The sequence below is a fragment of the Balaenoptera ricei genome, chromosome 2 (genome assembly GCF_028023285.1).
Source record: "Balaenoptera ricei isolate mBalRic1 chromosome 2, mBalRic1.hap2, whole genome shotgun sequence".
NCBI lineage: Eukaryota > Metazoa > Chordata > Mammalia > Artiodactyla > Balaenopteridae > Balaenoptera > Balaenoptera ricei.
In genome coordinates, this window is record NC_082640.1 from 1,931,618 (window position 1) to 2,003,706 (window position 72,089).

Sequence of the window (72,089 nt, forward strand, 5' to 3'; positions counted from 1 at the left end):
ATTTAAGCTCTGACTAGGTAGTGCCAGGCACCAGGAAACGTTTTCTTATAGCAAGTCACTTAATCACAAAGATTCATTCAACATGCACTTACCGAATGCTCACTTGGAGAGAAACTGTGCTACACGTTAAAATGCAGCAAGGTAACGCTTCAAGCCTCATCTTTCTAACCAAAGACAGTACTAGACTATGACATTTCTAGAGTGTCTTTCTGGTTGAAAAAAAAAATCTCATTTTGATTGGTTTTATTATTTGTTTATAAATAGTTTGTCTTTCGTTGTAAACTTCAAGAATCCGGATTCGTTATTGGGATTTTTCCTGAATCTAAATTATACATCGGAAAGATCACCAGGCGATTCAGTTCTCACCATTAGAGTCTGACAGCATCGAGAACGGAGATACACGTTAGGTGGAACTTCAAACACATGCTTACAAATTAGTGCAAACCTCGGATACAATAAACAAATGATTAATTGATTAATTAATTGATTCATTGGCATATAGATTTTAAGAAAAGAATATAATGATTATTATGTGCAGCCAACAAGATTTTTTTTTCCTTAGATCTGCATACCGCAATGAGAATTAATTTCAAATATCCATTAAATCTGAGCATGGAAATAAATGGATCTTGAAACTAGCCCTTTAATTATTGATCCACAAAGCATTAAACCAAAGTTTTCAAATCTAATGAATCCCATTCAATCTTTCTCATCTCACTAAAAATATTTTATTAATAATAACAATTCAATTAGAGAAAGACATTTTGTGCTGTTAATACAAGTTTTGAATGTTAATTTAACCTCTGTCTCACCCTTTTTCAAATTTTAGTTTTATTATGTGTATAATTTACATAACATATTAATACAGAAGAACATGAGTGTGATTTATAATTCAATATATACCTACTGGGAATACACACTTAATTTTCTTTACCAACGGGATTTGTGATAAAGTTTAGAGACTGCTGCTTTAGGAACAAGCTCTCACTGGAATGGGAGGCCCACGTGGAGTCGAGTAGTGAGGAAGAAGAAGAAAGGAGAAGTAGAAAGTCCCAAAATGTAGTTACCACCTAAGTCCCAAGAAATAGAATTCTAGAATCTCTAGACAGTTGGAGACAAAAGAGCTAAGAATTCTTCTTTCTCTAAAGCTCTAAAGAAAGGTCCTTGGTTGAGGCCAAGATCACTTGTGCCTTGTAAGAATCAGGAATGGCTTCATGGGATACAGGAAGCTCGTGTGAGCTGCCGATCACTGATTGAGTAAGTAGAAGTGTTTCTCCGCCAGAATCACCTGAGGGGTGTCTGTGAGGCAGGTACCTTTTTAGTAAGACCTAAATTACTCTAATGAAGCCACTGTCCCAAAGAATCAGCAATGGCAACCCCCGGCTTGAAGGATGTAGAACTTTGTACTTGGGGCCAGCACTGCTGTGGGGTTTTGTTTTATTTTGATTTGTTTGAGACCAGTGAGATTCTAAGACAAGGGGTGGAAACCAACTGAATTTGTAAGCTCTGTGTCATAAACCTCGCTGGTCTCCTTCTCAGTACCTGGCACACTGCTAGGGTATAGCTCACTGCTGTTCCCCAGGGGCTTGTGCTAAAAAGGGCCCGATGATAAACATTTGAGACTTTGCGGTCAGTACGGGCTCTAACACAACACTCAACTGGGAAAAGCAGCCATATACAATATATTACCGAATGGGCGTGGCTATGTTCCAATAAAACTTTACTCACAAAAGCAGACCTAGTTAATGACCCTTGCTGCTCACCAGTATGTATTCTAGATACCCCATCTGAGATGTAGTCACCTTATTGCTTAATCACTTTAAAGCCCCCATAATGATTCTCCCTCTGGCCTTGCTGAATACTCAGCCCTGTTTTTAGCCTCACGTCTCAATTGGAAAACTTAGCTCCACGAGGAGAAACTAACAACTCTAGAAACTTCTAGGCAGATGAAGAAAATGATACTGGATGAAAATATGTATGAATATCAGGTTCGGTATGAGGAGCAGTTATCAGAAATTTCACTCCACCCTCATCCCAGCAAGGTTGTTCTATCTGGGGAAGACAGATTCCTTCAAGAGAGGAATCACTTCTGGAAAACCAGTAGCCAATAAGGCATGGACCTCTTGATCCTACTCCCATTTTAAATAATTCAGTGGGGTCCCTTTATGTCCTCTCCACTCCCACCACCACCACGTTCCTCCTCTTTTGACCCATAGTCATATCCACCCCTTCTTGCTCCTCAGCTGGCAGCAGACTTTTAGGAAGGCCCATGAAACAGTGACGGAAGAAACCCCAAAAACATTGCATTTGCAATGTAACACTGATATTTTTGACGCAACATTCCCACGTTTGGAAAAGTATCAAGAAAAGAGAAAGGAAGAAGGATAAGGTGCTAAATCTTCTCCCTTTAATAAACCCCCAACAATAAATCTTAAAGTTGTCCATGTAGACCCATGTATATTTCATCTCTGGCTGAAACTGAGGTGTCTGTCTCCACGTGCATAGGGAATGGTTACCTCTTTGTATTCTATTTTTTGTTTTGTTTTGTTTCGTTTCATAGAGTTAAAATGGGAATCCTAGAAATGCCTCACACTCTGTGGTTTCCATCTGGACATCAATAGAGGGTTAATTTCTTTGCATGCCTGGTCCCGGGAACATAGCATTTACTTGAAAGTAACCATGTAGAAAGAGTTAGAGAGCCTGCACTCACCCTTTCCCTGTACTGTGTACTCACTGCCCTTGGTTTTTCCTTGATGCTGGTTCTGAATGTTCACAAGTGACAGGAAACATCTAGGCTGGCAGATTTCGTAGTTCTCATTGGCGATAGACTTAGTGTCAGGAATCAGGACAAAGCAGGGTTGTCTGATGCGGTCTCTCATTTTTGACAGGTTCCGCCTTCAACAGGCCTGGGGATGAAAGCTGCTGGTACCTTGGCCCTGATGGGCTGCCTGATCGCAGCCGTTGAACCCAAACTCTACACTCGCTGTAAACTGGCAAAAATATTTTCGAGGGCTGGCCTGGACAATTACCGGGGCTTTAGCCTTGGAAACTGTGAGATTTCTCCCTTCCTGTTCTCTTTCTTCCCTTGGACTCTCCCTTGAGATGTCAAAGGCCGCATCCACACTCACTTCTGTTTGCTCCCAGCCCGTCCATGCTCTGCCCCGCCAGGGACGGCTGCTGGCTGTTCACATGTCCTGAACTGCTGCTCTCGGGGGCTTCTCTCCTCCTCCCTGCCCCTCCTCTCCTCACTCCTGGAGTCCTGTACGAATGACACCAACAAGGGGAGGGGAAAACGCCACCATTCCTGCTGACAGTGTAGGCGGCAGACCTGACGTTTAGTCCAGTCCAAACTCAGCCACTGACTATGTGTGTCACTCTGCCCATCCTGTACCCCTCGGGTGCACTACCAGCCCTGACCCTCCCCAAGGTTCGTCGGGAGCAGAGCATGTTCCCTTAACATGTATAAGGGAACCGTCCCCCTAAGAGCAGGGTTGGAGAAAAAAATGCATTTTTTTTCCCCTCACATTTCTGGCTTTTTCTCCCTCTAGGGATCTGCATGGCCTACTACGAGAGCCACTACAACACCACTGCTCAGACCGACCTGGAGGACGGAAGCACCGACTATGGCATTTTTCAGATAAACAGTTACACGTGGTGCAGACGTGCGAAGCTGCAAGAGAAAAACCACTGTCATGTGGCCTGCTCAGGTATGCTTTTGACTCTACAAATATTATCCTTAGGGATAGGCAGGAAGGCTGATCATGGAATATCCACCCACCTTCTGCTTTAACCAAAATTTGGAGTCCAGATGTGCAAGTAGGTCTGCACCAGGCTAATAAATTATTCAACAGTTCCCCAAGGTGACACTCATGATTCTGTGGCCTACTTGTCCAAAGATGACTTTTCCCTTCTAGGGTGGTTTTTATGAAGCCCACCACAAAAACAGGGGCCTGGATAAATGACCTTACTACCCTTTCATGCATAGAAAAGTTAAATATATTCATTAAGAGGGAAAAAGCTGTTCACCACTGCTTTCCATAAGCAATTCACTCAATACATGCAGTTTATGCTTCTTTGTACAGAATGAGACAAATAAATTCACTTCACATAGCACTTCTTAAACAGTAGAAATGACTCTAGAATTCACTTCCAAGTCTTTTACTTCAATCACTTGAGAAATATATGTGTGCACAGAACTGAGCATAGCAAGACGCATCAGACACGAATTCTGGTGCGAGGGAAGAGAATATGTGCTTATACGAAGTTCGATAAATGACTGTAAACAGGTGCGGGCTTCCAAGGAAAGAGATATTATTAATAAAGTCATGGGAAGCTTTGTAGACATAATGATATTTTACCTAAGATTTGGAAGATAGGTAAGATTTGGATATTCAAAGCTAGAGAAGTGTCATTCCAGGTAAGGAGAACAAAAAAGCAAAAAGGTGCATGAAAAATAACAGGACATGTGGTTGTAAACGTTGATGACTACCTGACCACAGAAGACCTTGGGACCCAGGCTAAGGAGTTTACACTGATTTCTGCCTGCACTAGGAAATCAGAATAGGTCATCTGATTCAACATTGCTTCAGAAAAATTAATATGCAAGCTGGGTGTGAGAGAGATTAAAGAAGAGATGATTTAAGTGAGAGATAAAAAGACCTGAATGATGGTCATGGCTGGTGGTATGGAGAAGAATATGCAAGGGACACTCAAGAGTAGAAGGATGGAGTGAAGTAAGTGATTGTCTTGTTCGCGCCCCCTCTAGAAGGTAAGCTCCGTGAGGGCAGGCGTTTTATCTGTTTTGATCACTGGTGTATCCTCACTGCCTAGAATGGTCCCTGGCCATTGTTGGAGCTCAAGAAATATTCATTAACTAAATGAATGGAGGGAAAAGAACAAGGATGAAGACAAAGAGTGATAAAATTCCTTAGGAGCAAGAAATAAACTTTTATTTCTCTTGGACACATACAAGATAATCAGTACATAAGTGTGAATATATGAATGATAGAACACTATGTTAATTTACCTAATAAGTTGTCCCTACTCCTACATTACTATGGAATGCTCGCTACCTCTTGACCAACTGTTGGTCAGCCCTTAATTTAGAGCATTCTTTTGTTGAGCCAAAATCCATGTCCTTATAGCTTTATTCCATTAATGCTAGTTTTTCCTTCTGGATTCATTCAAAACAGATTTTCTCTATTTTATACACAGCAATTTATTAAATGTTTGAAAATAATTAGTAGGAATTTCTCATCTTCAATTCTTATCTCTGAGGCTCAAGCATTCAGTACCTTCACTTTGCTACAGGTTTGACTTTTAAACTCCTCCCCTTCTTGGTCACTCTCATTAGCACCCCCTATGAGCGTACCAATAGAGTCTTCTAGTTAAACATGGTGGTTGGATGTGTATATTGTTAAAAGCTGGAAAGCAAGAGGACAAATGGTGACTAATTTAGCAATTAGAGAATTGCTAAATCCTGAATCTTAAACTGACCGTGGGAAAGCCAAGAAGCAACCACAGGATCCCAAAAGGGCTCAGAAATCAGCAGCATCAGCTACTTCTGGAAACTGGGGTGAAGGCAGGTTGAAAACAGGAAGACCAGTTGGAAATCCAGTTAAGGAGCAGCTGATTCCCCTCCTGATTCCATTCATGTATTGACTGCTCCTCCACAGCCCTGGCAGGATACTGGGGCTCTCTCTCCTGGACAGGATAAGTAGAACGTCTCTCGATTGAGGGACCTCGCCAACATTTGAGTGTGAGAGCTCCGTACTAAACATGGCGTTAAGTTTCTGTAGTCCCAGTCAGTCACCTTCTTCCACTCCGATCCTGGAATGTTGGCAGCCAGCCTAGGCTCTCCAGAAGAGAAGACCCTGTTCTGGGGAGTCCAGCCAGATGGAAAGGAAATAACTAAAGTGGGGCCTCCCAGTGAACAAACTAGCTAGATCTCCCTACAGTGAGATGTACAGTTGAAAATCCCCACCTCTGTGTACAGAACTCCTAATCAGCTTTTTAGTGTCCCTCTCCTAAATAAGTGCAGATAACTAAGGGACATTAGACTTCATAGGAGTGTCACTGACATGAAAGAATGAGACCACCACCACCACCAACAACAACAACAAAAACCAGATAAAAGTAACTTATTGAAAGCAGAGATTATGCTGGGAAATGAAAACTTCAAAAAAAAACCCTATCATTAATATATTTGATATGTTTACATTTATAGTGAATTTCTCATAGACAGCATATAATTGGGTGTTGCTTTTATAGTCAGTCCAACAATTTCTGCTTTTCAACAGTAATGTTTAGACCAGGGAACTTTTTCTGAAAGGGACAGATAATAAACAGTTTAGGTGTTGTGAGCCTTATAGTCTCTTTTGTAACTATTCAACTCTTCACGTAGCACAAAAGCAGTCACAGACAATATGTAAATGAATGGGCTTGATTGTGTTCTAATAAAAGTTTATTTACAAAAACAGAGGGTGGGCCTGTGGGCCCTACATAGTTTGCTGAACCTTAATTTCGATCATTTATATTTAATGTAATTGCTGATATGATTACTTTAAAATCTACCATCTATTTGTGGGATCTATTCCATCTATTCTTGGTTTATTTTTCCTGCCTTCTTTTGGATTAATTGAATATTTTCAGTATTCTCTCTTATTTCCACCACTGGCTTATTAGCTGTACTTCTGTTTTATTTTTAGTGGTTCCTCTAGGGTTTACAATATGCATCACATTCTACCTTCAAAAAACATTATACCACTTCACATATAATAGAGTTGACCCTTGATTTTCTCACTGGGCTCCCTGTAGGTAATGTGTCCTTTTCCCTCTAGCCCCTTTTTACAATTTCCTCTTTGTCACCAATTTTCAGCAATTTGATCACAAATGTCTGTTTTTTGTGTGTGTTTATCTTGCTTGATATTCACTAACATTTTGGATCCCCGAGTGGATAATTTTTTAATCTTTCTCCTTCTAGGAGTCTAATAACACGTGTGTTAGATCATTTGATGTTTTCCCATAGGTCACTGAGGCTCTTCATTTTTTTTTCAGCCTTTTTCGCTTTCTGTGTTTTTTCTTTTTCAATTGTTTCCACCACCCGATGTTCAAGTTCTCTGATCTTTCTTCTGAAGTGCCTAATCTATTAAATTCACCAATTGAATGTTTCATTTAAGATAATGCATTTTTTCAGTGCTAGGTAATTATTTTACATCTTTCATTTCTCTCATTCGATTCATGTTCTCCTGTAAATCCTTGATAGCAATAAACATATTTATAAGCACTGTTTTAAATTTCTTGTCTGCTAATTCAATCAACTCTGTCACTTCTGGGTCTTCCCTTTGACTGATCTTTCTCCTGGTTATGGGTTACATTTCCATACCTCTTTGTACATGTGATCGCTTTTTATTGGATACTAGACAGCGTGTGTATTACATTGTTGAGTGTCTGGATCGTGTTGTCTTCCTTTAAGGATTTTTGAAGTTCATCTTGGCAAGCAGTTAGTTCTGGTCAGGGATGTTCTAGAGCAGTCATTATGGGAGGGCTAGTTCAGCCTTACTCTCAAGGTATTTCCCTTTTAGCCTCTCTTGAATATCCTAAGGTTCAGCAAAGTCTTTCTCCTCTGGCCAGTCAGAAATCATGTCTCCCAGCCCTGGCTGAGCCCTGCAATTGTTGAGGTCCCTCGCAACAGTTCTCTGACTAGTCTCATGGAGTTTTACCCTTGACATGCCCGGTTTGGCCTTCAGCCAAAGACTCAGTGGCAGAGCTCAGGCGTGCTCCTTTTGGTGACTCCTTCCTCTCAGGGACCCTCTCAACAAATGCCAGCTGTCTCGGCCTCTCATCTCTGTTTCCTCCACGTAGACTGCCATCTCCCGTCTGGGTTTTACCTTCAAGGTCTGGAAAGTGGCACTGGGCAGACAGTCACAGCTGTCACAAGGTGAGCCTCGTCTGGCTTCTATCTCTCAAGGATTCTGCATTCCCTGTTGTCTAATGCCTGAAAATCATGATCATATGTTTTGTCTAGTTGTCTAGTTGTTTACAGTAGGAGAGAAAATCTGCTGCTCATGGCCGTGCTTGACTTTATGCAGTTTACTGATTGAGTATTGTCCAATGTTGTGCCAGTTAAGGAAGTCTGGGGTAAATGTATATCTGCAAGACAACCATGGATTCTCAGAAATTAAAATGTTAGATGGTTCATGGTTAGAGGTGAAGGATCACTCATATCTGCTTTCTCATCATAAAAAGCCTGGGATTTTTAGGGACAGCTTTAAAATAGAAAACAGGATGTTGGTTTTATAACCTAATCACCCTCTATGACCAGCCGCCCCCAGCCTCAGGCCAGAGAGGCTGTACTTAGGGACAATGTCATTCTGTCCCATGGATTACAGAAGTAGGGACATTCGTCATGGGAACCTAGAAACAAGCTAGCATTAGAGTGTGTGTGCAATGTGGGTGACACCTCATACGTGTACAGAATACATGCACCTCACGCCCATCTGCTGAAGCTACGCACTCTTCTTAGTCCCAGACCAAATCATACTCCTCAAATTGCTGCCGACCTTCCCAAACTATTTGGACATAATATCTGTTATATATACATATATAGAAATATAAACATATCTATGTATACACAAACTCACATACATATAATAATATAATAGCAATCTTTATTTCCCTCCAATAACTTAGTCCTCATTAAAATAAGAGATGTTTAAGAAAACCATCATTGCCCCCTGTATCTAGTCTAGCCCACTTATATTAATCTCTATTTCTCGTATCAGCCTGGTATCTGAGTTGGCCATTGTCACTTCAGAGAGGACAAGGAGATGTAAATTCTGGGTTAAGATAGTGATATTTCCGTTGGAGGCCAGGGCTATGCTGGGGAGAGACAGACTTCGCAGTAGAACTCATCTTAACTGGAAAGAATGACTTCTTTTTGTGTAGATTGTTGCTGTTTTCTTTTGTTGGATGGGGGAGAATAAATGATTCCATGGAACGATGCTTTGACGTTCAACGTAACCCTTTCCTTATCTGTGTTTGACTGGACAGAATTGTCTATTTGAAGTGAATCGAGCAGAAACCATTCTTGGCTCGGGTGCCGGTACATACCTGCTCTCTGGGCTCATTTCTGCCCCTCTGCTGCCCCTCTGTGGCAATTTCACTGGGTTTCTCACATGTCAGCCCCGTGCCAGGTTCTTTATTCCCCAGCCCCGAGCTAGCTTAACACATTATCCTAAGGAAATTCAAAGTCACGTCCAACTTGCACTTGCAAAACACCTCAGCTGTGCAACAAAGTGGGACATTGACAAACACCTTCCACGCTCTGTACGACCTGGGCCTGCAGTATCTACTCCCCCCACCAAACCGCACACAGCATCTCCAGACGGGCAACCTGCCTCACCCCAAGCGCGAGCTTTGTTCTCTGTGTACTGGCCCCAGGGCTGCGCCGAGGCAGGTCTAACAGCGTACCCTCTGCTTCCTCCCCACTCTGTGTAATCTGTGTCCTTCCATCCCTGGAGACCCCAGAGAACCCACTTCTCCTAGGAAACAGGCCCCAACCACGTTCAATCACAAACCACAGTGTCTCAAGCACTCATCAAGAATGTATGCACACGAAATAAAGTGTTTCTAAGTAATCTGAACATGTGTTAGATACCAAGCCCTTAAGTTTGGATAATCTCCTAATAATTACTTGAAAAATGAATGAAGTATTTATACTTTTATTATCGACTTAGTTAGCAGACGGTGCTGCACAGGCGGAAACCTTAGCTGCATAGCTCTGTTGGAAGGAAGTAGCCTTAGGTTTGAAGGCAGACTCGCTTACTGGGTGTGTGGCCTCAGTTTACAGGGATGGTTATGGCTGTTACCATGGTAATCATGTAGTATGAGGGAGATAATGCATGAAGAGGCTTCATATGTGCTGGACATAGGGTACATTTTCCATAAAGGTCAACTAATAGCAATAGCTATTGTTATAAATAATTCTCTTCCCAGAAACAAGGCAAAAGACTTTTATAAGCTAATAAAGCTTTATTTGCTTTCCAGAAAAGTTGAATCCATTACACTTCCATCAGCAAGAACTCAGGAGTGCCTATCTCATATCTCATTGCCCCCTTGTCAATATCGAGCGTTACCCAATTCCTGCAAAATCTTTGCTCAGTTGATAAATAGAAATGCTGTCAAATGGTTTGGGTTTTTGTGTCTTGGATTGATGGTTGTGGTGGACGTGGATGTGGATTCCCCAGATTCCCCTCAAAGGAAGGACATTTGGTCCCAGCTGCATCTGTGTGATTTGCGCACTGTCTACTGGCACCTGCTCGGGTGTCAAGAGCTGCATCCCCTAAGGTCCTGCCCCTGTGGGCAGCCCACACCCGGGGAGTGAGTGCAGCAGGGGTATAAAAGCTGGGCCTCCAAGGGGTCCAACCTGGGCAACTCTGATGGGCAATATTCACCACCGGCTCAAGGCCAGGGGGTGAGGTTTGAAGGGCCTAGATCACAGCTATGGTCTCTGCCTGCCCCGTCCTGCTTCTGCCCATTTCTTCTACAGGCGTGGATCCCTAATAAATACCTTGCACTCCAAACCCATCTCAGCATCTGCTTCTGGAGAAACCAACCTGCAACAGAAGTGATGTTGGACTTTTTTTTTGTTTATTTGCCTTTTTCTGTCATGTTTGTGTTGAGAAGGATTTTGAGGCCACTTCTGGTGAAGCAATATCAATGAACACATTTTCAGTTGAAAGATTTGTTACATCTGAAAGCCATAGAAAAAGTAACAAAGATTGATGTATTTGACATAAAACTTAAAAATTTCTGCATGTGAAAAACACCTTGGGTAAAAAGAAAATTATGGCACAAACCAGAAAGTTACAATAGACAAAAGTTTAATAATTATCTATAAAGAGATGTTCCATGTCAAATTAAGACAAGTAAAGAAAACACTGTACTGTCCTCTCTCACTTGTGTGTTTCTTTAGGACATAAAAAACATTTTCCTGTTGTGTTTTCCCTATACACATTTCCAACAACCTTTCAGGGCTGGTCCATTCCTCTGAAACATCAAGGAGTCTGAAACTTTAAGATGTGGCTGGTCTAGAAACAGAAACAGTTCTTTGATTTGTGAAGAAGTGTAACAAAAATAAGGACACGGCTCAGAGTTCTTCCAACCCTCCTGCTCCAAAAGCAGTGAGAAAAGTGAAGAAAATCTGATTCGGGCCTCCCCAGCTCCACCAATAAAATCTCGGCTAACCCTCTACTCTCTCTTACAGCCTTGATCACTGACGACCTCACAGATGCAATTATCTGTGCCAAGAAAATTGTTAAGGAGACAGATGGGATGAACTACTGGTAAGAGTCTTTCCTTGGGAGACAAGCTGACTTGGGTGGAAGCTACAGTGTGTCCGTCCATCACCGCTGCAGGGGATGGAGACAAGTGCACCTGTGCAGAGTGGTCCAGCGATTCTCATGTGACCTAGTCTACATCTTCCTCTATTAGTGTGTGGATGTGCAGTGAACCTGGTAGAAGGGATTAGTATGGGGAGGAGAGGTGGTAAGGAGTCAGAATAATTTGCAATTGCTTCCAACGTCAAGGCGTTCCAAACAATGAAGAGAGAGGTGATTTCTCATGTGAATTGGAGAGCATCCGTGAAGACAATGCACCAGAGGAAAAAGCTCGAGTTTGCTCTAGATTTGGATAAGATTTTGGAAGTCTATGGCAGGGAGAGGAAAATGACCCTGTCAGTTGCGTGAGAAATAGACAGGAAACCTCCCCAGGTGGTGCATGAGACATGGCTAAGCTGGCGCCCGCCGTCATCTCTGCGGCTGTGTTTCTTGTGAACATTGCTAATCAGGTCACTCACTTGGGGACCCCAAATTTCCAGAGATGTGAATGTTTAACCAAATGCCCCATCCTTATAAAAGTTGCTTACTTGTTGCCGAGGCTAATATGGATTAGGAAAAAACCAGGGAGAGGAAAGTCTTAACAAGGCAAAAGGATGGAGGCCTTGGATCTCAGAAGCAAATGACACTAAACCCTGGGCACCACTGGTTACATGGGTTAATTGTCTATGGTTTTTGAACCTCAGAATATTTGGATTGTCATGCTTCGCTCTGTTGTTCCTGCTTCCCTCTCCTCCTTAGGCAAGGCTGGAAGAAGCATTGTGAGGGCAAAGACCTGTCTGAGTGGAAAAAGGGATGTGAGGTTTCATGAACAGGACTGACACCAAGGATGCTTCACAACAGCCCCCGAGGATTTGTAAGAACAGTCGTGTCATCGTGTCTCCCTTCCTCCTAATCGTCCTTCTAGAGCTGGAGAGGGAAAGTTAAGCTATATATTTTAAGGAAATAAATAGTTCCATTTAAATGTCTTGACTTTACCCTGACTACGTTTCAATGATGTCGTAATAGCACATGGTTAAGACTGGAAAAGTCACCTACAAAATGTTCCAGCCCTGGAAGGAACAGGCTTCTCTTCTTTACGGTAATAAGTCCTGATTCCTGTGGCCCCTGAAATGGCTGCTTATTTTAAAAATACGATTCCCAGGTCAAGGAGAACGCTGGAGGAATGACCGTAGTTTGCTGACCTCTGTCCTGGAGCAGTAAGTCCTTCGCCTGGTCATCGGATGAACAGCCCTTCCTCAGCTCACCTCTGCCAGAGAGAATGTTCCTGATTCCCCCAGGCAGTTATGATGGGTATTCTAATGGGACCAAATAGATGGAGTTGCAGCTCTTAGCCCCAGGGTTCCCCATGTTATTCCAACATCCATTTAAATGAAACCTATCAAAACCCACGCTTACATCCTCATGACAAAATTGTTTCCGGACTTAGACCTACAGATTTTATTAGTTTGCTCGGAAACTGGCCTGACTATCTAAAGATATTTCGTCACCTGGAACAGTGGGCTGAGGGGTTCAGATCCCCAAAGATATTCCCAGGCTGCCCCCTGCTCCTTGCAGGGGTGGCTTCTCTACAGGGCAGTACTCTGCTGAGTTTTGCCTTGTCCATTCTCTGTCCTGCTACGGTTAGAAGTGGTTGGGCCTGTCTTGTTGCAACTTTAGGGTCAGGTTGAACGCAATCTGACCATGAGAATGCACCAAACTGAGGTTTGTTGGAAAAACGGTTATGCCTGCAAATAAGTTGCCCACTTAGAAGAAAGTCCCCACGAGTCAGACTGATGGTTTCGTCCTAGCACCTAAATAACCCATAAACGCTCTCTAGTGGCCAGCTGCCTTGGTTTACTGTTGGCTCATTTCGCATCCACTGGCTTTACTTGCAGACATAGGCTTTAAAAGCCGAACGCTACTTTCCAAGAGAATATAATCGTTTTATATATGCCTAAACAAACGTAATCCTGTGACAATTTAACAGGCATTACAAAGCATGGGAAAAAAATAAAAACTTTTGAAACTTCTGATGTAAGAATCAAAAAATAATTACTTAAGATGGCTGAAGAAAATCTGAGAATTTTAGTGTCCATTACGCTGTACTAAATCAACAATCAGTGCTTGCAGAGGTCCATAAATATGTATTTTTCATTATTATTGTCTTGTCATTCATCCACCTTGCAGTCTCCGTTTTTAGCCAAACCTGCATCGTTAAAACCAGTGGTACCATGTTAATGACCTAGGTGGGCATGGGTCCCGGTGCCAGCTATTCAAAGACTAGGGGAAAATTTTTTAACAAAACAAAAATCCAAATCCAAAAAGTGCTTTGAAATCCAAGGTGAAGGGAAGCTAGCTGGCTCTACAGTTTGATGGATCTTTTCGCAAAACTCATAAATGTTCTAAGCATGCAATCTTACTATTTCCCTCCCCAGGTGTTTCATTTAGTATTTCCATAAATAATAATTTAAGATTAAACAATGCATTGTCCTGGATAATTTTCCACAATCAATGCCCTCTGAAATTCAAGAGGAAGATATTACTCCTATTCCTGAGTTATCTTTATTTATTAAAATAAACTAAGATTTACATTCGCTTATACAGTTTCTAAGACATTTGGAAAGAGATTTTCAATTTCTCCTCACAACAACATTATCAGCTCCTTACCAGATGCACTGAGCACACAGCGGTGTAGATATTGGGGTGTAGAGCTGCTTATGTGGGTACATTCTTTCTTCGGGGACTCAGCTCTGCCTGAGTCTTGGGACTCCCCTCCACTAGGATCTGTCCCTTTGCTTCCCAGCTGGTTCCCTGTTATTACTCAGCACTGTCTGTCTGGTCCATCACTTTTTCTTGATGCACCCTGAACCCAATATATCAGTTGCCCTTGGGTGTCTTTGGTCCTGGTTTTCCCAAAAAAACCAGGGAGATTGCACCATTTCCCTGTCACCTATTCAAGCCCCACCCAGACTGCATGAGGCCTCTCTGCTCCTCCAACCTCCTAACGGTCTCCTCTATGGTCTTCCCTAATGGCTCGGTGTGCACTATTTAATGAAGGTGTGAACTATACAATGAGATCATCAAGCATTGGTGATCTCCCCTGGTACGTAAGCTCCTTGCGGCCTGGATCATGTGTTTTACTTCTATATCCTCCACAATCCTTTTTGCAGCGCTAAGCACATAATATTTGAGATTTGAAAATGTTTGATACTGATTTTTGGTACTCCTGGACACATGTAAAATCATAGAAAAACTAGGAATAAGACCTTGCCTTTACAACATTTTAATTTTCAAATCAGGCTCCCATCCATTATTCCAAATGCTCCTCACAACCATCTTGGGACACAGAGTGTAACATAATCTTCATTTTAGGCAGAAGCCATTGAGATATGGGAAGGGTGACTCTTTTCCCAAGGCTCACAGTGCCACAGTGAGGAAGCCAGGGGCCATGCCACCCTAGAACAATCTTCAGAACTCAGTGCAAGAACAGTGCCCTAGACCCTTTAGGGACAAGATGTCCTGAGCCTCTCATCTGTGTTCAATACATCTACTTCCTTGAGTACCCTGCTGACCTAAAACAATAAAACAGATAGTTATTTTACCAACAAAGTGGGTTTATTTGGGAACAGCAAAAAACTGCTCTTTAGAACATGCAGTCTATGGTCAACCAAAGGCAGGTCCAGAGAAGAAAAGAGAGGAACATTCTTTTATAGAGGAGAAGGGGGAGTTGGGAAAGGTTGTTCTAAACAAAGAGTCCACTGGAGGAAACTCCACTGTGTGAAGTGTGGTGGCTTTTCATTGGCTGAGTTGTGACAGTCTCTCATTGGCTGGGCTGTTGCTGGGCAAAGAGAAATTCTTCCTTCCTTGTGCTGGGTGGTAAAAGTAGTAACTTTCCTGCTGGAGATGTAATTGACATGGAGTGGGAGGGCACTAGAGCGCCCCCTTCCGGCCTCCCAACTCCATTTTAAATGAGGTTTCTGTTTTCACAACCCCAAATATAGCACAAACTCTAGCCAGCCCCTGAAAGATCTATGAGAAAAGAGTAGGAAATGCTCTCCCACCAAATTTAATGTATTCAAGGTGAATTTTTAAAGTAAAGACTTCATTAGGAGGCTTAGAAAGATTTCCTGTGTCCTCCCAAAATGGAAGGAAAATGCTCTGGATTTCTAAAATGTGAAGAAATAAACATGTATCACTTTTTCCAACTAGAAGAATAATTACATTTTTTAATCAAAAAAATCTGAAACATGAAAATCATTTCTTCCAGCATAAGCCAAGTGGCCACTACAGCCCACTCTCTTTGGGTTGCTCTGCCAGGGTTTTCTGGCCTTGCGTTTCCTCAGCAGTGGCCTGAGAAGGCACTACAGACGTTACTGTCATCAAAGGCAGCAGCCAGCAGTTCTTGACAGGCTATGATGTCCTGGACGGAAATTCACACAACCAGCTTCCAAAGGAGCCGATGCGTAGGAGAGCTGGGGATCCAGGGGGAACCCCAACTGTAGCCGAGCATTTGGACCACAGTGGGCTTCCTTTAGGGCCCTCAAGGCACCTACATGGCACTGTGACTTGGATAGGTGACCCTCTCTTTCCCTCATTTTCTTTCCGTCTCATATCTGGTTAGTTCTACAGTTCAGAAGAATAGGAAAAAGAGGCACATGCAAACTGTCTAAACCACAGAGACACAAGCCCATCTGTTTAAGTTGGTCCTTCTCTAACAGCAGAAAGAGAGGGAACCAGAAGATCAGGTAGTAATGAACAATCTCACTGGAGAGGGGAAAGGCAAAGAACGACAAAGAATATATTTTCTTACACTAGGCTGCAACTTGAAGCACAACAATGGGTTGTGCTTACTTGACAACACAAATGCGTGGTATTCCCCTTTTCTTGGTTTTGGTACTTTTATTGTGTGGGTTCTGATTTTAACGATACATATTCATTGTGGAACATGTAGAAACTATTCTTCAAAACCATAAAAATATTCTCCCCGTTCATTGATAAATGCTGCTAATACTTTTGGTCTTCCTTCCATTTTTTTTCCTATTTTTTATGAAGTTGGAATTATGGAGTTTTAATTTTGTAGCCCTCTCTTTTCACTTAATATACTCCAAGATTTCCCCCAGTTAATATTTTCTAAAATATATGTGATCCATGAGAACAGCACCATAGTTACCGTGCTGTCCCATAATTCACTTTCTCTTTCCCCTATTATTGCATATTTGGGTTAACCAGGAGTGTTTCTAGGTCTGGACTCTAGGCCAGTTTTTGCAAAGGGGTCTTTCTTTTCCCACTGCTTATTCTCCTCCAAACTTCACCAAAAGCCCTCAATCTGTAATTTTATGGGGTCCATGTTTCCACAGACTGCTTCGCTGCTTTGGGGATGACTTCAACAGAAACAAAAATGTGGTATCGGTCACATTTTCCAAACAATTAAGATCTGCCATTTGGTCCGACATTGCGAGAAGAGACTTAAAGCGCGTACTGTTGTGAAAAACCCAACCCCCATGGTCACCGTGCCGTTTCACCTCCTGTAAAATGGGAATAATATTTGCCACCCACAGCTGTGGTAACGATTAGCAACAATGTCAGAAGCACTAGTGGCACAAACCAGCCTTTTAATAAAAATCGGTTACTATTATTCTATTTCTACATTATTCTTCCTCCAGTATGTTGAACAGGCGATTTCTAACGGGGACTGCCTACAGCAGGTCGAGCTACATTTGGTGTGAAATAATGGCATTTCCTGGAGGGAAAGGGGGAGATCTTGCCTGATCTGATTTTCACCGCCGGTGAAACCGAGGCCGAGTTTGTTTCACTAGGTCCGCGCGGCGCTGTTGAGATTTCCAAGCCACAGGGTAAAAAGTTAAGGTCATCTCTAGGCTTCTCCACCCGCCTGCTACCACGCTCCCACTGGCAACGTAATTCTTGGGGCGAGGAAGAAAAAATAAATCTAGAGTTGCCTTGAAAAGCATTCATGCAAAATACAGGCAGGATTCATAAGTAATCGGACTTGTGCATCAGTTTTCAAAACAGTATCCTGTTACCAGCTAGAGCAAACAGAGCCCTTTCAGCCCCGGGAACTGACAGGCGGTGCAGAGGGCAGACTGCAAAAGATTAAATATTTGTGCAAAACGCCACACACCCCTTCACAAAGGGCCGCCTTGGTCGGGAAGAAAAGGAAATGCGAATCGGGGGAAAGGGATGCAAGAACTGAGAAGAGCGCCTTATCTCTGCGGAGCAAGGGCTGCCTTGGGGGGAGGAGGTGGCCAAGTGGAGGGCGGAGAACGAGGCCGCGCTGCTGCAGCCTTTGGGCGCTGCGGCTGCACTTTTGACCCTGGCAGTGGAGTCAGGCCAAAGGGCTCGGGGGGGTGGGGGGGGGTGGGGGGGGTGGGGGGGGGGACGGAAACAGGATGGGGAGAGTCCTGCAGTTGCCAGGCTGTGATGGCAGAGAGGGCGGAGAGAGGCGCCCTGGGAGAATCCCGCGGGCTCAGCAGCGTGGCCTTAACTCCTGGGGGCCGGGGGAGGGAGGGAGGCTGGGGCAGAGGCCCGCGGAGCACACCGTTTAAGTCAGCAAGGCGTCCAAAGCGAAAGACCAGGAAAGGGAGGTCTTCTTTGAAAATTGTTAAAAATTGCAATTTTCAACTCCGCTGACAGTCTATCAAGGCCGGCGTCTGCCTCTGAGACATTTTAGTGGCTGCCAGAAACTTGGAATTAAAAAAAGAAGAAGAAGAAAGAAAGAAAAACCTCACACAATAATGCTCTGTGCAGGCAATAGGGAGATGGCTGATAAGATGAGACTCTTTCAGGAGTTGGGACTTTTCCGTGGACTTTGGAACTCCATCTGGCCCTACCAGGAGGGCTAACACAGGATGCTTTGCAGAAAAAGCAGCCCGGGGGAGGCCCTTTGGATCCAGCTCAAATGACCCACTTGAGGAGGAGGAGGAGGGGCCCCAAGGGGGAAGGACAGCGCGTGGTCCCGTGGGAGGCTTACGGCCTGGTCCTCAAAGCTGGCTGAAGCGGGGCGTCCCTGGGAGGGTTTTTTTTTTAATGCTGATGCCCAGGCCCGACTCACTTGTGTTAAATCAGCCTCCCTGAAGGTGGGTGTTTTTTTAATTCCCCGTTAATTCTGATTGAGGTCAAGGCCATGAACCCCCAGGGAGAGACGTAAAGGGACGCTGCTGGCGGCACGCCTTCCTTGGGCTCTTGCACCCGAGTCTCTTCCCTGGGAGAAGAGCATCACGTGCCCCCCGCCTTCCCGGCTGCATCTTGGGTCCTCAGGAGGCCTTCCCCTCAGAAGGCGTAGAGGCAGCCTCTGGATCTGAGCTGAACCCCGTCGTCCAAGCAGACTGGGGAGACGGAAACTGAATTTTTGGTTATGAGCACGCTGTAGTGTACACAGGAGTAGAAACACAGTGCTGTACCCGTGAGAGTTATATGACGTTATAAACCAAGTTTACCTCTTTTAAAAAATAATTTAAAAAAAAACAAACAGGGGGAAAAGGGATAGAAATCATGCATAACTTATGGTTACTGAAGGGGAAAGGGGGGGAGGGATAAATTAGAAGCTTGGGACTAACAGATACACACTACTATATATAAAATAGATAAACAACAAGGACCTACTGTATAGCACAGGGAACTGTGTTCAATATCTTGTAATAACCTATAATGGAAAAGACTCTGAAAAAGAATAGATATATATGTGTAACTGAATCACCGGGCTGTACACCTGAAACTAACACAACATTGTCAATCAACTATACTCCAATTAAAAAGAAAACTCCTCATCTATTGTAAATAGCGTCCAAAACAGAGGTATTCTTTGTGCACGGCCCTGTGCTAAGTGCCACATGAAACAACTGATGTGGACCCATCTCTCCCTCTGCAAGGCTGGCTGAGATATATATAGGGCTGAGATGATGTGCCAGCCCCCCGTCTCCTTCTGAATTCCCGTCCAGCTGCCTTCTGGACTCACACCTGGATGCCGAAGTCCGTGGTTCCCAGCCCTGACTGCCATGGGACTCACCCGGAGCTTTTAGAAAGTACTCGTGCCTGCCGCCCCCCGTCCCCCCGCCCCTGGACACTTACTTACTTCATCTGCAAAGGGCATCGGCATTTACTGAGAAACCTGTACGTCTGATGGGCACACAGGCCGGGCCACTGCAGGAGGGCACAGAGGGGGAGAGAGCAAAGCTGGTCCCACTGCGCTCCATGTGTCCGCTGGGGGCACCTACTAAGCTCATCACTCCCAGCTGCAGCATAAGTGAAATTGAGTGGGTTTATAAGCTGCTCAAAGTTTAATAATCCAAAATACAGAGTGCCTTTAGCACTGCGTGACAGGAAGAAGACCAGCTGGGGAGGCAGAGGTCTGGGGTTAGGTCCTGCTTACGCCAAACTCCCGCTCCCTGGAGCCCACCTGCTGCGTGGAGGTGACGGGCACAGCCTACCGGCCTGGGCAGACCTCAGCCCCAGACCCATCTCTGCAGCGTAGTGAGTAACTGAGGCCCTCCTAGCCTCTGTCTGAGCTTCGATCCTATAACAGTGTTACCCATGGGCTGTGATGGGCACTGAAGTGCCTCACAGGAATTCTAGCACACAGCAAGTGCCCAGTGAGTTTTCACTATTATTATTACGAGTTAGCCAGCAGACCTCCCAGAACCATTGTGAGGATGGATGCAGAAATGTGCGCACAGCCTTCAGGGAACTGCAAAGCGCCATCAGCGGGTGTCACTGTCACTGACCTGCTGGCTTTAATTAGGCTGAGGCCAAGACACAAGTTGGGTCGATTCCAGAGCTCCTGGAGCAGAATGTGGGGTTTCTTACTCTCACTCCTCAGTACTTCCAGAAGGGTCTTTTGAGTCTAAAATGTAGAGGGTTCTAGAACAGCCCCATCCTAGTCCAGTGGTGACCACAGTCAGGTTGACCAAGCAGTCTTGTAATGGTTTATAGTTACTTTCTCACGTGAGGCTGAGTGAACACCAAGCTCTTGGGGCCTGGGCGAAGCCTGCAGACAAAGCAACCACAGTGATTGGACCGAAGTGGTCAAATTAGGGGAAGAAAAATCAGGCAAGCACTACCTCATTCTGGATATTTATTTATTTATTTATTGAAGCATAGCTGATTTTCCATGGATATTTTAAACGCTCCTACAGTAGGTCTTAGAAGAGTTTAGAGAGATCTGAAATGCTTAGGCAGCCTAGCTCAGAAACTGTGGACATTTTCCAAACTTTCTCTTTTGCGTTTTTTACTATGAGAGCTGCCAGATGTACCCTGAAAAAGCTACTGAGTTCCCTAACTTTCTGGACATGGGTGAATAGAATAATCCAGGGCATGTAGCACCAGGATTATTTACAAAGGCATCTGTCCATTTGATCTGACATTGTTTTCATCCAGTTAGAGAAGTTTTGCTGTAGCTAACGGCGTAGCATATGGTTTGTACCCACTAACTCAGGCATCCAAGGAGTAACCTGCTACATGTTTGAACAAAGAAAAGGAAAGAGGAAGGGAGAAAACCATCAACTAAATTCTGAAAATGTCCTGCCACACTGAACGTAAAGTGTTTGGTGCATGGGGTCATGGTTTGCTAGCTGAACCATCAGTGTTTCATATGTAGTAGATTCATGGGGTATTGCTGAGAATAATAATAATAACAATGTTACCGAATCCAAGTGACAGGCCAATAAATCGAGAGACAAGTTGTTGGGGGAATGAATAGCAACTTTGTTCGGAAAGCCAGCAGACTGAGAAGATGGGGGACTGGTGTCCCAAAGAACCATCTTACTGGAGTTAGAATTCAGGCTTCTCTTATACTAAAAGGGGACGGGGTGTGGCTGCTTGTTGCAAACTTCCTGGTGCCGGAATCCTTTGTTCTGGCAACTGTCCAGGTAGGTCAGGTCACGATCTTCCTATAAACCTCCAACAAGACACATGTTATTCTCTGTCCTGCAACTTTTTATCTCTATACAAGTGGAAAATGTTATACCTTTAAAGGTCAGAGCCTTGAGAATGAGCTATCCTGTATATTTCAGGCTAGAGGAAACATTCTTAACTTGTAGCAAAAGCAATAGAATACCAAGATTAAAGTGAAAGAAACAGACCCAATATGGAGTCAGATTTGTTCTTCCCTATTACAATAATAACAATAATAATATTAATAATAATAATACTCAATAAATGTTCCTATATGTTGGGAACATAGCTAAAGATTTTTCATACATTAGCTACCTAAATTCCCTTAATAATTGTATGAAATTAATATTATTCCCATTTTACAAATGAGAAAGGTAAAACTGAGCCTAGTGAATTTGCCCAAGGCCATACAATGTTAGTTAATTAAAATAATTCAAGACTAGGTTTTTCTAGACTGCTCCTAACCATTACACTATACTACGTGAATACACACCCCAAACACATTTTACCCAGAAATTCAGTCTCCTATCCTCAAGAAAATGTTAACAGATTCCAAAATAGAAAGAATATAGAGTCATATTTTTCTCTCTCCTTCTCTCTGGGACCCTTCCCTCCTTTGTATCAGAGAGTAAGTAACAAAGACAACCAAAGGCCAGGCAACAGAAAGAAGGGACCAAGGAAGAAATCTGAATCGATCAAGAGCCCACTGGACAAACACCGTCAATGAAATTCACAGATTTTTCAAAACGTTTAGAAACTTTAAAATCTCCATTCAATTACAAAACAATAAATAGGTGAGCAAATTTTCTCACTGAATGAAGGACATAAATTTCTCAACTGTACTCCTGGCTCCCTCACCAGCAACTTGACTTGGTAACTTCAAGACCCAAGCAGAGCAGGACCCTGTGGTCCTTCCCCCCATGTCCTCAGCCTGCCTTTTGTCTGTAGAAAAACTTTAGCCAAAGAATAAGTTTAATCAGAGAAGGGAGAAAATGCAGAAACAAAGGAAAGTGGTCCAAAACAACTAAATAATAATAGTTTAGTCATAAAGCAAAGTCAAGGACCTTTAGTTCCTTCTCAGGGGCTATAGATACTAATCTGAGCCATATCCTGTGAGCTGTCTTGTAGATACTGAAACCCCACCAGGTGGAAGAAGTTAACCACACGATGACCAGACTGTAGCCATGACAGAAGCTGCCACGATTCTGAGAACTGCCCTCAAGGAAATGGTAACAAACCAACCCTGGAACTGAAGATTAACTGTACTTGAAACAATCAAGACGATGCTGGTCAGACCACCATGCGACCAATTTCAAGATGACTGTCCGAGCTGACTGTGCCGTTTCTACATTTAGCCCCATCCCTCCGTCTAAAAAAGCTCTTGCCCACTGGTTGTCCGGGGGACTGAGGGGAGGAGTCGGCCTTTGGACAGGGGTCCACCCTCTCCTCCAGTTGCCAGCATCTAAAATAAAGCAAAACTTTCCTTTCCACCAACCTTGCCTCTGTATTGGCTTTTGAGCGGCGGGCAGCTGGACCCCGCTTTTGGTAACAATGGGACGTATCCCTCATGTCCCAGGAGGCTTCTTACTAACTTTTGTCTTACGGATCAGCCATGTAATATTTTTAACTACTGGAAAAGCCCGAAACTGGGCAAAAGAGAACAGGAGGAAAGAAAAGATGGCGGTAGTGACTCAGTCACTGTCAAGACCACCAAAACGAGGGCCAGGTGCAAGGCTCGTTAAAGTGCGAACAGAGCATCTAAGAAGTTCCATTAAGAAGGAATCGATAGCATTCGTGTGCTTTGCAGAAAAAAGCTCGAAGTTTCGAACTCCTGCTCACCAAGGGCTACCCCCTACCTAGGATTCGTGACCCACCCTCCCACCCAGTGCCCAAAGCCAATGAGAATGTGCGTTACATCCTGCATTTAGCCATCCGCACCACATTTTCCCGTGAGTTCATAATTTGACCCCTCTGAGAGGTCTGGCTGTGTGCGATGAAGCTGTCTGTTGGGTTCGGTATTTCATCTCCAGAAGGTCAAGGTCCCCATCTGTGAGGAATGCCATGTAAGCAATGAAACAAGGCAGACAAGTTCACCCTGGAGGAGATGTACGTCTCTAAGTGAGGCTGACAGAAGACCTTTAGACTCTAGACGTATGGGACCTGGGATGGAATGAACAGGGAAGAAAATTAGCTTGGGGAGAGAGATTCCTAAATCAGTGGGAAAAAGGAAAACATATGATATGCAGAGTTGCAAGCTACTGGGACATTTGGTCTCCATTAACTGTACAAGCAATTGTTTGTGCTGTTACTGCTGACGTTGGGTGAGCCTGTGTATTATGTTTAACGGGCACCCAGAGCAGAGGCAGTAATACCAAGGCAGTGGAGTAAGTACGCGAAGGAATTAAAGCTAGAGCTTATCAGTGTGTGGAAAAAATAAACCCGAACAGTCGCAGGTCCTGGGTTCTCCGAAGGCTGTGGTTTCCCACGCTTACAGGGAGTGCCCCAGACAGTGTCAGCTTTCTCATTTCAAACTCCAAAGCATCCTAAACCAAACACGAGGCTCGCAGATAAACGGTTTCTCTCTGATTTACACATCAATATTTCTCTGACCGTTGATTTAGCCCCGTCACCCCTGAGATGCCTTTGCAGATGAAGCCGTCTTCATTTTCTCCCCTGCGATGCTGGCCATGCACGGAACAGTGTCTGAGACACTCCAGGCTAAATCTGAGGACATCGGAAATTTCCTTTCACTCTCTCAAATTTCAGTTTTGTAACCTCAAGCCCAATACTGCCACATAAATAGTTTTCTTCTTTGGGTTAGTAATACATTATGTAGTTTATTGGCCATAAATATACTCAGACCTCTCCTTCCAGAAAGGCAACTGGGGGAATCAAGGTATCTATCCATTGGCACGTTTCATGGCACCATTTCTGTAATTGGAGGTTGGAATGTCTCAGCTGCATGAACTTCTGAGAGTCGTAGGGCAGTGAGAGATTTCTGCAGCAACCAACAAATCATTATTTGGAAAATTTGTTAAAATAATAATAATAGCTATCTTTTATTAAATGAGGAATGAGGAACGCTCACACTGCAGAAACTGGGGGGCCTGGGAAGGTCTCACAAATAGGCGGGGCAGAACCAGAACTTGAGCACGTGCATCCACTGGACTTTGAAGCCCAAGTCCCTCCCTGTGTGCTTTGCTGCCTCTTCAGACAAGGCTCTTCCACCCCTGGCAGGTTTGGGATAGGATGCCCATCTTCTATCTTCATCTTCCCTCTCACAGTCTTCCTTTTCTTATTCTTTTATCTCATAGATCTGATGTGATGTCAAGAAGGACCATCACTGAAAATTTTCTTAAAAGTTGCTCAGCAGGTGTGGAACTTACGTAACATACTTGGTGAGATGGTTGGTTTCTTGGATGTTTAGCACCAGGATGGAAGGATGGTTTGGAACAAAGATTATCATAATGTTTCTCAGGAAAGCAGTCAGGACCTAAAACTTCGGAAACTACCATTCCACTTGATATGCTTTCCAAATGTGAAGAGTGATGCCAGGAGCAGAGGAAATGCCAGGGAAGGGCTTCAACATTCCTGAGTTTGCTGCCATGTGGATGATCTGCTGATTATCCCCAGATTGGCCCTGCGGAAGCTCTCCTGCACCTTCTACCCACTAGAGCAAACGTGACCCACATTTTGGTCTCCCCACCTCTCTGGTTTGTCAAGCCCCTTGGCTCACACTTATTCTGAACCAATCTTTCCTAGCTGCATAAGCACCACTGGAGAGGGATTTAATTTTATACTCAATGCATTCACATCTAATTGAAATAGATGTTAAGGGCTCTCTGCTTTGTAAACTCTCCCCAAATCAAAGAGAACCCTTGGAGAGTCCCTGAGAACAGAGCATTTACACAATTCCTACCCTAAAAGGCATGGTGTCTCCTTTTAGCTCGAGTCGATAAACACATATGAGATCCTCGGTAATATGGACTGAGTCCCTCGTGCTGTGCCTTTCACAGTGCTTGGCATTGAGTAAGTGCTTAATGTGGTTTATTGATTCGTGAGTCGATGTGTGTGTGTGTGCGTGTGTGTGTGTGCGTGAAAAAGAAAAAGGATTCAGCACTGATGGCAGGCAGCAAGAGGAGTAGCACAAAGAATTCAATCATTTCTTTAATCAGTGTTCGCTACTCTTCATGCCCAAGGGAAAATACAGTTGCAGTGGAGAACCCTTTCTGGTTAGAAAAGAATGGTACTGTGTGTTCCAAATTCCGTTTTTCTTCCTTCTTTCCTTCCTTCCTTCCTTCTTTTCTCTTTCTTTGTTTCTTTGTTTCTTTTTCTTTTTTCTTTCTTTCTCTTTCTTTCCCTTTCTTTCTTCCTTCCTTCCTTCCTCCCTTCCTTTCTCTTTCTTTCTTTCTTTCTCTTTCTTCCTTTCTTTCTTTCTTTCTTTCTTTCTTTCCCTCTTTCTTTCCCTTTCTTTCTCCCTTTCTTCCTTCCTATCTCTCTTTCTTTCTTCCTTTCTTTCTCTTTCTTCCTTTCTTTCTCTTTCTTTCCCTTCCTTCCTTCCTTCCTTTCTCTCTCTCTTTCTCTCTCTTTCTCTCTCTCTCTTTCTTTCTTTCTTTCTTTCCTTCTTTCTTTCTCTCTCTCTCTCTCCCCCTCCCTCCCTTCCTTCCTTCCTTCCTTTCTCTCTCTCTCTTTCTTTCTTTTTTTGACATCATAACTTTCAGACACAATTTACACTCGCATTTTTTGCCTCCAGACACAATTTCAGCACACTGTTGTTGGGAGAATTTGCTGATAACCTTTCTAAAGCCAGTGTCTTTTAAGAGACCCATTTCTACCCAGTCCTTCCACTGGCTGGCTGAGGTCAAAGGAACATGGACTATACACACGTACCTATGTTTCTCAGTATTTTTCCACCTTATTCTTCTTTCTTGTTCTCGCTCTTCCTTTCTGACTTATTAATATACCATCCAGGTTTTGTCGGGTGACAGTCACTCCAATGTTAGGTGCCTGCATATTTTTATAAAATCATCCAACTACACATGGAGGGAGTCTTCCACTTCCTCCTCATTACTACACATGTTAACAGAATGAACACTGAACTTTAGCATCAGAGACTTAGATTCAAGTCCTGGATTCATTCATTTACTGGTCGTGTGTTGGAAAGGTATTTAATCTCTACAGTTGACTCATCTGTAAAGGAAGATAATAAGACCTGACTTATGGTGTTATTCTTAGGATTAAATGAAAAAATGTATGTAAACTATCTGGCACATAGTACCCGACAGTAAGTACTCAATGTATATTTCCTGACTTTGGCAGAAAAGATAACATCCCCAAACCTCAGCCTGCCCATCAGTAAACCCTAGAATTCAGATAAAGGAAGAAATGCAAAACTTGCATAGAACACTGGAAAGAAGACTTCATAGTTCTAGAACCATGTGTTTGACCGCACATCTGCTATCTCCACACTAAGCAGAATCATCAACTCCCTACGACGCCCAGAACATTGATGGAGCTTCAAGAGCGTGTCATCCTCAACTGTTAATCACTGAGTGTGTGAAATAACTGCTAGTAACCAGGGTGAAGCAAGAGAGGCACCCAGGGCTCAACCTGCATGGGCCTGAGAATATCTCCTTAAACTTTGTGTGCTAGTACCAATATAATTCTAACTTTTATGTAATGAACTTTCACATTTTTTAAGTCTCAAGAAAGAAACCATGTTGGATAGTCAGGTTAGATATTAAGGCTCAGATCTGATAAACAGAGAAACTGAGGCTCAGGAAGTGTAAGTTACCTGAACAAAGTTCATAGCTGACCTGAACTCAAAATCTGACTCTCCCTACCCCTCAGCTAGTGTCGGCTCCTTCTACCCTACCAAATGAATGATTTGTGTTCATCTGGACTCGTCCAGCCTACTTGACTGACTTCTGACCTATTATTTAAGATGATGAAGAACTAGAAAAATCTTTTTTTATTGAAGTATAGTTGATTTACAATGCTGTGTTAGTTTCTGCTGTAGAGCAAAATGATTCAGTTATACATATACATATATACATTCTTTTTCATATTCTTTTCCATTATGGCTTATCACAGGCTATTGAATATAATTCCCTGTGCTGTACAGTAGGACCTTGTTGTTTATCTAGCCTATATATAATAGTTTGTATCTGCTAATCCCACACTCCCAGTGCAACCCTCTCCCACCCCCTCTACCTTGGCAACCACAAGTCTGTTCTCTATGTCTGTGAGTCTGTTTCTGTTTCATAGATAAGTTCATTTGTGTCATATTTTAGATTCCACATATAGGTGTTATCATATGGCATTTGCCCTTTTTCTGACTTACTTCACTTAGTATGATAATCTCTAGGTCTAACCACGTAGCTGCAAATGACATTATTCCATTCTTTTTTATGGCTAAGTAATATTCCATTGTGCATGTGTGTGTGTGTGTGTGTGTGTGTGTGTGTGTGTGTGTATACCACATCTTTATCCATTCATCTGTCAATGGACATTTAGGTTGTTTCCATGTCTTGGCTATTGTGAATAGTGCTGTCATGAACATCAGGGTTCATGCATTTTTTCCAATTATAGTTTTGTCCGAATATATGCCCAAGAGTGGGATTACCGGATCATTTAGTTTTTTGAGGAACCTCCATACTGTTCTCCATAATGGCTGCACCAATTTACATTCCCACCAAGAGTGCAGGAGGGTTCTCTTTTCTCCACACCCTCTCCATCATTTGAGAACTAAAAAAATCTTGAAAGGACCTACATGGTGGGGATGCAGTTTTATTAGTAAATAGGGGGGCAATTTCTGTTTTTTGAGGTCACACCACTAGGTAAAACACGGCAAATCTGGTCCAGCTAAGCTGATGGCAAATCCACAATCATTCTGGTCCATGGCTGCCAATGACAGAACATCCAGCAGGGCCCACAGCAAGTGAACCCCACGTGTGCTGAGAGGCTGCTCCTGACCTCGGCGGCTCTGGCAGTGAGCCACCCCCTTCCTGTATGCCAGTGTGCCTTAGAAATGTTGTCATTATATATACATATATATATGAGCAGGGAGAGGCAAGAAGAAATCTAAAGTTGCTGGCTAAGAGCCACCAATCTCTTCTGCAGGGAGAGAAAGTCGAGTGCCAAGATGGATGTGAACCAAATGTATTCCTCTTCTTGGTCACTGGGCAGGAGACTTTAAGAGGGAGGAAAGGAAAAAAGAGCATTACTTGTGGCCAAGTCCTCAAGGTGCTAACAAAATAGCGAAGCGGGTGTGGGTCCTGACTCCTTTAAACCTAAGATTTGACCTCAGATCACAGCAACTATTTTTGCAATTTCAAAATACTCACTATTAGTGTTCCAGATGGGACTACTGCCATGTAAATGCTTGAAGATCACCCAAGAACTATAAATTACTGTGTTGAGTTGAATTCTGGCCCCCAAAGATATGTCTACCCAGAACTGCAGAATTTGACCTTATTTTGAATAAGGGTCTTTGCAGATGTAATTAAGGTAAGGATCTGGAGATGAGATCATGCTGGATTAGGGTGAACTCCAAATCTAATGACAACTGTCTTTATAAAAGACAGAAAAGGAGCAGGCACAGAGACATAGAGAGGAAGGTCATGTGAAAACAGAGGCAGAGACCAGAGCTACAGCCTCAAGCCAAGGGGGCACCAAAGGCGGCCAGCAGCCACGAGAGACTAGAGAGAAGCCTGGAATGGATTATCTCTCAGAAACTCCAGGGGAAACCAATCTTGCCAACATCTTGACTTCACACTGTTTCCTCCCAGGACTGTGAAAGAATGAATTTCTGTTGTTTTCAGCTGCCAAGTTCATGGTCATTTGTTACAGCAGCTCCAGGAAACTAATACACTTACTTGCCTTCACAAGAAACCATATATTGACTCACTTAGCACAGAGACTCAAAGCTGAGGCAAGGGACAAAATGTCATGATCTGCCCTTACAGATATAGAAAGTGAGACAAATAGATGTGATCTCTGTTGGGCTGGTAAGTCAGTGACCAGGGCGGGTCTCCCCATCCCACCCTAGAAGGTGGAATGCAGCCTATTGTAGAGGGAGAGAACCTGAAAGCATTTAAGGCCATAGAGTTACTGTGGGAAAGACATAATCAGCTACAAAATCCCAGTGAGCAAAATTTTCAAGGATCTACCCTTATTGTCTCCAAGCGGGTTTTAAGTCATCTGTGACTTGAAATGCCACCTCCCACACCCTGTATGCCCACACAGCCCAATCTTTGACCCCTGATGCTAGCACAGGGGACCTTATTCCACTATGAGCTCCAAAAGGCAGGAACTGAATCTCTTTCCCCGCCATATTCCTGGCATGTAGCACAGGGTTTAAAGAATAATGGTTGAGTAAGTGAGTGAGGCCACCCTGTCTAAACCTGGCATGCCAGAATGCAGCTGACCATGTTTGGATAGTTTTCTCTGGAAGGTCACCAGCTGAGTCACTGACTTGCCACACAGATGGCCCCCAAACCTGCACTTGACCCATCAGGCCCAGGTGGGCCAGGGCGGAGGTGGTGTGGTTACCCCAGCCTGCTGTCCTGTAAGTCCACTCTCATCCACCCCAGGCCATGGGATGAGTGTGACATCATTGTGGGAAAAATACTGGTCCTTTCTCATTTTTTCACTAAGTGATTTTTGAGGTAAAGGGCTCTTTTGCTTACAGCTCTTTTTAAAATTTTTATTTACTTATTTATTTTTGCAGCACAGTGCCAACTGACGGGACTGACCGACGAATTTCCATACTAGTGGTGCTGTAAACCTCTGGTCTAGACAATGGCTTTGCTCTCAGCTTCTGAGATTGGGATGCCCAGCCATTTTAACAAAAGAATATCAGTTCTGGAAAGCGCTGGACACTCCACTGCGGAGACTCTGGCCTCATTCATGGGTTCCTGGGGGCAGATTCCTGGGCAAAGGCCAGGAGAGGAAAATCCATCAGGCACAGCACATCCAGGTTAACAAAACTGACCCAGCTGTTCTACTGCAAAGGAAACAGGCAAAACCTCAGCCCGCTCCGGTGAATGCTTCGATGAAACCCGAGGGGTCTGCGGCCACGTCCAAGAGCCTGGCAGTAGGAAGCTCCAGCCTTGGAGAGGATGGAGCTAAAACCTCTAGGACTTGGGTTTAGAATTTGCCCAGACAACTGGGACGCCACCATCCTTTAAACCGACAACTGATGTGGACCGGAAGTCAGTTGTGTTCTGAGAGGAGGAAAAAGACAAATACCTGAGTCAGGCATTTAGATACATTGCAGAGGCCAAGCACAGCAGCAAAGATCTTCGTGAACATAACACTCATGCTCGGTGGCCTGGTCTATAGAGCGTTCGCAGCACTTGTGAACCTCACCTGCCAAAGGCAGAGATGAATGACAGGGACCCTGGTACAGAGTAGCAATCAATCGACACGTGCTATTGACTCCCTACTGCATGTGGAGAGTTTGAGACAGACCTAAGCCTTGGAAGTCTGGAATGACAGGTGTTATCCGGCCCAGGTTCCCTTTCACGGCAACCCTTTCCCTTCATCGCCAACTACTGAAATCCTACCCATCCTTCAAGGTCAGGTCAAAGGCAGACTCCTTTGTGAGGCCTCTTTTGATTTCATCTCCAGCCCCATCTTCACAAATATGATCCTTTTGTCTCTTTGAGCCTCTCATAGCATTTAGTTTCTACCTCTATGATGACACAAATCACAGTCTGCTTTGGAGAAGTTATTTTCAAATGAGTCAGATTTCCAGCAGGTTGTAAATTCCTTGAAAGCTGCATTGTGCTTACCACTATAGCCCCTGCAATGCTCAGCCCGGGGTCCTGCACAGAGCAAGTATTTAAACTGCATTGGGATTAATAACTGAAGCTTGGGAATGATGAAGAAAAGGTTCAGGGCGATTCTTGCCCTCCTAGAGTGTTTTTAATAGAAGCATCTTTCTCTCTCTCTCTCTCTCACACACACACGCACACGCACACACACACACATACGTTCTCCCTAACTCCCCTTAATAAAGAAAGCAGGAATTAAAAGAGGAGTTACAACAACAGAGTATGGACACCAGAAGCACAATCATATCTGGACTTCCAAAACTGAAATTTAAGTTTTATTGTTATTAGAATATTTTCTTTATATATACTGCCAATTAAAATTACGAAGTAATCATATCTTCTAAGAAAAAGTATGCTCACTGGACTAAGAGTGTAGAGGCCTGTATTCTAGCCCTGGTTTTACCGCTAACTAGTCGTGTGACTCTGGACAAGACAAATCTTCTCGGGACCCAAATTTCTATAAAACTATTGAATTTGATTAAATCATCTCTATGGTTTTACAATTTTGTGCTTTCTTTTAATAAAAAATATTTTATTTGTACCAAATCCTCTAAATTAAGATGACCCTCAGGTCCTTATGAGAAAATCAAAAAGCAAAGTCACTCTCTACTCAGGAAAAAAAAAGATTTTTTGAAATTTTCCTTTGTTGTCCTCTGAGATTTTTAACATTAAAAAACATTTTTTTTTGGTTGTCAAATGGTCTTGTATTGAAGTATTTTCCTCCGTTGTTCTTAGCTTTGCACCCACGGCACAACTGCAATGCCACCATCAACACTGCAGCCCAAGGGCTGGGCTGTCCCAGGATCTCTTCAATGGTTCCAGGGAGTTCTCTAGATAAAGATCAGTCCTGCATCTGTCAGGCAATGTTGACAATCTCAACAAAAGCGATGTTTCCACTGTGTTGCTTAATGTTATTCCGCCTCTTTCTGTCTCTTGGTTGTTCCCTGAGGGTTTTGATCATCAAGGCAGAAGCAGAAAGTACCCCCTCAATCCGGGCCTGTCTGCTCTGAATGGTCAGTTTCAGCGTCATCCTCAGACCTTTCCAATCACTGGTTGCCTTGGTGATGTCATCACCAACCTTACTTGGAGACTGGAAGCTCCTTGAAGGTAGGGACTGGGTTTGTTTCAGTCTCTAGAGCCTTAGAATGTAGCAGACTCTCAGCCAAGTCCCATGAACAAGTGAAAGGCTGAGTATAAAGCTAGCACTGGCGTCTAGAAGCTGGCCTTGATAGGTCTACACTCTAAGGCTAAGAAAGGCACACAGCACGGCAGAGTTTGTTACACATGTGGGTCTAGGGAGTCCTGGGTTTGCACCCCTGCTCTCAGACACCAAGGTCCAGGCAGGACTGCACTCATTCTGGAAGCTGGTGGAGCTTATTCACATTGTATTGTCATTTATGTTTCTGTGGTTAATGCCTGACTCCCAGATAGTCTGTAAGCTTTTTGAGTGCAAGGACTTCAATGGAATTCAACTGCTAGACTTGGAGCTGAGGGCCTCTGGGTCCTTGGCCCTCAATAGCTTCCGAGCTAGGAGGGGCTGGTGCAGACACTGTTGCCGTAATGCCGTCCCACTTCTACCCCTGCTGTAATACACAACACACGATGCGGGAGAACAGAGGAGAGAGCAACGAGCTCTAAGGGAAGGAGAGGCTTCTCAGAGGGCATGATTTGTAATCTGTGGCATTGAAGGATAAATGAAGAGTGGCAAAGAAGGGAGGCTGGCGTGCGAGACTCCCGGGTGGAGGCTGCAGCTGGAAGGATGTGGAGGCTGGAAAGAGCCCGTCCTTCTCGGACGGGTCACATGTTATTAGCAAAGAAGAGCTGAGTGTAGTTCGGGAGGGGAAGCGGTAAATTTATGCTAGAATCACACGGCGATGGACCAAACATCAGTTTGTCAAAGCAAGAAGCCATCTAGGTTTCCACATAGGAATCTGTGTTTTGGGAAAATTGCTTGGACAGCTTTGGAACCAATTGGACATGGCAAGTGAAGGAAAGGAGTCACATGCCATTAAGGTTTCTGATTGAACTAACAGGTGACGCAATTAATCAAGGTCCAGAAGAGGGGGAGGAGGTTTGAGAATGGGAGGATGGGAAGGGTGATAAGGGTCGGTGTTAGACATATTAAATTATTTTTTCTTATAAACCAGTACAGAGACCAGTGTGTTGTGGGCATTCTGTGAATGTTGATGAAGATGATGGTATATACTAGAAGGTCAAGGCATTAAGGATCTTCATCATTAAACTTATGAGCACGGATAACAACTTACATCCGTACAGATATTTATAAAGCATCCCATCCTCGGTAAACTCAGTGAGGTAGATATTACCCTGCTACAGATGAGGAAACCAAGACGTGGAAAGTTCGTAAGTGTTAAGTGGCTTGCCCCAAATCACACAAGCAGTAAATGTCAAGGCCAGGTTCTGGACCTGAGCTTGGGACTCCAGACACGGTCATTTCCCACAGTATCCTGCTGCCCACCACAGCAGAGGGGGGCTGCAGGGGCAGGAGGCGGGTCTACAGGCTTCTCAATGTGCAGATATAGCTGAGTGAGGGGAGGGCTCTTAGGGCTCACGTCGCTGACACACCTACACAGCTTTTCTTGAGGTTTATAGTGTCTAGGGTAGGAAAATGAGGACCAGCTGGGTTCCTTGCTGCTTCTCAACTCCGGAAGAGATATATAAGGCATCACTGAGATCTTGGAAGAATATGGAGGCTGATGAACTATTGATGAAGTATTGGTCATCAGAAAGTGCTGGAGACCCTGGGATGAGGGTTAGCCCTTGAAGTAGGGCGGCGTCATTCTTTGAGGAAACCCTAAGCATCTATATAGGAATTGGGGGAATAGGAAAGAGAAGGAAAACCGGATCTAACTTCTCTGTGGTCTTAGACTCTAAGCCCTGATAACAAAAGGTAGGAGAGGAAAGGGAAGGAGAGGAACAGAAGTGGTCCAGGTACAAGAGTTTTCCTTCACTGGCTGCCATTTCACCCACACATGCCGCAAAGACAGGTCTTCTCCTCGAAGACCTGCTGAGAACATAGCAAATTGGTGAGACCTTCTTCAGTGCCTCTTGACTCAGCTCATGCCATTTCCCAGAGACCTGGGACTGTAAAGATTCTTGGCATCTCTCACGATGCCAGCCCAGAATGCGCCGTGACTCTGAACATACAAGAATTGAAGCGTGATAAAGATTCGGGTGGTCACCTCTCTCCTCCCTCTGTCTTCAGTCTAGAATTGCCCTGTCCTGAAGTATCTCAGCTTCTAATACCAACCGCAGATGTCACTAAACTTTCCCAAGTCTCCTTTCCAGCCAATTCGTACCCCAAATAATATTAAGAGCCAGCACGCAGGATAAATGGTGTAATGATTTTGTTACTATATTGATAGGGATGTTGTGACTGTGTAGTTGTTGAGTGTCTCAGGCCAAACTGTCATCTTTGTATTTCCAAGGCTTTAATTTTCCTCAATTCCATTCTCCTCTGTAATCTTTGGCCCATTCGCTGGGACTTTTCTAGAGCCCGGGTAGAAAAAGTCAAGGTGTAGTGCCAAGGCTAATTTATTTTTTTCTCTCCAAACGCTCCATTTCCCACTTAGCAAAAGCTGGCTCCGCGCTGCCTTGCAGAAGTTGACGCCTCTGAGAAATCCGCCCTGAAGGGCAGGTTAGCCAGGACACGTTTTCCTGGGAGGACGCCCCTTACCTGACAGGGCAGGGAGGGGGTCCTTCCTTCCCAGGCCCACATTCGCTTGTAAAGCCTTTCTGATCATGTACTTACAATTATGCTCAAACCTAACTTGAAAGAGGTGTGTTTTTTCATTCCCACTTCCTGTGGCCTGAAAAAAACCTGACAGTTTGAATTTTATCTTTCCGCTCTGGGAGGCAGCCATACAGCAGAATTATATTCCTTAGTCAAACAAACGAACTACAGAGGGTCCATTATGTTGCCGCTTCAAAACAGGAAGCTGGGGTGAGTGATGGCAGAGGGCTGGTTTTACATAATGAGGGATGCTTGGGGCAACCATCGCGGGCCTGCCTGTTCCAGGCTGGAGTTTGGAAAGCAGGGCCGTTCGGGGTCTGCTCCTTCCCAGCCTGGGGGCTTTGTTCAGCTTGGACAGACCCCCACCCCCACCCCGGACCTGGATGTCCAAGTTCCTTTCCCTGGAGAAGCGCCCACCCCAGTGTCTGGCACAGGATCTACTTGTAGCTCTGAGAATTGACAGAGTCATGGGGAAGTTTCCAGATACGCTCCCCACTTATCCACTCTCCGCTGGGCCTCTAGGGTCAGTTTGTCTCCGGGCCCTGTGTAGGTGGGCCCAACCACAGAGGGAAGCCTCAGTGACCCCTGAAACCACCGAAGGAAGAAGGGAGGATCCAAAAGGCCCAGATGTGAACAATCAGGATGAGAAGAGGGAGAATGGTACACGCCACCTTCCTTCACCTCTGCGGTCACCCACCCTGGAAGAGACCGGTGCTTCCCTTTGTAACTGTGGCTCCAACGACTACAAAGAACCTTCCAAAAGGCCACCGGGAGGTTTGCATTTGAGAACCCCATCATTTCCCCGTCGCGGAGAAGCGGCCAGAGCAGCCTAACCTTGCCTTCACCTTGGGTAACCGGACTTGGCTTGCAGTGCTCTGAACGAGGAAACTCCTGCTAGGCCCCCAGAGGGCCCTGTGCTGCTCATTTATGAAGCTTTAAAACAATCACACGTCCTCTGCAAGCGGCCTTCAGGGGCCACCCACACGGACATGAATCACTGGCCTGTGTATCACTTTCATCTTCCAACAATGCCACCCACAGGCTGTGGGACCCAGGGGCTTTCGAGGGAAGTTGCAGGCAGGGAAAGGAGCCCAACTACGTCCAAGTTTACCCGCTCATTGGAGGGTGTGTATCCTTCAGGCCGTGGAGGGGTCAGATCAGACCTCCTTTCAAATCCTTCCTAGTGACCCCCCGGAGTGAGTTAAACCAGCAGGAACTTGCTTTCCTTCTCTCCCAGACCAGATTTCCTAAGCAAACACCGAGATCCCCGGAGAGCAAGAGATTTCTGACCAAAGTCATAAATTTACACGTGAATTTTCCCATCAAAGGCTATTAAGAATACAACTTTATAATATGGCATGTGTGCGCGTTTTTATTTTTACTTTTAAAAGGGTCCACATGCTTAAAATAGTTGGCATCTCTGGTCAAAAGTCATCATGAGAAAAATCCACTGTTCTCTTGAGCAACTTTTACAGCTGAACCAGGACCTAACACCCCACCGAGTCCAGGGTGCCCAAGCAGAAACATATCACTTAATTGGTTAAAAAAAAAAGTCAGGCAGGAGGATACTTCCAAGTTCCAGAAATGCAGACCTCAAGCTACGGGCACAACTGATTTATTTCATGTTCCTTCTCACCTGAAGAGTGTGAAAATAGCTTAATTTGATTATTAAGAGACTTGTATGCCCACCAAGCAGAGGCCATTAATCACTGGGGGACGAGATTTGCTCTCAGTACTGGGAAATAAACTTTAATCTGTCAGGTACAAAAATGTTCCTGGGGATTAATAATGCAAGTAGCACAGCGCTTCTGAGTGTGGCTGTAAAAGACTGAAATGACCTCCTGTTGCATGAAGCTGCGGATTAACTTCAATCTTCGGAAGATCCCAGGGTCTGAGAGTCAGGGTTTGAACTTCTGAGAAAGAGAAATGCTAAACCCTAAACTAGCGCTGCGTGAGGAATTCTAGTGACCCGCTGCATAGCAACCGTTCCCAGTGTGGGGAGAGCCTACCTGGGCAAAACGAAGTGCCTGGAAAGTTTAACACCACCGAGGCTAGTTTATGTGAAAACTACACGAATACTTTAAATGCTTAGCATCTGATCAAAAAGAGATTAGCTCTAAGCCTTGGGAAGGTAGTATAGGAGCCATTACACGTCGTAATCATTTTTGGAGAAAACAGATTCAGGCAAAATTCAACTGGGGTGAACATTTAATTAATCTGAGCCATGCGGTCCCCATTTGGGAACTCCGTTTGGCCTGGCCGGGCTGACTCGGACACCCTCTGACTCTGTGGTGTCAGCCGGTGCCAGCTCACATCTTAGAGGCAACGCTGAGAGCAGGGCACCACAGATTGGGAATCTGGTGGCAAGAACGACACAGCGGGTCACGGAGCTGAACGAGAGGGGTTCACTGGTGACCCATATGGATGTTACAGAAAGTAGCCACACACCAAAGTGCCAGAGTTATCACCCCGGGCCACTGTGGAGAGTCTCTGAAACTTAGAACTTTCCAAAACAAAATAAGGAAATGAATCTGAGAGGGCATCTCCCCAAGGCCTTTGGCCTCCCCAGGCCCACACGCCCACATTCCCAAAAGGCAGATGCCTGCGTCTTTGGTGGGATTTCCCAAAGCCTCCTGCCAGGAGGTGACACACTCGCCAGGATGGAGTTTCACGGTGGAAACCTGGGATTGACTTTGAACACGACGGGTCTACACACGCTCCAGAAAGTGGCCCCCTGCAGCTTATCTCGTCTGCTCCTCTGACAGCCCAGGGAGGGAGGGACGCTCTGGCACCTGCTTCCTTTACTGCAGAAGGAAGGAAGGGAGCACATCACCGCAGCCTGTTGGTAAATTGCATGCCTCCCCTTCCTAAGGGTGAAATCAAACAGAAAAAGTTGAAACTGAGGGATGTGGGAAGATGGGGAGTGAAACAAAGGAAAACCAACTTTGTTTGCAAAACAAAAGAAGATAAGGGAGGGGAATCCCTCCTCTGCATCTCCCGGTGAGGGGCTCTGTCCTAACCAACCAACTGCATGGTGTTTACACTGCACTGGGCGGGGGTGCTGGGGCCAGAGGCCACATCCTCAGCATTTGGGTTTCCCCAGTGTCTGACTCATGCCTGGGACACAGTTGGAACATGGCAAGTGCTCCTGAATAAACAGATACTAAAGGGAAGAAGTCAGAGTGGATTTAACTTAGAAGAGGGTTAAAAGAAAGGTGTGCATCCCCCCACCCCCGTAAGTCCACAGAAAGTGATTCGAATTAGGATAAATGTGAAGGCAGGATCTCTGGGGGAAAGGGCTGGCAGACAAAGGAGGTAGGATTCCAGATTGTTCCTGCAGACTCCTCAAGTATCTTTTCAAATACAAATTCCATCTTCACTTAGGATGGGCAAAGAGGTAGAGCTTGGGATTATGTTTGCTGGCAGCCTCTTTCACCCAGTTAAAAGGGAATTCAAAAAAAAAAAAGGGAATTCAATAGGATAGTTGAGGCTGGGGTGCCAGGACTCTCCCTGAAATCTCTACTGTTGGGACTGAGAATATTAGCCAGGACAACTGTCCCAAACAAATATATTGTATATATATACTAAATACACACACACATGCACACACACATATACATACATATATATCTATATGTGTGTATACATATATGTACTTTTAACTTCAAGATTGGGCCTGTGAAAAGCCATTTTGCTTTTCTTTTTTAAAAAAGAATTTTCCACAGGAAATTGAATTTCAAAGATGTGTTCTTTCTAAATGGGAAGCTGAACCATAAAACAAAAGATTTTCATTTTAATAATCAACTTTTGATCTAGTCACTAACATACTAAGGGAGATTTTTTTGTTCATTTTTGGGAGAAGAGCTCAAAATAAATATTTTTCCTGAATTTGGGTCATCTTACAATATCAAGTTTGGTTCCTCATTTAACACTGTGCTTCTTAGGTTGGGAATGCTATGATACAGAAGACTTCTGGGAGATTTCGGAGAGAATGGTCGAGGTAAGCATTATGGACAGGTTAAAACTAAGGAAAAAAATACGCTATCCCACCTCTCCAAACGTCTTGCCTGTCCTCCTAGCATCCAACACCCCCTGGAGTATGAGATTACTGTGACAGTTAAAGGAGTTGACCACCTGGGTCCCATTTTCACAAAACTTTTGCTCACATTTATCATTTCTTTTCAGGCTTTTCTCAGCTGAGATTAGCTCTTTGAATGCTTTAGCTACAGAAAAATTTCCATCATAGCTTCAGTATCCTTCTTTATTTCTTTGTTGCGTGGTTCTTCCTCACAGCAATTCTCCTTCTTATCTGCTCATTAGTCTAGCATAGGGTTCATTCATTCATTCCATAATAGTCTTCATGGAATAGTGACAGAGTAATAGTGACATAAGCTCCCTGACCTCATGGAATTGCATTCAGTCAGCAACTGAGCAACAAACCAAAAACTAGTTACAAGGAAGCTTTTGGGGGTTTTACTGCAGGATGAAGAGAAAGTAATTTAATTGACCCCAGGAAAAAATATATCCCCTTAAGCACAAAGGGGATAAGGTGTAGAGAAAAGCAGGGCCCTGTTCAGGCTGGGAGCCCAGCACCAGCGTGTGATTCCTTGAGAGACAAGGAAGGGGACGTGGTCTCATCAGTAGGTCATCACTGTTCCTTTAGAGCAGCTCTGCGCTGAGGCGTCTCCCAGGGCCCTGCTCGCAGCCCCACTAAGTGACTTCTTTCCAGCCAGGGAATTATTTATGTTCGAGGCATCTACTTACGCCAAACCAAGGCTGCCCTCACCACAGGAGGTTTCTAGATGGAAACCTGCCCAGAGAAGAGTGGAGAGTAAGCCCAGGCCTGCTTGGTCTGTACCTGGATGTCTTTACCAGCGGGCTCCTCTCCCTCCCCACCGGCCCCTGGCCACACTGGTGATTCTGCACGGCCTCCAGTAGAAGCTGACCTTCCTTTTCTGCCTTTTCAGGGCGTTTCCAGGCTCCACCCACAGCCAGTCAGAAGAGGGCAAGAGGCACTGGGGTCACTGCTTGCTATGGGGTCTGCGGAATGATGAGGTCGACACCTCATTACCTGTGGTGGTGGCATCACCACCAGCCTGACTCTCCTCCAGGTACAAATCCCGCACCTGCAGACATGACGTCTACACACACCCCCCACGAGCAGCCCCTCAGGTCTGGGGCAGGAGAGCTGGGTGGTTTTGATGAGGCGTAAACGCAGTGGCCACGTGTAAGAGCGCCACGAGGGAAGCGTCGGTAACAAAGTCCAGTGCGTCCAGCTGCCCTCCGCACCCCACACCCAGCTGCGTCCACACTCAATCTGATCCCGCCGTTTAGCTGTTACACAGTAACAGTGGGCACTTAGTAGGCCCCATGAAGGCCAAACATTGTTTCTTTGTTAAAAAAAAAAAAAAACCCACATCTTGAAGGGGAAAATACCTGGAGCATTTGCACCACCAGACAACAAACATTGCTCTAAAGAGATGGTAACTATGACCATGGCCACCAGTGCAGACAAACTGACCAGTTGCCAAATACGGAGTCCAGAGATACGCCGGTTCCTAATATGAACACCTGATTTGTGACAAAGGGAATACATCATTTCATCGGAAAAATCTCCTCTTTTGCATAAATGGTGCTGGATCAATGAATATTCCTTTAGGAAAAATATGTATCTTGACATCATACTATACACAAAAAGTGAATTCCAGATGGATCATAGATTTAAAGTAAAATAATAAAAGAAAAAAGTATAAGAAAATATTTTTATGACCTTGGAGTTGACAAAGACATCTTAAACAAGACATTAAAAAACACTACCCACAAAAGGATAACATGGCTACTTGGATTATACTAAAAATAAGAACTTCTGTCCATCCAAAAACACTATTAAGAGAGTGAGGAAGGCAACCCAAAGATGGGAGAAGTTATTAACCACATATACATCTGACCAAAGACTCATATCCAAATATATGAAGCACTCCTACGAATCAATTTTTTTAAGTCAGCCTAATAGAAAAATGAACAAACACTTGAAAAGACACTTTATAAGTGAGAATATCCAAATGGCTTGTAAACACATAAAAAATGCTCAACTTTATCAGTCATCAAAGAAATACATATTGAAATCACAGTGACATACTACTACATCCTACCAAAATGATTTAAATGTAAGTAAAAACTGCTAACTATCGGCAAGAATTTGGAGCAACTGGAATATCCCTGCACGGCTGATGAGACTATTAGTTGGTACAAGCACTTAGGAAAACTGTCTGGCATCACTGCCCAGAGCTAACACATGGTACCTTCTGATGGATACTTCCCAGGTAGGGCTATGTCCAGCAGAAATGTGTGCCCACACTCACCCAAAGACAGGTACCCAAATTTTTATTGCAGCACTGTTTGTCAGAGCTAAAAACTGGAAACTTGTAAACCTATTATACTTCAATTTAAAAAAAAAAACTGGAAACTACTCAAGGACCCCACGAGAGTAGGATGAACACAGGTGTTATACTATACACAATGGAATACTATACAACAGCAAGAAAGAACAATGTACAACTGTTAACAGCAGTATGGCTGAATCTCACAGCCATATTATCGAGCAAGAGAAACCAGACAGGAAAGAGTATGTACCACTATGGTTCCATCTGTGTAAAGTACACAAGCAGGCGGGATAATTATCCTTTGAAGAGCAATGACCGGAAGGGAACACAAAGGCCATTCTATTTCTTATTCTGGGTGCTGGTTTCATGGATGTGTTCAGTTTGTGAATACTCACTGACCTCATGATGTGTGTATTTTTCTGTGTGTATACTATACTTCAATAAAAAGTAACAAACAGTAGTTCTTGTAGATATCCCCCCACGGTAAATTCATATATGTCCACTCTGCAGAGTCATGACATCCAATACAAGACATAAAGTATGCTGAAAACCTGCCATTAATGTATTTTTATAATAATGTAAGAATTGAAGAAATATACCACACACCAGTTATGTGTGCATGCCTAGGAGAGTGGCGTGGGTCTTCCCAACTAATACACTAATAACGCATAGTTGGAAAAACATGATGCCCAAAGCCAGTTGCTGCTGTTGTTGTGGAACTAGGTCAAAATTGAGAAAAGCTCAGAAACGGGACCTGGAAACGGAAACCTCAGAGCAGAGATCACAGTGCTATGATTTTATTCTTGAGTTAGGGAATCTGTTAAGGCGGTTAGTTAAGGGTCCGCTGCACTGCATTTGCAACAGTCATTTTTTAAAAACATGGAGCTCTGGTCACCCCCAACTAGATTGTAAACTCGTTAAGAGCAGGGGCTTGTTCTACATCCTTGAATTCTAGGCAAGGATAGTTATTTTATTTCTTGATAGTTACACACATTTACAAAGGCATCTTCAGTTTTAAGGTTGGAGACAATGCATTTGAGGCTGAGACGGAGGTTGTCCGTTTGATGGTGGTTTGGATGGTGGGTCAGCTGATAAGTTGACTCCTTAGGGCTTCTTTTGTCCTCGCAGGAGAAATGGCTGGTTGGAGAAGGGGAAAAAGGAAACTGCAAACTCTGACTCACATTTGCAGGTGTGAACAAGGGGGCATTGAGGCATGAAAGCGACACACCTGAACCAAACTTGGAAGCCCATTGCAAAGTTGTTCCCAAAGCGTGGTCCAAGTAACTTAAAACCTCTTGTCATATCTGGAATCTCGGGTTTTCAGCGCTATTCCATTTCCAAGTATTATGGGTTGAATTGTGTCCCCCTAAAATTCATGTGTTAAAGTCCTAGCCCCCGTTACTTTAGAATGTGACCTTATTTGGAAGTAAGGTTCTTTCAGATATATTAGTTAAGATGAAGTCTCCTAATCCAATCTGACTAGTGTCCTTATAAAAAGGAAACATTTGAAGACACACGCACATACACAGGTTAGAACACCACTGGAGGTGATGCTTCTACAAGCCAACGACCGCCAAAGAGTGCCAGCAAACTACCAGGTGCTGGGAGAGAGGCCTGGGACAGGCTCTCCCTCACAGCTTCAGAAGGAAGCAACACTCTGAGAACTTGATCTCAAACTTCCATCTTCCAGAGCTGTGAGACAATAAGTGTCTGTTGTTGGAAGTCTCCCGGCTGGTGGTACTTTGTGATGGCAGCCCTAGCAAACGAATACACCAGGGGTTAAGATTTCAGTTGCCTGATACAAATCACGGACTGCTCAGCCAGTGACCCACGGGAGCATGTTAGCCGCAGTTATAATGATATCAAGGGCGTGTGTATCTGAATATGGAAATTGCAGAAAGTGTTATGTTTGCCTTTGAGAACAAATCAAATATTTTGCCAGTTCCTTCCCCAAGAAGTCTTCAAAGTTAATGGGGCCTTGGAGATCACCTAAGGTCCAAACCCTCATGTTACAGATGGTGTTGAGGACCAGAGCTGGGAAGTGACCTGCCCAAGGTCAGCTGGCTTGTTGGAGATACACCTGAGAGTCCTGGCTTCCAACTCCCAAGTCTGAGATTTTTCCACTAGCTTGCACTTTGACCCTTGGAAAGTTTATGCAGACAAAGGAAATGTATGGTCCTCCTGTGAAATGTAGCTGTGAGCAAAGTGGCAGTAATCCCACCCAAGGCCCTGGAGAAACCATTACTTCACATTGTCAAGATTAAAAAACAAAAGTAGCAAAATGCTTCAATAGTCCCAGTCCAAAGAAAAATAGATGAGGCCAAAAGCAAATTATGTCCCTGAATCTTTGCTTAATCCTGCAGGTTACTTGGCATTTCCTATTTCAACATTTTTTGGGGATTCCACTATGGAACTAAACACATTGGGTACATTTAATTTCAGACTTGTAACAAATTCGACGTGCCAAACCACACAACTCCACCTCAAGCTCATTTTCCCCAGTGGGAGAAACTGTAACACAGCAGCAGCCAAAGCGTGTGCGTGAGTTGAAAACACCCACATTCCTAACCTAAGTCTTATACCACTGTCATCTGTGTCTCTCTCCGCCCTCTTCCCCACTCTCTCTGAATCCTTTCCAGCTCTTTGATTCTACCAGAAAAAGAAAGAAACGAGACTTTCATACCGAAACCTAGATGATGGATCAATAGACCTTGAAACCAAATTCAGTTAATGCATGACTGTAAAGGTGTGAACTTGAATGCTGCAGATAGCTGCTGGAAAAAAGCTTTTCATACTGAAGGGCAGAAGAACAAGAATGAGAGAAAGGTATACTTTTTCAGTCTATTCAACCTTGATATGACTCTTAGTCTAGAAAAAAATGCATTTTGGATAATAGATCCCAACTTTTTACCACTCCGGTGGCAAATTCAAATGGCTCATTACTCATTATTTGGCAAACAAATAGTTAATATTAATCCTTCTAAAGACCAATGAGATTCTCAGGAAAAAAAAAAAATACTGTCCTAATTACAAAGGGAGGGAAGGGCAGTTTTAAAAATCATAATAGATTGGAAAAGAACTGACAAGGTAGCATTTAAAAGCTGCTAATATATCCAATCTATACAGCATCTACATAATATTTTCATGATTCATCATAAGTTATAATCCAAAATGATTACTTGTCTATGAGCCAGTAATCTTAGATAAAAGCTTATGGCAGTATTTTATTAATACTTTTACATTTATTTTTCTGCCTGTTTTTCTCCTCTCCTCTGAAATGAAATGGCGGTAAATTGGCATAAATTAACACATATTTGAAATATGCCAGGTTAAACTTGTCTAACTGTCCAGGGCAATGCATCTAGCAAATACTTTTGTGGCACAGAGACCAGAATGAGGGAATGGAATCCCCAGGGACCTGCCTTCAGCCCTGGGTCATGGACCAAACCAGCACCTGCACTGGTGCTGAATGCAGAGGGCAGCTGGGGTAACAGGTGCAAAATACATATTCATTCAACAAACAGTGATAGAGAGTCATTGCGTAAATATGCTAGTTCAATAGAAAATGTATTTGTAAATAAATTTTCAGGAAAGAAAATTTCCCATGCCCATCAAACCTGGATGTTCAATACATTCAAAATGTTTGGAACTCCATCTTTCAAAAGAGTTTTCCTTGGAAGAATAAAAGCAGAAGAGACGCCACCTACTGGCTGCAGTACGATAGTACTTAAGACAATCTCAGAACTGTATTTGTGCAGCCCTTGGGGCACAGGAGGACAGTTAAAGGGGATCCATTTCCAGAGTCTCAATTTCCACAATGTATTCTTCCCTAAAACTGCCCGAGAGCACATCTGCATTTTCTGGTTCTCCTTTTCCATCTCCCCTTTCACAATCACTTTCTCTCATTTTACTAAGGTAACACTTGCTTTTTCCCATTTCACATCTTAGTAACTGTGCATTGCCCTAAGGTGTAAAAATGTACACCAAACACAGGATCATTTAAAATATAGGGGTAAAGAACATAAAAAGAATGTATAAATGTTTATAACTAAATCACTTTGCTGTACAGCAGAAATTAACACAACATTGTAAATCACTCTACTTCAATAAAAAAATTAAAAATAAAACAAAATAAAATATTGGGGTAGGTGAGGCCTCTTGTTAAGACCCGAAAGCCATTCCCTTCCTATCCATCCCATTAAGAGACGTGGTTCCAGTACATTTTTACTTGTAAGTTTAATAATTATAAAAATACGTAAGATATTTGTTATTTTCATAGACCAGGCTAATAACAGCTGTATTGACAGCTATTGAAGAAAAGAAATAAAAACATTTTTAAACTTTGATTTTATAATCTTATGTTTGCTTCAGAGACACAGGAGAGTTACCAATATGAAATTTTCTAATAAAAGTATACTAACATGATATTTGGGAAAGAAAATGGGATAAAAATATGATTTCAAATGAAATGTCCAACTCTTAAAGAACTTATTCATGATTTTTAATGAACGGTAATAGGTATCAAATAACTAATATTCAGATTCTACTAGATATATTTAAAGAGAACTATAACAGGTTTATTTCTCAATGTCAATATTTGTACTAGACTAGAGATTTATAACTTTTGTAATTATTTAAATTTATGATGAAAAATTTTAGATGTCAACCTAAAGTGGGCCAGCAGATATATAATTTTTCTAAATCATTTTAGGGAGAATTGAACAAAAAGCTGGAAGACTACTGTTCAAGACAGTTAGTGGATGGGGCAGAAGGAAAGAAGGAGAGACAAGCAGATTACATCATATGTTGAGCTGAGTGGGTAACTTGAGGCCCAAAACAGTAACAGGAGGTAAAAGGCTATAAGAGTGAGATGCTCTTAACGTAAGAGACAGGAGTGAACAGGGCAGGTTACTATGATTTGAAGCTGAGGAGAGATGCACATTGAATATGTGTAAACAGACAATAATGATTCAGGAGTAAGAGTCCACATGCAGCCGAGTTTCCTGAATTTGACGCATCGCCTTCCGTTCAGGACAAAAGGCAAAAAGTGGTTTTAAAACCCCGTAGTAAAATCAGGCTTAGAAACAAACAAATGGCGTGGTTATTCATGCACATAAAAATTTATGCTAAGGTACTTTCCATTAGGGAAGCTAAAGCTTAACTCTAATATTTATAACCTTCCTCTTAAGAGCTAAAATAAAAACCTCAGGTTGGTGAGAGTATTCAGAGCCTAGACTGCCATGCTTCCAGTTAATTGCCCCTGTCTGGAAAAGAAAATAGTGTTTCCACAATAGGCAGTTTTCACAAGTGTATTGAAAGCCACTGACTGGAAAAAAATAACGAGTACAACTTCATTTTCTTCTTCCCTACATTTGGATTAGGAAGAAAGTAACTGATCTTCACTCTAAAATCCATTCAGCAGACAGATTCTCTTCAAAATGTAATTATAACCTTATGATATCACTGATATGTGGAACCTAAAATACGACACAAATGAACTTATCTACAAAACAGACTCAGATACAGAGAACAGACTTGTGGTCGCCCAGGGAGAGGGATGGTGGGGGAGGGAGGGATTGGGAGTTTGGAGTTAACAGATGCAAACTATTATATAGAGAATAGATAAACAACAAGGTCCTACTGTATGGCACAGGGAACTATATTCAGTATCTTGAAATAACCTATAATGGAAAAGAACCTGAGAAGACATGTATATATCTATAACTGAATCACTTTGCTGCACAGCAGAAATTAGCACAACATTGTAAATCAACTCTACTTCAATTTTTAAAAATGTAATTATAGAATGGGCTTCTTTAAGGAGATTTAGGGAAGGCATTCCCAGGAAGGGCATGGTTTAGAAAAGGAACAGAATGGCCTGTTGCAAGGAATACCCCTGAGCACACAGCCTGCTCTAGGCCAACTGTGCTGTTCACCTCTGGGGCTCTTCCTGCCCTGCCCTGCCCAGGGCATGCGTCTCCAGGGACCCAGCTTCCTTGCATCTTCAGAGTCTTCTGGACGTCTTGTTATAACCTTAAAACTAAACTCCTTTTAAAAATTTTATTTTATTGAAGTATAGTTGATTTACAATATTGTGTTTAACTTCTACTGTACAGCAAAATGATTCAGTTAGGCATATATATATTCGCTTTTATATTCTTTTCCATGATGGTTCATCACAGGATATTGAATTTAGTCCCCTGTGTTCTACAGTAGGACCTTGTTGTTTATCCATCCTATAGATACTAGTTTGCATCTGCTAATCCCAGACTCCCACTCCATCCCTCCCCCACCACCCCCCCCCTTGGCAACCACAGGTCTGTCCTCTATGTCTGTGAGTCTGATTATGTTTTGTAGATATGTCCATTGGCGTCATATTCTAAACTCTTAATCTTACCCCACTGCACACCCACAGACCACACACCCTGCATCCACCGGGCCGCTCTATTTCCGCATCAGTCATGGTGCCGTAACTACCCAACTGTTGAAGGGAGAATCCTGCAATTCATCTAAGAGTCCACCGCCCTTGTCTGCGAATTCCATCTCCTTGATGTGTCCCACGTCAATGCTTCTCTCCTCATTCGCACACTTCTGCCTTGGTTCTCCCCTTGCACTCTTGTGATATCTCATAACTAGTCTCCTCCTGCATCATAACCAGTCTCCTCCACTCTGTTGGCAAAGAGATGTCACATGCAGATGGAACAAGGTGCTGGACCTTCTGGGAATCTTCCTCTGTAGGATAACAGCCAGACTCCTTACGATGACAATGGAAGCCATTGATAAGTAACTTTCCAGCTTTGTGCCTTGCCTATCTCTTACGTCAATTACAATTATATATTTCCAGACATGCACGGTCTCGCAAGCACTCTTTTTTGCCTTTGCACATGCCGTCCCTTTGGCGGCAGGAATAGCAGACCCTACTTCTCTCCCAAGGTTGCCCATTCTTCCCCCCTGGGGCCTCTTCTTGGTCTCTCACCTCATCAGCAAACCCTGCTTTGAGACCAGGCTTCTTCAGCCTGGCTATTCCATGCCCTCCCCAGGGGTGCCTACAGCACCCTGCCTGCTTCAGACCGCACCTATTTAATGGTTCATTTGCTTGTCTGCCTTTCCCACTAGACTCTGAGCTTCAGAAAGGCAGATGTGACATCCCTGGCTATCTGCTTTCCAAATCTAACCAGTGCCTCACGTGTGCAAGGCACTCAAGAGCATGTAAGGAGAAGAACAAGAAGGGAATAAGGGAGAAGGAAGGGCAGGCAGACGCATTTCCTATGAAGATGTTCGGGGTTAAAGGTTTTAAAAGGTCTCTTTTATGGGAGCACGGTTTTTGTTCATCCATTCAGCAAATTATTTTGAGTTTCCACTATGCCCAGCTTCCTGCCAGCTCTAGAGGGAGTGACCTAAAGACTAATACATACTTTACATCCTCCAGCAACTCAGAGTCCGGTGGGAGAGCCGGAGGGCTAAGTGTGTTATTACAACAAAGCAAATTCGAAAATAGGAGAGGCATCATGCCAAGGAAGCAGAGGGAGGAGGGGGAGTGACGAGGTCAGTCGGGGGCAGCCTCAGGAAGCCCCCAGAGACAATGTTGAGGGGGCAATGTTGTTCTCTGTGACAGGAGCTGTAGCCAGCGTTTCCTGGATGCCGTGTGCGATTACTGGTCTGTGTTTACATGTAGAACTTCATTTACACACTATGAGGTCACGCATCACTCAGTACAGACTAGTCTCTGCTGCAATAACAAATAGCCTCCAAATCTCAGGGACTTAATATAACAATTTATTTCTTTCTCACACAAAATCTGCTGCATGTCCGGACAACTCACCAGAGCAATTGTCCTCTGTGTGGTGACTCAGTGATCCCGTGTGTTCTGACCATCCCAGCGTCTCTTTAGCTGCTGCAGCGGGGGAAAGACAAGAGCCAAGAGAACTGGAAGAAAGCGGTTCACTCTGTCAGCCCAGAGCGATGCGTGTCGCTTGTGCGCCCCCTCCTGGTCCAGAACTAGTCACATGGCCCTGCCTAACCCTGAGTGGCCAGGAGGTGACATGTTCTGTGTGCCCGGGAAGAAGGACGAGGAAAAGGGTCTGCGGGGCACATAGCATCACCTCTGCCAAAGTCAATATACTTATTAATCCCACACTCAGATGAAGACGTGGGGCAGAGAGAGGTTAAGTAACCTGCCCAAGGTCACACATGCAGTGGTAAAGTGAAAATCAAATGCCAGCTTTCTGGATGAGAACCTTCATCCCTAATCATTATGCTGTACTGCCTGCGTACCTTTAAAATGGAAAGTGTGTGTGTGTGTGTGTGTGTGTGTGTGTGAGAGAGAGAGAGAGAGAGAGAGAGAGAGAGAGAGAGAGAAAGAAAGAAGAAACCAGCTTGTTGGGGGGAAAAGAAAGGAGAAAACTTCAGGCAGCCATCCAGGCATCAGCTTGGCCTTATCTGGGGACCTTCGGGGCCTCCCCTGCTCCTCAGTCATGAGCCCTCACCCTGCAGATAAGCGGCCAGGTCCCCTCCTAACCACCCCTCGCCTCATGTCCACTACGGAGCCCGTCGGGAGATCAGTGTCTGCTGGAGGGCGCTTTCCTCTTGGGGAGCTCTCCCCGCTGCCTGCAGGCTGTGGACCTCGAAAAAGCGGGCCGTGCAGGGGGTTGCACTCTCAAAGCCCGCCACCCTCCCAGTCGAGAATGAGTGAGAGTTCCCTGAGAAGGTCACAGGGGCCGTAAGAGAGACGTGTCCCCCATCAGGCCCCAGCTCCCTGGAGAGCCCAGGGTACCAGGAGGGGAGGCTATAAGCGAGGCATTGCCGAGCAGCAGTGACACCGCGAAGCAGGTCCGAGAAGGTAGTAACTTCATTCTTAAAACAGAACGTGAGGCTCGGAAGACCCGCTGTCCTGAACAATTGCCTCCAAGGCCACGGGGTTCTGTGTGTGACCTTCACCTTCATTCACACTGACCTGGTCCAGAGCATCCTCAGGATTGGACCCCTCATCTCCCGCTAGAGGGCCTTCCCCTCCGGGAGGCTACGGTTGCCTCTCCCTCAGGGCCTTCCACGTCCAGTGGAGGGAACTGGGAGGACGGAGATCTCCAGCTGCCAACCTTCCTCCCACCCAGCCTGGGGCCGCACAGGTGGGGCTGCCCCATGGGTCCAAGCTGCTTGGAACCCAAATTAGCCCTCGGGATCCAAGGTCCTTTCCCAAACCAATCTCATCGCTGTGTTTCTGATGCCATCTCCCAGGGCTCTTCCACCTGGGGAGTCCACGAGACGAAAACAGACTGGTAGCTCTGAGAACTCATGGCTCCTCACAGTAATGCGATGTAAGCGGGAACCTTCCAGTGAGGTCCTTACACATCCCTCTGCAATGAGGTAATTAATCAACATCTCCACGGTGTAACTACATGCTCTTTTTGAGACTGAACCCAAAATCTTTCTTCTTCTGTAAGCTTGATAAGTTAAATCCAGAAATATTCATAAGTCAAAAGCTACACGTGTGTTTTTTCAGACTAGCAAGAGGTGAGGACCTATGTTCACATCTGGGGCAGACGAAAGTCTTTGTTCCGGTGTTCTGGGGTTGCCCTTAGTCTTATGAACTTTTAAGAATTCCTTGATTTGGGAGTGAAGGAGGAAACTGTATTGGTTGTGTATAAAATAAGAATGTTGATTGTTCTTGTCTAATTTCAATTAATTGTTCCTAAGAGACATGCAAAGTAGCTGAATACAGGAAAGGCCTAGGGGAACCATCTTCATCACCGTCCCTTCCTTGGAAGATGGCCTGGTAACGTGTCCTGAGGGGCCTACTGATGCCCTAGTCTCTGTGTATTTAAGCCCTAACATCCTAGAACAAAATCCTGTTTGAGTTCTATGTACTTGAGAAATAGCCTTTCAGAGGCCAGCAAGAAGACGATCCCACTGTCAATCACCCTGAGAGCCAATCCTGGCACAGGAGCTGTGGTTTGGGAGGAGGGCTTTGCATTGAAGGTGAGGAGGTAAACCTGTCCCTTTCCCTGGGCAGATACACTGTGGCAGAGCAGTCCCCCAGCCGACCCCAAGCCGACTCTGGAATGGAGCCTGGCACGGGGGCAGTTCATTGAGAACTCTCAGATCAGCACCACGGGGGTGTAAAGAGCAGGACGGAGCAGAGACGGGGTGGGCTTGCGACCATCACAAGGAAGACCTCAGCTGGTCCTATTACGTGTCCAGGAGCAGTGACACCGCAAAGCAGGTACGAGAAGGTAATACCTTTGCGAGACGTCGGGCAAAGTTGTTCCAAATTGTGGAGAGGAGAGGGGACCGAGCCGTATGCCCCCGCCTGAACCAGTCACTGGATGCGGGCTGCCCCAGGGAAGAGCAGAACCTTGGGCAAGACAGCTTTAGCATCACCTGGGAGCTGGTTGCAAATGTCATTCTCAGGTCCCACCCCAGATCTCCTGAATCTGGAACGCCAGGGCTGGGGCCCAGTGACCTGCAGTTTTTTGTTGTTGTTGTTGTTGTTGTTTAATTATTAGCACCTTTAATTATTATTTATTTATTTATTTTTTTTTTTGGCTGTGTTGGGTCATCGTTTCTGTGCGAGGGCTTCCTCTAGCTGCAGCAAGCAGGGGCCACTCTTCAACGCGGTGCGCGGGCCTCTCACTGTCGCGGCCTCTCTTGTTGCTGAGCACAGGCTCCAGACGCGCAGGCTCAGTAGCTGTGGCTCACGGGCCTAGTTGCTCCGCGGCATGTGGGATCTTCCCAGACCAGGGCTCGAACCCGTGTCCCCTGCATTGGCAGGCAGACTCTCAACCACTGCGCCACCAGGGAAGCCCAGAAAACATGATTATTATTCTCACGCCCACATCACAGGGCACGGTGGTGAAAGGCAGGACTGCACGCTAGGTGTCCTTCTTCCCGGTCCTGTGTTTTCTGAACCGGATGGCTTTTCCTCTCCCGAGTGACTCATCAAATGAGGGGCGTCCACGCCGGTTCTGGGGGGATTTGAGCTCGCAGTTGGGAGAACGCTCTTTGGAGCCATGATGTGGAATCTTTTCAGCCACTCTTTTGTGGCCTTGGGCAAGGCATTTCGCCTCTTCGAGCCTCAGTTTCCCCATCTTAATGAAGGAAAAGGTGGCACACCTCTTGGGGTGGGAGCCAGGATTCACTAAGGTTGCAGGTGCCAAGCGCTTTCACAGAACGGCTGGTGGCTCTTAGTACAGATGCGTCCTGGGGGGAGAGGGAGGCTTCAGGGACAAATGCAGCAGCTTTTTTTAAAAAAGCATTTCCTCTAAGATCAGGAACGAGACAAGGATGTCCACTCTCACCACTATTATTCAACATAGTTTTGGAAGTCCTAGCCACGGCAATCAGAGAAGAAAAAGAAATAAAAGGAATACAAATTGGAAAAGAAGAAGTAAAACTGTCACTGTTTGCGGATGACATGATACTATACATAGAGAATCCTAAAACTGCCACCAGAAAACTGCTAGAGCTAATTAATGAATATGGTAAAGTTGCAGGATACAAAATTAATGCACAGAAATCTCTTGCATTCTTATACACTAATGATGAAAAATCTGAAAGAGAAATTATGGAAACACTCCCATTTACCATTGCAACAAAAAGAATAAAATACCTAGGAATAAACCTACCTAGGGAGACAAAAGACCTGTATGCAGAAAACTATAAGACACTGATGAAAGAAATTAAAGATGATACCAACAGATGGAGAGATATACCATGTTCTTGGATTGGAAGAATCAACATTGTGAAAATGAGTATACTACCCAAAGCAATCTACAGATTCAATGCAATCCCTATCAAATTACCAATGGCATTTTTTACGGAGCTAGAACAAATCATCTTAAAATTTGTATGGAGACACAAAAGACCCCGAATAGGCAAAGCAGTCTTGAGGCAAAAAAATGGAGCTGGAGGAATCAGACTCCCTGACTTCAGACTATACTACAAAGCTACAGTAATCAAGACAATATGGTACTGGCACAAAAACAGAAACATAGATCAATGGAACAAGATAGAAAGCCCAGAGATTAACCCACGCACCTATGGTCAACTAATCTATGACAAAGGAGGCAAAGATATACAATGGAGAAAAGACAGTCTCTTCAATAAGTGGTGCTGGGAAAACTGGACAGCTACATGTAAAAGAATGAAATTAGAATACTCCCTAACACCATACACAAAAATAAACTCAAAATGGATTAGAGACCTAAATATAAGACTGGACACTATAAAACTCTTAGAGGAAAACATAGGAAGAACACTCTTTGACATAAATCACAGCAAGATCTTTTTTGATCCACCTCCTAGAGTAATGGAAATAAAAACAAAAATAAACAAATGGGACCTAATGAAACTTCAAAGCTTTTGCACAGCAAAGGAAACCATAAACAAGACGAAAAGACAACCCTCAGAATGGGAGAAAATATTTGCAAATGAATCAACGGACAAAGGATTAATCTCCAAAATATATAAACAGCTCATTCAGCTCAATATCAAAGAAACAAACACCCCAATCCAAAAATGGGCAGAAGACCTAAATAGACATTTCTCCAAAGAAGACATACAGATGGCCACGAAGCACATGAAAAGATGCTCAACATCACTAATTATTAGAGAAATGCAAATCAAAACTGCAATGAGGTATCACCTCACTCCTGTTAGAATGGGCATCATCAGAAAATCTACAAACAACAAATGCTGGAGAGGGTGTGGTGAAAAGGGAACCCTCTTGCACTGTTGGTGGGAATGTAAATTGATACAGCCACTATGGAGAACAATATGGAGGTTCCTTAAAAAACTAAAAATAGAATTACCATATGACCCAGCAATCCCACTACTGGGCATATACCCAGAGAAAACCGTAATTCAAAAAGACACATGCACCCGAATGTTCATTGCAGCACTATTTACAATAGCCAGGTCATGGAAGCAACCTAAATGCCCATCAACAGACGAATGGATAAAGAAGATGTGGTACATATATACAATGGAATATTACTCAGCCATAAAAAGGAACGAAATTGAGTCATTTGTTGAGACGTGGATGGATCTAGAGACTGTCATACAGAGTGAAGTAAGTCAGAAAGAGAAAAACAAATATCGTATATTAATGCATGTATGCGGAACCTAGAAAAATGGTACAGATGAGCCAGTTTGCAGGGCAGAAGTTGAGACACAGATGTAGAGAATGGACATATGGACACCAAGGGGGGAAAACTGCGGTGGGGTGGGGATGGTGGTGTGCTGAATTGGGCGATTGGGATTGACATGTATACACTGATGTGTATAAAACTGATGCCTAATAAGAACCTGCAGTATAAAAAAACAAACAAAACAACTAATACTAAACTTTCATTGGGTTATTTGTATGGAAACATGTTAATATAAATGTTTCAGACATTACATGAAATTTCTAAAAATCTTATATTTGTATTTGTATGGAAATATGTATGGAAATATGTTGATATAAATGTTTCAGACATTACATGAAATTTCTAAAAATCATATTTGTATTTGTATGGAAATATGTATGGAAATATGTTAATATAAATGTTTCAGACATTACATGAAATTTCTAAAAATCTTATATGTTCTGGTATAATGTTATAAGTAATAATCCTATTTATTACTTTAAAATGTATATCTCAGAAATAACTAATTTTCTTGTCAACTGCATTATTATGAACTGTCATCAAATCTTTAACCGTGGTCATTTTTAAGTCTTTTGTCATTTACAGACAGTTCTGGGTGTACTCTGATGATTTTGCAAATATGTTCCTATAAAAGGGTTTCATCTTCAAGAAATACATGGAAAAGACTCTGACAAGTACAGGTTTCTGGTAACGGACTGTACTGCTGAACTGAATGAATAAGCATTTTCAGAACTCTAATGAAAAACTGATGAACTCATAAAAGTGCTAACAAAAGATCAAGATGAAAAAAAAAAATTAATTACATGGGACTGAGTGAACTGATGAGGATGAGTATAATTTTTGTGACTTTCTGTCTGAATTTAAAAAAAAAAAAAAAAAATTCCACAAGGACTCAGAGGCAAAGAATATACAAATCAATTTTCACTGCAAAGTAAAGGAGCTGTTACAGTGGAGGATTACTGGACTGAATGTCAATACTATGACATAGTATGAGTGTGTTTCATGTTTGGTAATTGCAATCATTGTTGCTTTTGTTGTGGTCATCCATGTACAATGCTTGGTGTCAGTCGATTTATCTCTTGTAAAAATAAAATACAGTGTGTGTGTGTGTGAAAAAAAAAAAAAAAAAGGTGGGAGCAGGGACTTCCCTAGTGGTCCAGTGGTTAAGACTCCGCACACCCAATGCAGGGGACCCGGGTTCGATCCCTGGTCAGGGAACTAGATCCCACATGCCACAACTAAGACCTGGCACAGCCTAAATAAATAAATAAATAAATAAAAATCTTTAAAAAATAAAAAAAAGGTGGGGCAGATATTTGACACGGAGGAGGCCCTGGAGGAGGCCGTCTGGAAGGGAGAAGGGTCCGCAGAAGGAGGCCTGGGAAGATGCAGGGAAGGCCCACCAAGTTCAGGTTCCCTGAGTAATCTCTGAGACCCATCATTCTGTTTTTAAGAAATTGTGTTTTAAGAACGTGACCCATAACCACTCTCCATGAAACTCACCAGCTCAGTGAGGAGAGGGAGCTACCAGAAAACGCATCCAAATGAACATTTCCCAGGGAAAGGAAACCACATGGGACCGAGGCTTTACACCTCTTCTGAGAGCGCAAACACGTTTGCCTTGCACATCATCCAGAGGTTTGCGGCTTTGATGCTTCGGTGCCAAGGCCAACGGGCTCAGCGCGGGCAGGCGTCTCACGCTCCAGCCCAGCCGCGTGGGTTGTGTGATCCAAAGTTCAGGAGCCCTCCGTCCACATAAATCTCCGCAGCTCCGCACTTGGTGGAGGATATTAGCTCAGAGAAACGTCACGTGTGATAAAAAGTGAAACAGATTGACATTCCAATAAAATCAGCTCTCCTACCCTCTGTACCCCCCTGGGTCCCTGGAGATGCATATATACCAGAAATAGCATTGCAGTCACATCATATTCTGGGTTCAGAATACCAGACTCTGGCTCTGCTCTCCCATCACGGCCAGAGGGCAGCTCTGACTGATGTCCAGCCTGCCTTCTCCACGTGATGTTGCCTGTTGTTACTAATGGTGACAGATCGTCACCAGGGGAATGTTTTCACAGAATGTGCAGTCTCGAAAACACAAAGGGAAACAAACTCATTAAATGCTGTAAAAAGCCTTAGGCTCAGACAGCAGATCGTGACATTGACCTTATTCAGCACAGGAGCAGACAGTGAGGTCGGGGATGGGTTGGGGGGGGGGAGGTTTTTACTTGCCTTTAGGAGATCTGGGTTCCACCCCTTTTTGATGCCGATTCATTCCGTGGCCCAGGGCTCATTGCTATGTGGCTCTACCCACGTTTCCTGCAAGCTTTAAGGGTAAAGGAGCCAATGATGTTGATATTTGGAGGTGAGGGGGGTGGAGTCACGCAGGGCGATCTCTGGGTTTCTTAAACAAGAGTTGCCAATGTTGAAAAATTGCAAAAAGTCTCTTGAGCGGGGGGAGGCTGCCCTGCTCTCCGTGTTCTGCCTGTGACACGCAGGGCAAAGGTCACCTGCTCTTTTCTTCCTGCCCCTGTGATTACATAGCCAAGAGGGGGTGAAGGGCGTGGGCAGGGCAGGGAACTACATCTTCAAGAAACCTCACCCTCTTCTGTTTTGTACACAAGTACTTGAGGCGAGAGTCAAAATCCAGTGACATAGCTCAGGATAGATTTCTACCTACTTAAACCACAGGTCCAGAAAAGGGGTGTGTGGGAAACGCCCTTTAACCGATGTTGGGAGGAAGGATGGAGGAGGGGGAATCAGGGAACATTTCTGATTTATGTGTTTAAAGGCACTCTTGCTAATGTAAAACCAAATTATGTGATAGATCTTTAATTTATGCCTCTGCCTTGGAATCCCCTCCCCACTTCAATCTAGTAGAATGCCACCTCTTCCTGCTCTTGTGTATTATTTTGTTTTTAGAGGTCTAAACAATATGATAGGGAGAATAGAACTGAAGATCTCTGGTCACACATTCCAATTTATTCTTCCTTTAGCCAAAGGTAAATTACTGCAATGGCATGTCGGTGCAAGCAGAAATGTGTTTACGTGCATGCCCATAGTGGTTGGGTGTTTAAAAAACTATTATTGGGATCACACTGTATGTTTTGGATTGGATTGGACTGAATTCAATTGGATTCAATTGGATTGCCTTGTCTTATACATTCTTATTATCTCTTTCCTTTAACGATACATGATACATCTTTCCATCTTTCTATTTACCTTTATCCCTTTAGAGTCTTGATCAAGCCCTGACACCTCCATGAACTTTTTTCTGCCAACTCCTACCCTTCGTTTTTGGAAACAAGAGCTTCAGTAGCACCGAGGGTCCCATGAGCATCTGAGATCACGTTGTACTTCTCGTCTTGAATCTTCACAACAACCTTGCAGTGTTGGTGTTTCGATGTCCATTTTGAAGAGGAAATTGAGGCTAAATGAAATTCATTACCTTGCCTATGGTCAGGCAGCTTTTTATTCCACAGAAGACGCAGACCCTGACCCCCGTGCTTCCCAAACCCACGTCCTTTCCATCACTAGCCCCAGGCTTCATTCTTTCACTCCACCCACTCATTCAGCAAATGGCTTTTGAGTATCTACTACATTTCTGTGCATTATTCTGGGTGCTAGAGTTTCAGGGGTGAGCAAAAGCAATTCTCTTGACCTTGTGTTACTTACTTATTTCCTGCCTTGTAAAATGCCCAGCCCTATTGATGGATGCCATCGGCACAGGTGTGATGAAGGATTTCTATTGAACCAAACTAAGACTCGGTAGAAATGCAAGACATCTTGCTTGACCACGAGACCGCAAGGGGGAAAACACACTATTTTTTTAAAAAGCCAAGATGTCATGTTTATCTCATGTGTTTAAAAATCCCTGGGAAAAAAGCAATCAATAACCCTCTTCTTAATCATATTTGTCTTAGTCTGCTGTACCAAAATACATATACTGGGCAGCTTCAACAGCAGACATTTGTTTCTCACAGGTCTGGGGGCCAGAAGTCCAAGATCAAAGTGCCAGGTGATGCGGTTCCTGGTGAGGACCGTCTTCCTGGCTTTCAGAGGGTCACCTCCTTGCTGGGCCCTCACACAGCAGGGAGAGAGCAATCTCGTCCCCTTCTTCTTCTTATAAAGCCTTCTAATTACCTTCCAAAGGTCCCGTCTCCAAGTACAGTCACATCAGGGGTTAAGGTTTCCAACATATGAAGTTAGTGGAAGGAGGGAAAAATCCAGGTCATAGTAATACTCTTCTGTTTTCTAATACTTACGAGAAAAACTATTTACTATTGAAGAACCAGACCCCTTTTAAGCTCCTCTCCCTCTAAGTATTTCTGTCTTCCCCATTCAGACCTGGCCTCTTGAAGATAATTACCCCAAAAAAGCAGATCTTCACCTAGTTAGGCAAGTCAAATCTAAAACCATTTTTGTGTTTCCCCAGGTGCTCTTTCCAGTTAAAAGCTAAGCAGGGACGCATGTCCCCGAGAGGTACCTCAGGGAACCAGAGGTACATGAGCAGTTCAGGTATGTTGCCTGAAATGGAAGCTTGTGGAATCCTGCCACTGTCAGAAAGTGAGATGGATGGAAGAAGGTAAAAGGATTCCATTTTAAAAATGTAAATTAATCAGAGTAGACAAATTTAAATTATGTATAAATATTGGGTCCTTGGAAATCACATTTCAGGGTGAGGGTCCAGGGATGACTAATAGGAAAAAATACAAAAGATGTATAGTAGAAACCTTGATTACTAGGGGGGTGAGGGGGAAAGATCTTGAAAAATGCTAAGTTAGCCAATATATGAATGGAAGCATTGATTTTGGAAGCACATGCTTTTATAAAGTCTTCAGTTCAAAAAGTTAACATTTACACCCAAAGTTTTGTTTCACTGCATCACATGTTGACCAAATATGTCGGGGAGTCTCCTTCCTTTTAGATCTTTCACAATTGACCCTGTTATAAAGGACGATTTCCACTAAAGACACTTTTTTTCTCGTTTTCTCGTCTGTCTGTCTGTCTGACACCAGCGTGCTGGCATTGATGTGCCCCTCACCCTCCATGTGTTCAAACACTCAGCGGTTTTAATTAACTGGTCGCTGCTCCAAGAACTGACATCAGATGCTCTTGCGATCTTTCCTGGTGAAGCAGGAGCGGCTGCGCAGAGGAGATAGGGAGCGGCCCCGCCCCCAGCCCCTGCTGGGCCAGAAACACCCGGTAAACGCTTGGCTGTCACTTACTAGAGATTGCGTCACTGGGGAGTTGCCCGGCCCAGTGGCCCCCAGCTGACCCCAGGCTGCCCGGGGGAGGGGAGGGAGGGCCCGGGGGATGCACTGATCAGCCGTGAAACCCTGGCCCCCCCGTGCAGATAAGGCACAGCGAAGGGGAGCTGGTGACCATTTTATTAAAAAGGCGATTCCGATGAGGTTTCTCTTTAACTCGGTGGAATGAGTGTTGCAAAAGAGTTGGGGGGCAGAGGAGTCAAGTCAGGAGCTGAAACAAAATGACTTAATTGCTTTGCCACATACACGCATTTTTGAAAATGAGAGGTGCAACGGGAAAGACTGCATCACCGCGATGTTAAATCCTTGGTTACCGCAAGCAAACACAGCCGCAAACCTGGACGGAAAGCCCGTCCAAGTTGAAATGGACGCGAGACTGGCTCTAGTACAAACGGGTAGAGGTACGGGCTCGTGGGGCAGACAGCTTTTGCATTCCTCTGGCCTGATGTCGTTTTCCGAGAGACGCGGGGCTGGACATTCCGAGCCAAAGGATATGGACGCAGATCAGACCAAGCTTGTGGTTTTGTTTTTCAGCTGTTCTGGAGGTCCTGTTACCTAGTGACTCACTCTCTGCTGTTTGTAGATGAGCCGCATCTTCCCGATTAAATCAGCAAGCATAGGCTGGTCCTCCCGTGCCATGACCTTTCACCTCGGACCTATAAAATGCAGAGCTGAAAGGGATTTGTGTGGCCAAGTGGACTCCGGCCCCTCTGCTGAGCGAGGCCTTGCCTGCTCCCTCTCAGGTGCGGGGACCCAGGCAAGTCAGCTCCTGTGAGCATCCGCTTCATTACCTCTAAAACCGAGTGACCAAGAACAATAATAATAATGATACCCACTGCATTTGTTATCTACTGCTGCCCAACAAATTACCCAAAACGCAGCAGCTGACAACGACAGACACGTACAGTATCACACATTTTCTGAGCGTCAGGCACTGGGAGAAGCCACCGTGTCTATGGCGTAGCCTCGGGAACAGCCTGCCATCGCTTCTGCTGCGTCCTGCCGGCCACACAGACACCCCCTGAGTGGGGGGACTACAAGCGCACAAAGCCCAGGGGGCAGGGTCATGGGGATGCGACAGAGGCTGCCTGCCACGCCTGCTGAAGGGGGGCCCTGGGGATGAGTGATGACCCTCAGCTAACAGAAGAGAGAGGGAACTGATAAAGGAGAATACGTATACAAAACGGAGCAAGCAAGAGCAACTGTCACGCATTCTGCCCATGTTCATAGAGCCTCCCGTGCGCCGGACGCTGTTCTGGTTACTTGGATTATATTAATACACGAAACCAAGATCACTGCACTCACGCAGCTGACATTCCAGGGAGGAACACGGGCCCTTAAAACAGACATAATTAGTCAGTAGGTTATACAGCCTGTTACAAGCAAGGAAGGGCGCACAGATGGAGTGGCATCAGGAGGGCAGGCGTGGGAGATGCAGATAGAAATATCACATATGGGGTCGGGGTCGGCCTCCCAGAGACGGGAGGTGGAGAAGGGAATGGGACGCAAGCCAAGCCAGTCCCCAGGCAGAGGCGGAGTCAGGTGCAGGCCCTAAGGCGAGAGCACACCTCACCTGCAGCTGGAAGACACCACCACCGCAGTAGAGCTGAAAGTCAAAGAGAGAAAGCCCGGGGAGGGACGAGATCACGTGGGGCCTTGGTATGGGTGGGGGGCTCACACACCCCCCAATACAGGAAGTGAAACCGACCAAGCTGCGGGGATAGGAAACCCGGGCCGTGTCTGCGCCGAGGCCACGCTTCCCAAGGCTGCTCCCAACCAACGCCGGAGCAAAGCAGGGCTCTGATCACACGCTTGTCTGGGAAATACGAACTCCTCTGCAGGGGATGCCAGAGGCGTGCCCAGCCGTCAGGAGCCCACGCCCGGCCCGGCACCTTCCACCCCACTCCCCTCCGTCTCTCCTCACCGGGGGGCTGACTCACCTCGCAGCCTGATGGCTCGTCCTGCATCCTGCCCTCTTTCCCGATTTTTCCTTCTGGGCAGGTCCTCTAATAAAATCCTCCCTCATTGAATGCCACCTTGGCGCCTGCATCTCAGGGGACAGACTGACGCCCCAGGGGAAGAGATTGTCTGGCATCCGATGAAGAGGCAGCTGTCGCAGTGTCTGGAGCGGAGAGGGGACACAGTCTGAGGCGTTTTTAAGGAATCATTCTGGCTGCAGTTTGGAAACAAACCCTCGGGAGAAACAAGAGTGGAGCAGGAGTCCAGGCGGAAGCGCTGCAGCGAGCCGGGCAGAGCCGAGGCTGGTGTGGGCCGGGGTGAAATGGGGGGGCCTCTGGGGGACCCGAGTACGAATCCTTTCCACACGCCCTCCGTCCCTTGTTTGTGAGAACTGGGCTTCATTCAGCCTCCTTGACCCTCCCTGGGTCCCAAAGGGCAGGTCCAAACAGATGCTCATCAGGGAAGGGAGGGGATGCAGAGACCAGGGAGGGGCAATCAGGAAACAACGGTGCATCAAAAAGCCTACAAACAATAAATGCCGGAGAGGGTGTGGAGAAAAGGGGACCCTCCTACGCTGTGGGTGGGAATGTAAGTTGTTGCAAGCACTATGGAGAACGGTATGGATGTTCCTTAAAAAACTAAAAATAGAACTACCATACGACCCAGCAATCCCACTCCTGGGCAGATATCCGGACAAAACTATAATTCAAAAAGATACACACACCCCAATGTTCACAGCAGCACTCTTCACAACAGCCAGGACATGGAAACAACCTAAGTGTCCATCAACAGATGAGTGGATAAAGATGTGGTACCTATACACAATGGAATATTACTCAGCCATAAAAAAATGAAATAATGCCATTTTCAGGAACATGGATGGACCTAGAGATGATCATACTAAGTGAAGCAAGTCAGAAAGAGAAAGACAAATACCATATGATATCACTTATAGGTGGAATCTTAAAAAAAAATGATACAAATGAACTCATTTATAGAACAGAAATAGACCCACAGACATGGAAAACAAATGTATGGTTACCAAAGGGGAAGAAGGGGGAGGGATCAGTTAGGAGGATGGGATTGACACACTACTATATATAAAATAGATAACCAACACGGACCTGCTGTATAGCACAGGGAACTCTACTCAATATTTTGTAATAGGCCATAAGGGAAAAGAATCTGAAAAAGAGCAAATACGAACCTTAAAACAAAAATGGTGCAGCCCTGGGGCAGGGCCCTGGTTCCTCCTCAAGGAATATACGTAACAATATCTTCCGGTTCTTCTGCAGGAACAAAGGCCCCCATCCACGTGGAGGGTGAGGACGGCGAACTCAGGCTGAGCGCAACTCCTGGAGCACCGCCCTGTTACCTCACCACCAACCAATCAGAAGACAGTCTGCACACAGCGGAAGATAACGAAGACTCTGACCCCCTCCCCAAATGATTCTCCCTTTAAAAACTTCCATGGTGGAGCAGAATCTTTGAAGTTGGGTTTTGGACATGAGTCCACCTTCTCCCCAGGTTGCTGGCCTCCTGAATAAAGCAGCCTCCTTTCCATTCCAACTCACGTTCATCTCTCGAGAGCGGGGAGCTGCCAGACCTGAGTTTGGTAACGGGGGGCGGGCGGGAGGTGAGGAGCGGTCGGATTCAGAGCATAGTTTGAAAGCAGAGCTGATGCAGTTCCTGGTGCGTCGGAGGTGAGACGTGAGAAGAAGAGGAGTTATGGATTTTTCGCCTAAGAATCTGGACCGATGGAGTGGCCAGTGCCTGGGATGTGGGAAGGCTGTAGGTGGGGCAGGTTTGGGGGGAATTTGCACACGTCAAGGCTGATGTCTCCCGGGCATTCACGTGAAGGTCTTGAGTAGGGACTTGGATACACACACGTACATGCGGTTTGGGACAGAGGTGCGGGCTGGGCTAGTCGTCTGGGAGTTACCACGTGGATGGCGAATACAGACGAGGGTCAGGCAAGTGAACATCAGGAGGGAAGAGGCCAGGGACCCTGAGACAGGATGGGAGTCAGGGGGCAGCGGGACACCCAGCGGAGAAGGAGGCCGGAGCAGCTGGGGAGCGAAACCAAGAGCGCAAAGCCGAGCAAAGACAGTGCATGGAGGCGGACGGGGCCCCGAGGTCAAGCAAGCTGAAGGCTGAGAACTGGCCATTGGATTTAGCACCGTGGTGGTCAGAGGGCATTAGCGAGTGTTCAGGAGAAAGATGGCCCTCGTCTTCCCTCTAAGAGGCCACCCGTCCCACCTGGGGGCGCTCCCCATCCCCCCCAGGACCCGGGCCCTGGACGGCTCCACACACCAGCCTTCCCAAGCAGCTCTGCGTGCCCCAAACTCCCTTTCAGGCACAGCCTTCCGATTAGACGGGCCGCTCCCCGCTGCGGTGGGGACCAAGTGCCCGTGGTGACAGCTGCACCGCACACCTGAACAGGTGGCTTCCGGACATGGCGTTTCTCAATGCAAGGAGACTGTTTGCATGGATGGAACTTCGCCTTGGAGGGCACGTCTGGACTCTTGGAAGTAGCACGGGGTGACACAGGCCGGACGGGACGTGGAGGCAGCAGGCTGGTTCTTGCGGTTACCAGCTCTGCTGCTGCACTGTCACACCTCTCCTTGCTGGGTCTGGGCTGCTGCTTCTGTGAAATAAGGGGTTTGGGCTAACGGATGCTCACGTGTCCGAAAGCACAGCACTGTGAACACCTCAAAGCATCATGGGTTTCTGATCTAATTTTATCGTAAGAAATTGTTTATAAATTCCAGCAAAAAAGGAAAATTCGGCCTTCTCTCCATAGGCTTGTTTGACTGACCGGACTCTCTGTGTCTTATTCGACACGGGCTATGGGAGGGGGTAGGGAGCAGCTGTTGACCCCCGTTTGTCGGCCCCCAGAGTCTCAATGTCCAGTCATTTGTTGCCTATTCAGTTAGAGATGGGCGGTAGATACAATGATTTAAGAAAAATACATGGGAGAAAACTGTAAGTTGAGAAAATTCTACTCATTAACTTATTTTTTTCCCCGGGACTTGGGGGAAAGGTCAACCACCAATGATTACAGTTCTGGAGTGACTTTGGCCATAGGAAACTAGTTTTCTAGGCTAGAATCACCGCTAGACTATTGCTAAAGCCCCCTCCAGCTGTATAAGTGTCTGAGGTTCTGCAAAGGGACCCCTTTCTCCCCTTCAGCAGAGGGCTGCAGAGGCCGCCAGAGCTGAAGCTGCTTGGGGTACTGCGTGCGGTGTGGGCCCCCGAGGCCAGGCTGCACCCCCAGCACCTGACGGGCTTTATTTTATTTTAGTTAACGAATTAAATAAGGTTCCGGGACAGGGGACAGAGGGGACATCTAAAACTGCCAGCTGTATCAAAGTGCAGAGCCAGAGGACAGCACAGAAAGACCATTTAGACTTTCAGCCTCAGGTGAAGACACAGACCCATTTGAGCATCCCTTAGAAAGTAAAGCAGGGAAAGAAGAACCAATTACTTCTCCCCCCACCCACCCCTTCCTTCTCTCCCACTTCTTTGCTTAGAGAGGTACCTGTGTAATTACCCGAGTTCGCCTCGAGATGGCAGTCAAGGAAAGGAAAGATAAAATTCTCTGCTGAAATAGGGAGACCAGCAGAAACTCAAAAGGGCTGGATTCAAGCTATAAAAGGAAATATCATTTTTTAAAATACAGCATCATAAGAGTAAATAGGTAAAATGTGAAAAAAAAACCTAAGACGGACAATTCTTGCATATAATATATAACCAACCAATCCTTTAAGAGAAATCCCGTTAAAATTCTACCTGGAATTTTGAAACCATACCAAATCTATAGCTTACTTGGGATATGCTTTTGCTAGTTCACAGTTACAAGGCCAGTATTTATGCTTCGTTTTAGGCAACAAATGCTAATGTACTAGGTGACTTCTGAAGTCTCTAGGTTCCAAAATTCCCTGAATATACTCCTGAAAAGTGGCGCAAATTCAGTTTTTGTAACCTGAATCGTATACGCTGATGGATGTCAACGCAGTGTTCATTTTGATTGTTCTGCTCTGCCTAGCACTTCCTAACCCTTTGGAACTAGTATCTGAAATGAGTCAGTGATATTTCCTGGAGCCATTCATTCGTGGGAGAGCCTTGCGTGGGTGTCCCCTTCCACCCCCCGAGCTCCGTTTGCTCTGGGCATTGTTGGTGCCTTAAGGGTCCGGGACCTAACACAGAGCAGGGGTTCAGCAGTGGAGTGAGTGCAATGGGGCCACCTGTGCGTCATGGGTCCTTAAATGAGCCTGCAGCTCTGCTGGGATGGGCGTGGGGCACTGGACCCCCAAGGGCTTCTGCCCCAGCGCAGGCCTGTAGTCTAGTAACAGGTTGCTGGGACCACCGGGGTCCGCTTCCCCAGAGAGACCTGAGTGAAGAACAAGGCACTGAGGCCAGAAGCCTCTGGAACCAATATCCCAAAGGAAGAAGCAGACCTCGCACGCAAGTTCAGCCAAACTTGAGGCCAGCCAGCTCCGCAACAACAGCGATGGAATCTGGTAAAACCGGGGCCAAGGATCCAAATGACAAACTTCCAGTTTCATGGATGAATGGCTTCCTGGAAGTTTGCTCACTTAAAACCTTATTAATATGCAGTTCAGAGAAAAAAATGTTCTTGACGCTCCAAAGTGTTTAGTGTCGAAATTTCTTTTTTAAAACACTAAGGAACTTTCACAACAAGGGAGACTCATAGAGTCGGGATGGACCCCAAGAACTCACCTGGTCAGTTCCAGGTAGAGCAGGTCTTCAACCACGCCAAACACAGAACACAAGCAAACCAAAAACCCTTTCCTTTTTGTTGAGTTTCCAGAGGAGACCTGACCAGGTCCTCTGCCTCTTTCTCTTCACTGTTAGCACATTTTTGTTCGTGTTCGGCTGTGGATTAAGACCGACAACTCACATTCAGGCTCCTCCACTTACGGGCTGTGTGACTTTAAGCAAGTTATCTGCCCTCTCTGAACTTCACTGTCTCCATTTGTAAAATGACTATTAGCATACTCCCCAATTAGAGGTGTTTCAAGGCTTGAATTAAAAAACTAATGAATATATCAAAAAAAGAAACGAACAGATATAGAGAACAAATTAGTGGTTACCAGTGGGGAGAGGGGAGGGGGGATGGGTGAGATGGGGGAAGGGATTAAGAGTCACAAACTACTAGGTATAAAATAGATAAGCTACAAGGATCTATTGCACAGCAAAGGGAATATAGCCAATATTTTATAATAACTATAACCATTAAAAAATATGAATCATTATATTGTACACCTGTGACATTTAATATTGTTCATCAACTGTACCTCAATAAAAAAGTATATGTAAATGACTACACCTGTGGCTTAGCCCCTACAGCTGATCAATCTCTCCCCTCCTCCCTGCGCTGGGATGGTGGGGTTGGCATAACGATGGGGGAAGTGTGATGGTCTGGGGTACCAGACCCTATTTTGCTCCCTTTCGTCCCGCAACATGAAAATCATCTCATGACCCGTATGGCTGTCAAATAGCTGAACATTCGCGGAGCTGACAAAGCCGGAATTATCCCAGCCTGGAACATAATTCCATTTCACACATAAATGGAGCATTTCCCACATGGTTCCAAATACACTGAATGTTCTAGTACTGCACAATTTTGTTGTTAATCAAAGGAAGATGGTTTTGTGTGTTGTTTGTAACTTTACCGAGAGTTGTTGACAATTTTGTAAAATCACATTAACCACGTTAGGTCTGGACTAAAGTAAATGAGTCACCCACTCTACGTAACTCTGTCCGTCCACACTTGAGTGGGTGAAGTGCAGAGGGACATTGAAATCACCCATCCGTGGTCTCACCTGTTATGCAGACTTAAAATGAGCTTTGTGTAAAGGAGGCTCTATTAGCCATTCATTTCAGCATAGAAAAAGGGTTTTTAAAAAATTCTTTATTATCAAACAAGGGCACTGGGTCTGATTAGCAGCTCTCACAGTTGGTGTTCCCAGCCCCCAGCCCTCAGGGGTCTTCTGGGCCTCCCCCCTCTGCATGTACTCCCAGGAGGGTGGACCCTTCTCGGGGAGGGTCCTAGAGGCTGCGGGGGCCCCTCTCAATGCACCGTTGGTGTCAGGCCTCGTTCTTAGCAACAACCAGCTTTTCTTTTTCTTTTTTTAATTAATTAATTTTTTATTTATTTATTTTTGGCTGCGTTGGGTCTTCGTTGTGGTGCACGGGCTTCTCATTGCGGTGGCTTCTCTTGTTGCGGAGCTTGGGCTCTAGGCGCGCAGGCCTCAGTAGTTGTGGCTCGCGGGCTCAGTAGTTGTGTCTCGCAGGCTCTAGAGCGCAGGCTCAGTAGTTGTGGTGCACGGGCTTAGCTGCTCCGCAGCATGTGGGATCTTCCTGGACCAGGGCTCGAAACCCTTGTCCCCTGCATTGGCAGGCAGATTCTTAACCACTGTGCCACCAGGGAAGCTGCAGCTTTTCTTATTTTTTAATTGAAGTATAGTTTAGTTTCAGGTATATGACATAGAAATTTGATATTTTTATAGATTATACACTTCAAATAAAGTTATAAAATATTGGCTACATTCCCTGTGCTGTACAGTTACATCCTTGTAACGTATTTATTTTAAAAGAAATTTATTTCTTTATTTTTGGCTGTGTTGGGTCTTCATTTCTGTGCGAGGGCTTTCTCCAGTTGCAGCAAGTGGGGGCCACTCTTCATCGCGGTGCACGGGCCTCTCACTATCGCGGCCTTTTCTTATTGCGGAGCACAGGCTCCAGACGCGCAGGCTCAGTAATTGTGGCTCACGGGCCCGGCTGTTCCGCGGCATGTGGGATCTTCCCAGACCAGGGCTCGAACCCGTGTCCCCTGCATTGGCAGGCAGATTCTCAACCACTGTGCCACCAGGGAAGCCCACGTATTTATTTTATACCTAGTAATTTGTACCTCTTCATCCCCTTCCCCGATCTTGCCCCTCCCCCTCCTCCTCTCCCCTCTGAAAACCACTAGTTTGTTCTCTGTATCTGTGTGTCTGTTTCCGTTCGGTGGAATCTAAAAAATAAAACCAATGAACAAAAAGAACAAAGCAGCAGCCAGCTTTGAGTGAGGTCCCCAGGGGAGTCCCCTAGAGGTCCCCACTCACCTGAGCTTACTTTCCCTCCAGCTCAGGCCCAAGGGAAGCTGGCCGTCCCCCCCCCACCTCGTCTCAGCGGAGAAAGACCCCTGGGCCAGCCAGGACAGAGTCCCAGCCTTGGGGCAGGCCCAGCTGGGGGGCTCACTTCCCCATTCACGTCCCACCCAGAGCTGCCAGACTTGGCAGATCACTCTGCAATTTGGGGACATACTTATACTATACCACACAAGATTGGGGACGTACTTAACACCACAATAATGATGTGTTGTTTCTCTGAAATTCAAATTTAACTAGAATCTGTGTCTGATCTGCCCCTACCCCCCATGCCTCCCCCTAGGGTGAAAGGTCAGAGGGGAGTCAGGGAGGCCATGGAGAAAGAGGCCTGGCCAGAGAACCTGAGGAGGGCAGGTCGCCTGGCTCAGACCGTGGCCGGAAGATGCCAGGGTTGCGTGCAGAGGCTGGTTGCAGTTTTCGACCCCAGGACCAAGAGGGTCCTCAATAAGCTTTCCCAAGCCCCCTCCCCTTGAGAGTTAGGACTGTTCTATTTAGAGTCAGGAAAGCACAGATAGGCTATTGTATACTGGCCGTCTGCAGGATCTTCTTGTTCTAAAGTGAAAGAAGCGGAAGGAGACACACAATCCTGTGACCACAGCGGAACCCGTTGGGCCTGTGGGCTCCCTGATAGGATGACCCTGGCCCGTCACAGAATCCGAGCTAATACAGGGGCTTAGCGGTCACCTCTGGGACCGGCTCACCCGTCAGGTGAGCACACCGAGGCCAGAGAAGCCAGAGAGGCAAAGTGACTTGCCTCGGAGCCCAGAACGTTTTCTCTCCAGGCTGCTGGAACAGAGGCAGCAGGAGAGGGGGGTCCAGACCAGAGTCACGGTGAGTGAGGTCGTCGGCCCCTACATTTCCTGAGTGATTCGGGGTTTCCCTGGGAAGTTATGGGTTGATGCATCACTAAGAAAACTGTCTATTGGGCAATCATAAGCTACCTGCAAATCTTGATCTCTTGAAGGTGGAAGCTGTGGTTGTGGGACTAGATAAGAACCTTTTAATTACAGATTTCCTCAGCGCCAAGGGCTTCGTGACCTAAGCTGTAAGGCTTGTGCAAGATGTTTACGACACGTGCATATACCCTCTTGTGAGACAACAGAATATGTGCATATTGGTCTCTGCTTCCTGTTCCCAGCACAGAGCTCCTGAAACCCTTGTAATTTCCTAGGTGGTAAGAATGCTAGGAGCAACTTTTCTTCTACTATTTGGTCTTTGACCCCAGTTCCTGACACAGGGTTCCTATATCCCTTGGGATTTCCTGGGCGATAGCTGTGTCTTTTGTTCTTTTGTTTTTTTAATTGGAGTATAGTTGATTTACATTGCAGTGTTAGTTTCAGGTGTTCAGCACAGTATATGTCTGTGTGTGTGTGTGTGTGTGTGTGTGTGTGTGTATGCATATCTATTCTTTTTCAGATTCTTTTCCCTTCCAGGTTATTACAAAATACTGAGTATAATTCCCTGTGCTATACAGTAGGTCTTTGTTGTTTACCTATTTTACATATTGTAGTGTGTATCTGTTAATCCCAAATTTCTAATTTATCCCTCCCCTCCCACATTTCCCTTTTGGTAACCATAAGATTGTTTTCTATGTCTGTGAGTTTGTTTCTGTTTTGTAAATAAGTTCATTTGTATCTCTTTTTTTATTTAGATTCCACATAAAATCAATATCATATAATAGTTGTCTTGGTCTGGCTTACTTCACTTAGTATGATCATCTCTAAGTCCATTCACGTTGCTGCAAATGACATTATTTCATTCTTTTTCATGGCTGAGTAATATTCCATTGTATATATGTACCACATCCTCTTTATGCATTCATCTGTCGATGGGCATTTAGGTTGCTTCCATGTCTTGGCTGTTGTGAATAGTGCTGCTGTGAACATAGGGGTGCATGTATGTTTTTGAATTAGAGTTTCCTCCAGACATATGCCAAGGAGTGGGATTGCAGGATCATACAGTAACTCTATTTTTAGTTTTGTAAAAGTGTCTTTTGTCCTAATGAGGTGACTCTGGGTGGGCTCCTGGATGGGCGCTGGTCACCAGAAAGACCACGCCAGGATTAGAAGCTTGGAATTTTCAGCCTCTACCCCAGCATTCTCCAGAGATGGGAGAGGGGCTGGAAATGGAGTTAATGATGGATCATGCCCACGTGAGGAAGCCTCCCTAAAAGTCCCAGGTTGGTGAGTATGCGGAGGTGCTGGGAGAATAGTGCCCCAGAGGGAGCAGGGGGGCCTCTGCGTGCCTCCCCCACACCTCGCCCTGTGCGTCTCCTCCATCATCACCCTCATCTGTGTCCTCTACCGTGTCTGTTACAATGAACTGGGAAACAGCAATTAACCGGTTTCCTGAGCTCTCTGAGCCGCTCTGGAAAACCAGTCAAACCCAAGGAGGGGCCTCCAATCAGAAGTACACGTGACAACCTGGCCTTGTGATTGGTGTCTGAATTGGGGGCCAGGGGGCCGTCTCGTAAGACTGAGCCCTTACCCTCTGGGTAGATAGTATCTGAACTGAGTTAAACTGTAGGACACTCAGCTGGCATTTGCAGAATTGCTTGGTGTGAGACACGTTCACACACACACACACACACACACACACACACACACACATCTGGTGTCAGAAGTGAGTAGTGTGAGAGTGAAGGAGAGACACACACAGGAGAGAGAGGTTTTTTTCCTACTCACCTCTGCTTTCAACAGTTAAGGTCCCCTCGACCTTGAACTCGGCCCTGGAGGGGCTGAGTCCTCTCCTGGTGGGTAACTCATGACACTGCGTCTCCCAGGATCTGTGTGGGTCTGGCACTCGGAGCGCGGCAACTCTCTGTTGCAGGGCCGACGTGTGCACTGGCTTCTACCCATTCAATACCTGTAGCATCTCCCGCCACGTTGTGACAGCCAGAAAAGTCTCTGGACGTTGCCGGGTGTCCCCTAAGGGCCAAACCGTCTCCCCGTCCCACCACTGAGGATCCCAGATCTACAGCCCTGGACCCAGCTCCCCTTGTAGTGCTGTACATCACATGTTTGTAACCTGCTTATTTTATACCTAGTAGTCTGTACCCAGCTCCCCTCCGACACCGCTCCAGACTCATGTCCTGTGAATCGCCACGTACATACACTCGGTTGAGTCCCACCAGCGAGGGCTGCAGTGATAACTCTTCAGCCAAAGCGCAAGCCCAGATACCCCTGTTGTCAGTCTCCTGACAAGGTCGGCTCAGCTCCACACACACCCAAACCCATCCTCGCACATCACGGGGCCGTAAAGGCAAGCGTGAGCTGCAGGA

The 72,089-nt window shown here is 45.1% G+C and overlaps 1 protein-coding gene across 1 annotated transcript; it reads left to right on the top strand.

The window, feature by feature from the left end:
- The first annotated feature begins 2,912 nt into the window (after window positions 1-2,912).
- LOC132360217 (lysozyme-like protein 1) lies at window positions 2,913-12,207 on the top strand. The gene is made up of 4 exons (XM_059915258.1): window positions 2,913-3,051; window positions 3,549-3,707; window positions 11,267-11,345; window positions 12,138-12,207. Exons 1-4 carry the CDS (start codon window positions 2,913-2,915, stop codon window positions 12,205-12,207), a joined length of 447 nt encoding a protein of 148 aa, XP_059771241.1.
- Window positions 12,208-72,089: the final 59,882 nt, after the last annotated feature.

What these genes read in the sequence shown, in the direction of transcription:
- LOC132360217 (XM_059915258.1), top strand. Translation starts at nt 2,913, where the DNA reads ATGAAAGCTGCTGGTACCTTGGCCCTGATGGGCTGCCTGATCGCAGCC. An exon ending in CTGTCATGTGGCCTGCTCAG is followed by an intron (nt 3,708 to 11,266) that starts GTATGCTTTTGA and finishes TCTCTCTTACAG; the next exon opens with CCTTGATCACTGACGACCTC. An exon ending in ACAGATGGGATGAACTACTG is followed by an intron (nt 11,346 to 12,137) that starts GTAAGAGTCTTT and finishes TCTCCTCCTTAG; the next exon opens with GCAAGGCTGGAAGAAGCATT.